This window comes from Myxine glutinosa, chromosome 10, assembly GCF_964187855.1.
Source record: "Myxine glutinosa chromosome 10, kmMyxGlut1.1, whole genome shotgun sequence".
NCBI lineage: Eukaryota > Metazoa > Chordata > Myxini > Myxiniformes > Myxinidae > Myxine > Myxine glutinosa.
This window is the reverse complement of record NC_136270.1, coordinates 119,410,468-119,482,556: the sequence shown is the minus strand read 5'-3', so window position 1 is coordinate 119,482,556 and position 72,089 is coordinate 119,410,468. Positions and strand designations below refer to the sequence as shown.

The 72,089-nt window shown below is 45.3% G+C and overlaps 2 protein-coding genes across 2 annotated transcripts in view; one reads left to right on the top strand and one right to left on the bottom strand.

Annotated features, from left to right (window-relative positions):
- Positions 1-8,335, top strand: part of DHX30 (DExH-box helicase 30) — a 177,319-nt gene extending 168,984 nt beyond the window's left edge. Inside the window, exons 16-21 of the mRNA XM_068126198.2 lie at positions 1,036-1,229; positions 1,344-1,524; positions 5,924-6,081; positions 6,185-6,288; positions 6,516-6,655; positions 7,341-8,335. Coding sequence (XP_067982299.1) covers positions 1,036-1,229; positions 1,344-1,524; positions 5,924-6,081; positions 6,185-6,288; positions 6,516-6,655; positions 7,341-7,636 — 1,073 coding nt within the window. The 3' untranslated portion in view covers positions 7,637-8,335. The remainder of the gene's footprint in view (positions 1-1,035; positions 1,230-1,343; positions 1,525-5,923; positions 6,082-6,184; positions 6,289-6,515; positions 6,656-7,340) is intronic.
- Positions 8,336-13,644: 5,309 nt separating this feature from the next.
- On the bottom strand, positions 13,645-55,204 carry LOC137433568 (uncharacterized). Its single transcript, XM_068125888.2, has 8 exons — positions 55,049-55,204; positions 51,450-51,568; positions 51,207-51,320; positions 46,237-47,346; positions 42,253-42,527; positions 28,469-28,558; positions 28,158-28,246; positions 13,645-15,045 (listed from the first exon to the last, which is right to left on the bottom strand). Exons 2-8 carry the CDS (start codon positions 51,475-51,477, stop codon positions 15,033-15,035), a joined length of 1,719 nt encoding a protein of 572 aa, XP_067981989.2. The 5' UTR covers positions 51,478-51,568; positions 55,049-55,204; the 3' UTR covers positions 13,645-15,032.
- Positions 55,205-72,089: the final 16,885 nt, after the last annotated feature.

Below are 72,089 nucleotides of genomic sequence, written 5' to 3'. Positions count from 1 at the left end.
TCTGGTGTTGGAGATGGGCAGGATGATGGGCAAGGTGAGGTGACAACTGGATGACAAAAAGGTGATTAGGGTTCAGGCAGGACGATCACAGGCAATCGGGGAGGCCGAAGACATCTCCAGGGACGAAGGCAGGATGGCCTCCTTAAAGCTTTCCACCTCTCAACTCCTCTCAGAACTCCACCGCTCCCTTCACAAACGCAGTTAGAACCACCGTTCTCCTCACACAAAACTCCCTTATTCTCTTCACTCTACCAAGAGCTCCTCTGCACACAAGTCGTATGTCGAATAATAAATAGTAATGTTTAAACACGGCCATCAGAACGCACAGCAATCAAGTGTTGCATAACATAAATTATTTTTTTAAATTGCATAATGTATTTTTTTGAACGGCTCCGTATTGGGGTTAAACAATCTTTGAACGTGTGACGAATCAGCTCGCTCTGATATAACCGTGGGGAGGGTGACATGGATAAGAGGACCGCAAGTCATGCTTGGGGACTGCAAGTCATGGGGACCATGTCATGTCATGTCATGTCATGTCATGGGGACCGCAAGGCTAACCCCCGCTCTAGCAGGGAAAATGGCCTTTAAAATGCCTGTTGTTGTATCCCCACGCTTTATTGTTATCGGTTCTGTCTAGCCTTCCGTCCGTCACACCATCTCATCCTAAACGGTTGTGCATAAATTCCCCAAACTTGGTAGTTGTTATCACCACATGGCATGAAGGTGCAAGAGCAGTATCGTTTTGGCCTCGCCTCCTGTGGCCCTCGGTCCAAGTCAAACGTTCAAATACCAAAAAATGCAATTACGGGCACATTTTGAACATTTTTGAAATAAAACTTTGTTTATGTGCAATCAACATGTGGGGATGCATGAAAGATGTATTTTAAAAATTGGATTTGACCCCCGGTTCATCCCACAGTGAGTGGGAATTTAGGTGTTTTTAAAATGTTTTTAAGACTTACCAGTAGGTCAACTTCATTCTCGTTTTGTTGTCGTTATTGTTTTTTTTTGTTTTTTTTTTCAAATTCTAAGAACTGTTCAATGACAATGAGAACCTGACTGCCCTTGGGCGGCATGTGTCGCATGTGGCAGCCGGACCACACCTGGCGAAGGCTGTGGTACTGGCCGCCAGCCTGCACTGCCTTCAGCCTCTGCTCGCCATCGTTGCCTGCCTCACTAATGATCCGTTCCGCAGTGTTCCTAGCGAGCGTGCCAACCTCAACCAGGTGAGGCCTGCTGAATGTATTAAAAAAACAAAATAGTATTATTTTTATTTTCAAGGCATGTCTGAGGTTTTGCACATTGAAACTTTACCTTATTTATGGATGATGTGTGCATAGGTTAAAAGGAACTTGGTACGGGATAGCCGCAGTGACCACCTGGCCTATGTGCTAGGTATGGAAGCCTGGGAAAGAGCTGAACTGGGCTTTGAGAGGTTTAGCAGATTCAACAGGATACAACAGCAGCATGATGTTGCACAGGGGCTGCTGCTTCACCCACCTGCTGTAAGGTTTGTGAAAGGTATGGGCCTGACGTTGTGACCTTCCATTTAAAATTTGTCGTGCAATTTGTCGTGTCGTGCATATTATTTATAATAATAATGCTAATAATAATTCTAATGATGATGATAATAATTATAACCATTATAATATACACAAAGAATTAAGTTAAGCACCCCCCCCCGTTTTTTTACAACCTCGCACATTACAAGTTTGTTGTCGTCAAAACAGTGTAATATACCCATGATATTGCTATATTTTCTGGAGAAGTGATATTATGGTCACATAAAAACATAACAATCATGCCGTTTTCAATATTTTATTCTGAATAATTTAAGGTGAAATTTTTTGGGAATTTTAGGCATATTTTCACCTCAATTTAAGTATGGAGCTATAGGTCCATCATGGACAGTGTGGATGACGTTTATGTTTTCTAACGTACAGTCATTGTTCTGAGAAGACCTCTAGCGATCTTTGCGTCAATAACGTGTGTAGAACCCACGTGATCGGATCACTGACTCAACCAATCACTTTTTTTCACTTTGATCACTCAATTTCATCAATGGATAATTGCCAATGTCATACCAATCATTATTTGATCTCACATACCTTAGAATATATGCCAATGTATACATATACACAAAGAATATATATTAGGGGGTGCTTACCTTAATTCGTTGTGTAGGGGTGCTTAACTTAATTCTTTGTGTATACATGATAATAGTGATAATTATAACTACGAGCATATTGCTCGTGCCTGCACGGGATTCTAAACAGGGTAGATATGGAGTCGACAAAAATGCAAATAGTGTCCTCTGTCATCGAAGCAGCAAGCTGGGAGCAACAACTCGCATTTATTGCCACATTGGATGCCATTTGAATGCTCTAATGGCGGCGAGGTGTTCCACTTGAAATTGTTTGTTTAATACTCTCGCAGAGTACCCGCCCTACGGGCGACCCTATGGCCGATCTTATTCCAAGCGTACGACACATTTTCTGCCATCTCTTATTGAGGATATTTTCTGCTGATACAACTGATTTGACTTGGATTTCTTGATGATTTACTTTGGTAATATTGCTGGCTCTCTGTTCAACTTAGGTGGCCTTGGTTTTTGAGGCATCTCAATTTTCCATGAAAAAAAAACCAAACAACAGTCACCCGAGCGAACAATACCCATGACCAAACCACACTCACCTCTTACCTCTTCCCTCCCGCCCCCTCCCCCCCCCCCCCTCCACCATCTCCTCACAATCCCCCTTCAACCGTCATCCTAGTTATCAATACCCACAACCCCACACCATCCTCTTTCCTCCCCTCCATCATCCTCTCACAATCCCCTATCAACAGTCACCCTTGCTAACAATACTCACGACCACCCCACACCATCTCTCTGTTCAACTTAGGTGGCCTTGGTCTTTGAGGCATCCCAATTTTCCCAAAAATAAGACCGGACGTCTAACAGCAGCGTAGCTGGGCTTGTAAAAGATTATAAACCACAAACACGTATGATTAGCTTTTTAAACAGTCGCTAATGCTGCTTATAACATTAAACAAAGAAATTTGGAGGAATCCCGACATCCCTGAGGTAAGCTTTACTTGCAGAACTGAGCAAAGATCTACTGTAATCTATATACCCCACAAGTGTTGGAGGTGTGCTCATTTACCCAGCAGCTAGCTACCCAGCGCTTGCCAAGCCAGCCGTTCCATAATTGTTTTGAATGGAGTGCTTGCTCGAATGCTTCAACCCAATGGCGATCTCTCCACAAGAAACTTGGTAAATGAACACACACCCAATGTTCTTGAGACCCGACCATAGATCGACTGTAATCTATATACCCCAAAGAGGAATGACCCTTCCTGCCGCTCCCGGCGTGAGCGGGTGTACTAGTAAATTAAAATGTCGGTCGGTTGAGTCAGCCGTCGTAATGACATCATAGACGTAATGACGTAGCATGACGGCCTGACACAAAACTGCTGCAACTTTAATATATTGAGTCGGTCGGTTGAGTCAGCCGTCGTAATGACATCATAGACGTAATGACGTAGCATGACGGCCTGACACAAAACTGCTGCAACTTTAATATATTGAAGATGACTATGCTTTCGATATTTGATGATCATTTTAACAATCGGTTTGTTTGTGTTTCACACTGAATGAAAAACGTAAAGGTAGAGCATGGTGATTGTGATATATGACAGGTTCGACGATATGTTCGGCCTGAACGCCGTTGGAATCAAAATGCCGGAGTGTGGAGTCAGCCGTTGTAGGCTGTATTGCCGTAATCACATCGGACGTAATCTCATCACCCTGTCATGTGACCAGATCCTCAGCTCTGATTGGTATACGTTTGAGGGGACATACATACATACATACATACATGTACATACATACATGCATGCATACATACATACATACATACATACGGATGGACAAACACTGTTCTAGACTGCTTTGCCCTATGGGCTACGCTGTAAAAACAAACCATCAACCATCACCCTAGCTAACAGTACCCATGACCAACATAGCTAGGGATTCGGTTTATTAAATGTGTGTACATACCTCCTTGTAAACATCTGCTGGGTGCACCGGGCTACAGCTCTGTAGAGCAGAGAAGAACGGCGTAGATAGCAATGGGATTCTGCCAGGCAATAAGGTGGTGGAGCTATGATCATCTCTTGAAGGGGGTGGAGCCCAATGCCTGGAGGGATTGAGAATTGTCAAGGGAGAAGTGGGAGGAGCCAGTTGCTCTCGGTTCCGTGCGTTCAGAGAAGCAGGAACAGTTCTGAGAGGCAGGAACAGTTCTGAGAGGATTGTGAGAGTTCAGCTGAAAAGGAGGAGGAGCTTGTGACAAGCGAATGTTCGTAAACTGAGCAACAAGGCAAGAAAGACCTTTGTCAGGGAGGTGAACAAGAACCCAATGACCACTTTGACAGAACTACAGAGTTCCTTGGCTGAGATGAGAGAACCTATCGGAAGGACAACAGTCTCTGCAGCACTTCACAAATGTAGGCTTTATGGGAGAGTGGCCAGACAAAAGCCACTCCTGAGAAAAAGGCCCATGACGGCACACCTGGAGTTTGCAAAAAGGCACGTGAAATACTGAGAGCATGAGGCAAAATACTCTGTGGTCAGATGAGACAAAAATTGAACTCTTTGGCCTGCATACAAAACCGGCGACCTCTGGCGGATGCTAGTTATCACCACAAGGAAATGTTCCCAAAGTGCTAAGTCTGGCGGAAACCGAGCACAGCTCATCATCCATCTAACACCATCCCTACCGTGACGCATGGTGGTGGCAGCATCATGCTATGGGGATGGTTTTCAACGGCAGCGACTGGAACACTTGTAAGGATAGAGGGAACAATGAATGGAGCCAAATACAGGCAAATCCTTGAGGAGAACCTGCCTCAGAGTGCAAAAGACCTTAGTCTACTGCAAAGATTTACACCACCAAGACAATGACCTCAAGCATACAGCCAAGGCAACATTGGAATGGCTTCAGAACAAGAACATGAAAGTCATTGAGTGGCCCAGGCAAAGGCCAGACTTTAATCCCATTGAGAATCTGTGCCAAGACTTTAAGATTGCTGTTCACCGACGCTCCCCATCCAACTTGACAGAGCTTCAAATCCAGTAAATCTGCAAGAAGAATGGGAGAAACTCCCCAAATCCAGATGTGCAAAGCTGATACAGACATACCCAAGAAGACTCGAAGCTGTAATCGCTACCAAAGACGCTTCTCCAAAGTATTTACTCAGTGGGTTGAATACTTAAGTAAATTAGATATTTCTGTATTTCATTTTTTATTATTTTGTAAAAATTTCGAAGAAGGAAATTTTAAAATTCCACTTTGACATTATGGGGTATTGTGTGTAGATCAGTGATGAAGAATCTCAATTTAATCCATTTTAAATTCCTGCTGTAACACACCAAAGTGGGAAAAGTCGAGGGGTGTGAATACTTTCTGAAGGCACTGTATATGCACCCCATTGAATGCACTGCTTTTAATGTAGTGTCGCTCCATAAAACTTCGAAGGTTTGCTGTTTGTGTGATTTTTCCAGTGAAACTTGTCAAACTAAACCTTTTGTAAACGGAACCCTTTCCTGAAGGCTATTGATGAGAGGTCTGGGTTTTTAACCAGATCTTGTGCAGACATGTTGGTTGTCTGTTTCCAGATGCATAGAATCCAAATCCTTGCTGCTATTACCTGCAGCAAGATTTCAACCGACGACCTCTGGCGGATGCTAGTTATCACCACAAGGAAATGTTCCCATTGGCTTAAAACCATCTCCCATCTGATTAACTTTAAAAGAGAGCATGGCTCTCACCTCCTTCATATATAGGGGGCGATTTTCCATTCTTTGACATAAAGCCACATGTGCAATGACTTATGGACGATAATTATTGTGGTCTTGCAGGTCTCATGCAGCAGTTTGCGCAGAATCTGAAAGAGGCTGGACTCGTCGGCAACACAAAGAGTTGCCTAAGTCCTCATGCTGAATACAACAAGATGAGTCAGGAGCACGAGCTTGTTCTGGGTGTGCTCACCGCTGGTCTTTATCCAAATCTCATCCAGGTAGTTTGTCTGCTAGACGCTAAATCAACCGTGAGGTTTCACTGCTGTTTCTACTCAATAGTGCTGGCGATTTATTTATTTATTTGGGTGGCGTTGTGTGCAGATCAGGCGTGGAGCTCTAACCAGCAACAAGAAGTTCAGGCCTAACGACCTGAGTTTCCGTACCCGTAGTGGCCATGTCATCCTGCACAGTAGCAGTATTAACAGGTGGGCTGTGTTGACCTGTACAAGTTGTAAGCATTCGGGGAGGCTGGGGAGGAGGGGTCAAAACTTCCACGATTTTGCATACCTACTATATAGATGACCCCTATTGACCTACAATGATTTACCCTTTTTATTCCAAATCAGCATCTCCTCCCTCTCCCCTCCCCCGCCAGTCCACATACATCACACTGACCAAAAAATAACTGTTTTCCTTTTTCGTCTGACTTCAGGAATGAGGAAGTATTTCATTCTCGTTACCTCGTGTATCACACGGCAGTCCGTTCGAACGGACAAGTATTCATTCGAGATTGCTCAATGATCAACCCACTCGCCCTGCTGCTGCTCACCCATGCCCCACTTTCTCTGCAAGGTAAGATGGGTGCACACCTCCTTGGACAAACTGGACCTTTGTTGCCATGTCATTGTGCTTAGTTTGTCAAAAGTGCTGAGATCTTGCCGGTTCCAAAAGTGTTTTGAAAACTTTTACCAACTTTTTTTATTTTTTATTTTGTATACCAAGTCGAGGCTTATGTAAGAGTTAACACATAGAACATATAATAAAGGGAGTGGAGACATGAGGGGGAGAGAGAGGGAAGCACAACAACAGTGGAGAACAGGAACATCGGGAAATCTGTGGAAGGGAGATGGATGGGCGCAGTACACGGGAGAAACAAGATGGACACTACAGGGACTTTCAGGAAAGAAAACGGAATTTGAAGAAGGTGGATTTCGGGTGTAATAATGGGGTTGATCAAGGTTTTGGATGGGGGAAGATGAGAGATGGTGGTGAACAGCTGTTTTGAAGACCTGGAGTAACCTTTCCAACCACAACCGCATATTTATGCAATAAGCTTTCCAACCGCAAAGGTTGGCCCATAACATGAGCATGTACACTTAGTCAGATTGGTTACCATGATAACATACCAGTGCATGCATGTGGCTAGCTAGTATCGTACTCGTTTTGCTGCGTTGGTCGTTGTTTCCTCTGTTTCCTCTTTGGTCGACATGTTCTTGGGTCTCGACCCATTTCTTTGCACTTGCCCGTCCTTGCGCAGAGACCCAGGAAGGAGTGTTGCTGGAACTGGGCGAAGGAGCTTTTGTCGTGAGATTATGCGCTTCACCACCGGATACACAGCTGCTGTGTAGTTTGCGCAAAGCCGTGCGCCGCATGCTCGTCGAAAGGCTCAACGGTCCTGTTGTAACACCTGCGGCTCGTGCCCGCCACACCGCGCTCTTGCAGCTCCTGGTCGCCGTGCTCAATGCCCCACAGCAGTCATTTAGCGAGGGGCTTCATTCTTGCGATACGGGAGACAAGCCGATTCTGGTGGAAGAAGGATTTTGCTCCAATTAGCAATCGTACCGAGCGAGACTGAGGTTTTGCCTCGATCTGGTTGTCTTTACATGCGGATTGGGGGGAATCTTTCACCGACGACCTCACTGGAACGCTGTGTCTTCATTTGAGTTTTCTTGAATATTGAGCCATCTTCATTACTTCGGACAATTTGAGCACCGCATGTTGCAGATGCAGAGACGCGAAACTATTCGATTGCAAGATGGCTCATGCACTGTTCCCAATGCTTCGGTTATTTAACGTATCGGAACATTTGCACTGGCTTTTTGTCTCCACTCCGGGCGGGGCGTGTGAAGACGACACTTTTTATTTTGTGTTTAAGACTAAGGGAACGAGATTTGAAATTCCTCGTGTTGCATTCCTCGTCCACACCTGGAGCTGTGTGGAAAACTGTCCGAGCACTTTACCTTTCGCTGAAAGGCATTAACAAGTACCTTTTGACCGCTGTGACAAACGGAAGGTGTTTGTGTGTCTCTGATGGAGTTTAACATCCTGGCTTTGGTGGGTCGTGTTCCATGATGTTTGTGATAATGCTGTTTCTTCATATGCAACAACAAAAAAAAGAGGTCATAATTTTGGAACTTTTTTTTTTACCTGTCATCAAAACATTTTGATGATTAACATTTGAATTAAATAATCTCGCACACCTACACGTACGAAAAGGTAATCGATTAAAAACTTTTGGATGTCCAAAACAAATGGTAGATACTGAGCTCTCAAGCTTTACTCATGTTATTTACCTCCACGCCTTTTTTTAACGTTTTTTTAAACCTCCATTTGATGCACGTGTTCCCCATGCCTCATCTCACGAGCCAACCTGGAACGATTCTGTCCCACCCCAGGAGAAAATCGATTGTGCATCTCTAGAATTCCAAAAGCATGATCTGGTTGGTGTCATTGAGCTCTGTACAAAAATGCATTTGAATTCAGCTATTTTGCACAGGGGTGTGTGTATGTATGAGATGCCTTTGCTGGAGGTCTGGTACTCACCGAGAACACTCCTAAGCTCCAGCTATTAGAACACCGTGCATGGAAAAACATCTTGAAGACGAGAACGGCACTCGATAGAGCGCATACCTCTGCCAGGCTGAACAATTTGTTTTGTACCCACTGATAGGCCGGATCTCAATTCGCACCTGAACCAAAATCTAATCGGCTTGTTCTCGTCACCGAACCAACTCGTCCACATAGTTTAGTCATAACTCGTCCATAACTTTTTAAAATGTGTTGTATATCGCTTTTCACCCGATCCCTCAATGGTGAAGAATCACTTAAAAATTAAATAACTCATATCCGAATCCATATTCAGATTTTCACCAAAATCAAATCGATTCGTCCTTGCCAGACACCCAACCGGTCCACCAAGTTTCGTCCAAATCCGTCCACAACTTTTTGAGATATCCTGCTATGTATCGTTTTTGGCCAAATCTCCCAATGGTGAAGAATCACTTAAAAATTCTAATAGCGGGATCCAAATCCGGATCGTCACCAAAATCGAATCGTTTCTTCCTTGTGACATATGCTACATCTCTGCCAATTTTCGTCCTAATCTGTCCACAAATTTTTGATATCTTGTTCACAGACAGTTGGGGGTGAAAACATAACCTCCATCTACCTTTGGTGGCTGAGGTAATGAGGAGTCTGACAGCATGCTGCAGAGGTTGTGTACTTCCTTTGAGTTTTCTCGTCTCAGATCGATGTGAAGGTTGGTGTCCCATCTGCTCGCATTGGTTTGAGATTCTTCGGTGGCTTTCGCAAAGAGCAGGCAAGTTATCACCTGCATCTTGGACAAATTATACAATTTCCTGCCCAAATCACCTTCAGTCAAATATCAGGCCTGGCCATCCAGTTTGTGAAAGACTTGGGCTAAAATCTTTCCCCAGTCAACCTTACAAGGTGTGAGTTTATATACTTTTTTTAAACGTATATAAACCATTATAGTATTATGCTGAAGATGTCGAAAGTACTCTATTGGCTGTTGCAATGATAGACGATGAAGACGCGTCGAAGAAGACATTTGCTGGAGAGGTAACAATGCAAGCCTTTTTCAGCATAGCGGAAGCCTCGACAACTCAAGACTCGACTTTCACATGATGTTATACAGGGTGTTCCAAAAAGACCTTTTCAGGTTTGGTGGTTTAATGTCATGGAAAATGGCGACTCCACAGGAGAAAGCTTAATGCGTCGAATGGTTCATCGAGATGAGATCAGACAAGCAAGTTCAGCGTAATTTCCGTACAATGTATGCAAGGAATCCGCCATCGCGGACTAGTATCAGAGTGGTACGAGGGGTTTAAGGAGACCGGAAGTTGTCAGAAACAAAAAAAAGTACCAGTTGACCAAGCACAAGTGCAGCAGATGCAGAACGAGTGCGTGAATCGTTTCAACAAAGTCCCAGAAAATCAATCTGATTTTCAATCAAAACAATCTGAATCGCAAAAACGGCTGAACCGATCGCAACGATATTTTGCGTGGGTAATCCTGGGATCTCCTGGAGTAAAATAGGGTATATTGTTTTTCCAATTTCAGCTTTGGCCTCCAGCATTTTCAGGTTTGGACTCCCGCGTAACATTATTTTCCCGGGTGCCACACAAACGACTGCACCAATCGCTGAATGGCTGCACCGATCGGACTCGGTGACCTCGGACAAAGACCTTTTACAAGGACATGGGTTGAATCCCTGCTTGAGAGAATGCCAACCCCCTCCCCGCCATCACGGTCGTCTCTCAAGCTCACAATCCCACGAGATATGCGGAAAGAACGACCCAAAACCAATTATCTTCTTTTTGATTCGTATATAAACATCATTAAAAGTAAATAATGACCTCGGCCAAAGTTCAAACGACGTGGGTTTAATCTCTATATGAAAGAATTCCACATAGCTATTTAGGTGGTGTATAAACCAACAGATCGCTGTCCATCGATCTTGCTGAGGCCGCAACACCTATCGGCTCAAAATCCTTTAACTGTTGACTTGGTAGTTTTTACAATGAAGGAAACATTAACAATGTTGTTAAAAGTTTATTTTGTGATTAATTTGTGATTGGAGTTATGTTGTTTGGAATTAAAAAGAGATATCGAGTTCAAGTCAATGACGACAGGCCGTGATGCTTTCTACTTTCTGAACGTGAACTTCGCGGATCGCCATGTGCAGATTCGCCACGGACCCACGATCGATGTTTCTATACGTGAACGTACCCGTTTTTTTGCGAACGGGTACGATTTTCATGGAAGTCCTTCACGAACTTGCTGTCCATGTCTGATGTGCGATTGAAGGTGCTACAGGAATATGGAATTTATTGGTTTCATGCTTTCGCATTCGCCGTATCTGCATTGCCTGTTTGTTTCTGGCCTCCCACCTGTGCGTAGCACGGGTATCTCACTAGTATTTAAAATACCAGTAGTTGGCATCCACAACCATTCTTTACCATGTTGTGGAACGTCGACCGAAGCGAGGCCCTCACTTCTTTTTTTCTGCCTTCACGTTTTCACCTTTATTACCTTCCCCACCAAAAGTGGACGGAGGTTATATTTGTTTGTTTCTGTGAGCAGGATATCTCAAAAAGTTATGGACATATTCGAAAGGAATTTGGTGGATAGGTTGGGTGTGTGATATGGACGAATTGACGATTTTGGTGAAGATGCAGATCCAGCATATCGGTGGGATACAAAATGCAAGCTGGTCTGCCTGGCGGAGGTATGTGCTCGACCTGACCAAGCGCCAGTGTAGTTCTTTTAAATTCGTTTTCTCCGCAACCGCTTGAGCGGTTGACACAAAACTTTCAACAGAGGACCACCTACCCATGGAGAATGTTTTAACAAAGTTGCGTGATGATTGGATGGAAATTTTGGCCGGCATTACAAGAAGTCTGTTTTTTCTGGTGGTACAGGTTGCAGGGTGATTCACGTATCGGGAATAAAGGGCTTCGTTCGGCCTCAGTCGATCGATGCTGTTCCGACAACAAATCGTGAATTCTCCCATGTTGTTTGGTTTTTTTTGAATACAAGATCGTGGCTTGTGTAAGAGCCAACATCAATCGCAAAAAAAACACGGACACACAAAACATACAATAAAGGGAGCGGGAGACAAGATGGGGAGAGAGAGGGAAGCACACAAGTACAACAGCAGAGAACAGGGACAATGGGAGATCTGTGGGAGGGAGAGGGCTTGGGGGGAGGAATCAAATCGACAAGGAAATTGTTGCAGCCAAATCCTTTGTGAAAATTTCGGGGTATACCTGCCCGATCTCTTGGATTCACAACCAATATTTACCTGCACCACCGAAGGTGGACAGAGGTTATGTTTTCACCCATGTTTCTTTGTCTGTGAGTAGGGTATCTCCAAAAGCTATGCACAGATTCGGACAAAACTTGGTGGACAGATTGGGTGTGTGACAAGGACGGATTTATTCGATTTTGGTGAAGATCCAGATCCAGCCTCCTATCGGTGGGATACGAATCGGAAACCTGGTCAGCCAGGTACAGGTATGCACTCTACCATGTGCCGGTCTAGTTCAGACTTGGGGGAAATTCCATTCAATGTATCGTTAAAATTAGTCTAAATATTGGCCAACAATCGGCCTTTGAAACCAAAGGCCGATTGTTGGCCAATATTTACACGAATTTTAACGATACATTGAATGATTAAAGTAACACAACTTTGGTCTTGGAGTCGAGTCTTGGAGTCGTGTCTTGTAGTCGGGTCTTGGAGTCGAGTCTTGGAGTTGGGGTGAGGGGGACTGCCACAACCTAGACACTAAATTATTTTCCAAACGCTAATATCGCAAGCTCTTAACACCCTTGTACCTGTAGCATACGTAAGACCATTGAGAGATTCCAATGTACATTTGCATGAAATACAAGGATGTTGGTCAACGATGGATCGATGAGCAGAGTATCATGTGGTACTTGAAACCTGCTCCTCATATTATTGTGTACAAGCAACGGTACCCGGGGCTTCAATTGTGAGGCCCAAATGAAAAGGTAAAATATCAGAAATTGAAGGTTTTTTTAAATTTTAAACGATTCAAAAAACATCCGTTGAATCATATCACATGCAAATCATCAAAATATAAACAGTATCTTTAGAATTTCAATAAAAGCCACATCACTGTTCATATCGGTAAATATTATTCCATCGTGTTTCAAATCGTGATCGATACACTATGATCGTGAATCGTGTTCACAATCGCTATGTCGTATGTACTCCCGATACGTGTACCAAATTCCCGATACGTGTAACTACCAAATCAACAGTTAAAAGGATTTTGAGCCGATAGGTGTTACGGCCTTGGCAAGATCGATGGAGACATGTTGCTTTCCCGGGTGCCGCACCAACGGCTGCACCGATCGCGCGGCACCCTGGAAAACAACATCGTCGCAATAACAATGATCGCTATGCGAACGCGAATGTTATGCGGGAGTCCAAACCTGAGAATGCTGGAGACCAAAGCTGAAATTGGGAAAACTAAATAGCCTATTTTACTCCTGGAGATCCCAGGATTATCCACCCAAAATATCTCTGCGATCGGTTCAGCAGTTTTTACGGTACCTTCGAACAGACAGACAGACGGACATTTGTTGAATTATAGCAAGATATAGTGTTGAATCATATTACTGGTTGGGCACACTTACCTTCTCCAATAACTTCCTTTCAAATCGGCAGGACAAACCCTTGCATCCAAATGAGGTTACAAAGCCGAAACGATAGCTCACCTACTCTTCACGAAGGAGATCATGGGATCTATAACGTCCACCAACTAATTTCGGCAGACGGCACACCTTGATGCCCATTGATGAATCACCTGGATGACAGGTTATAGGTGGGTCAGGATTCGAACCCAGGCTAGACAGCTTAGAGGCGATTGTGCCTACCTCTAGGCCATTCTGTTAGCCCGCTCACCTGTAGTTCGTTACCCAAAGTAGCAAAGTTCTGATAGTAAACGATTAAAACTCCAACATGAACAATAGATGACGTCAAAAGTGAAAGGAAACAACAATTTGTCATTGGTTTATTTATTCCCATCAAGTGTCAGGTTTCCTCATGTAAGGTGGAAAGGTGTCAGGTTTCCTCCATGTAAGGTGGAAAGGTGTCAGGTTTCCTCCATGTAAGGTGGAAACGTGTCAGGTTTCCTCCATGTGAGGTGGAAAGGTGTCAGGTTTCCTCCATGTAAGGTGGAAAGGTGTCAGGTTTCCTCCATGTAAGGTGGAAAGGTGTCAGGTTTCCCCTGATGGAGCTCAATACAGCACATAAACATCTTGGCACAGGTAAACACAATCGTCACAAGAAAAGCATCCAGTAATTGATGGTTTCAAGTTGAACATGCAAATGCGATTGAACCAACGAGATCTGCACACTCCGGATGGTTCAACAATCTGATGCTAAAACTCTGATCTGATTGGAACATTTTTAATATTTGGAATATCAAGGTTCATGCACCATCACCAGGAAGATATAGCAGAGGTTTAAACACGAGCAGCGAGTTAAAATCAGCATCTAATGTAATGTTTAGATCAAATACAACTTTCCAAAAAAAACTACTTTTACTATTGAAGGGATTTGGGGAAATGACAAATCATCATCATCATCATCACCACCATCATCACCACCCCCATCATCATCATCACCACCACCATAATCACCATCATCATCAACACCACCATAATCACCATCATCATCAACACCACCATAATCACCATCATTATCACCACCACCATCATCATCACCACCACCAGCATCATCATCATCACCATCATCACCAATCTCATCGCCCTGGGGGAGAGGAGGGTGGGGGGGATCTTTTTACCCTTTTTGTTTCTACTCTATCTTTGGTGAAATATTGTCGGAGTGGCCGAAAGACTTTTTGTAGGAGATTGTAAGTTGCTCATGGTGCCGGCGATAACTCGCCTACTTTTCACGAAGAACACCGTGAGATCTTTTTACATCTACAAAAGAATGTCGGCAGACAGCACGTCCAGTTTGTCCATCCGAGGGACGGCACACACGTTGGCGAATCACCCTACCTGTGAAACACCGGGACAACAGTTAAAAGGTGGGTCGGGATTCAAACCCAGGTGAGACAGCATCGAGGCGAATATGCGTACCTCTCGGTCAACCTCTCAGTCATAATGACAATCACATGTTTACAAAAGGTTTTTCTCGAGATGAGCAGCCATAATGCAATCCTACTATATCGAAGAAGACGATTGTCTGTATGTGTGTACATCTGAAAATCATAGAAAAAAAACAGGGCTGGTCTGATCACCAAATGTTGCGTACCTGCTGGGAGTACCAAGTGTCAGGTCATGGACACAAATATAACAATCCCACCCCTCCGCGAGGTGGAGGGAGACGACTTATGATTCCCGCCAGTACGAGTGACACACTGCAAGTGGTTTACTGATCCCTGCTGCAAACAGAGGGATTATTATCCATGGTGCAAAAATATATTTCCGCCACTCCCACTCCTCCCCCACCATATCAGTTGCTTTACAAAGTTCCACTCGGATACATTTTGCAACGGTAGGCATATACAGATAGGAAGAAGGAAGGAAGAGCACTCCTTTTTGCATCTTCAGATGTATGTTGTATTTTGAAATTTATTCGGAAAACGAACCGGTAGTTTTACAATACTTTATCTCTGAATTTGTCCCGATCGTACATGCGCAGAGAGCGAGATGATTTATTTTACTCTGTTTGTCTGTCTGGCAGTCGGACAAAATTGAAAATCATTCCAAACGGGGAACTTCCTGTTTTTAAGGACGTTATAAAGGATACAAACAACAGGCACGAAGAGATCAGAAACGTGTTAAATAAAGTGGTGTAAGAGACGGTGCATAAACGGCGGTAAACTTCCAGGATTCTATTTTCGACGGCCTTTAAATCTTTATTTTATTTAAATTAAATTATTTACCTGAACACTGGAGCACAAATCGACTTTTTGTCACTTTCAAAACACTTCCTTTCTGCAGGACTTGAACAAAATACGATGGCATTTTACATCATCTCGACCAATCTAATTTGCCACGCGTAGATCATGGTCTTGTATTATATTTATGTCAAGACTGCAGGGGGTAAGGTGTTCTATGACCTCTCGAGTTAACCTCGCCATTAATTAATTATCACGACAGCTGCTGCGCATGCGCAGTAGGTAAAATGCCCCTTGAACGCGGATATCGACGGTGTATTGACTGCTTTAAGCGGTTAGTGTGTTTAATTCATATATATACACCTGTATTAAAGATATACCTGTATTAAATGCAGCACTATAAAATAAAGCAGGTGATATAATATGGTATTGTGGCGGACACAAAAGCCCACTGGCGTGGTGACATCATTCCGCGCACCAAGTGGGCGGTGGCCACGCCCGAGGGGTAGGCGTGGCCTCATGATATACACCGGGCGCCCAGCCCGGGGCGGGCCAGTGTTACAGTGAGCTCCTACAATAAAGACGTTTATATGTTACCGCTTGTCCGCTTCCTCCTTGCTCGCAAGCAGCGCGCGTAACGCCGCGCTTTACTGGTGACCCCCTCGACGTTGGATCTGCCGGAGCGATCCTTCCACACGCGACGCCATTGCCATGGCCAACTTCGTCAAACTTCCCGAATTTGGGGAGGCTCAGGCCGAAGTCTGGTTCGTCCAGGCCGAAGCCCAATTTCAGCTTCGGCGCCTCACCGGCGATGACACGCGCTATTGCCACGTCATCGCCTCCCTCGGGCCCGGCACGGCCACGCGAGTTGTGTCCGTCCTTCGCCACCCGCCGGACGGCCACAAGTACGAGGCACTCAAGCGGCTACTCCTAGCCACGTTCGGCCTCACAGACGACGCACGGGCCGACCGCCTCCTGGATCTCCCCGAGCTCGGTGACACGCGCCCGTCGGTCCGAATGGACCATATGCTGTCACTGTTGGGCGACGAAGCCCCCGGTTCTCTATTCCGGGCGCTTTTCCGTCGCCAACTTCCAGCGCAGGTTCGCCTCGCGTTGGCCGGGACCTGGCTAACGGAACCCCGAGCATTGGCAGCCGAGGCGGACAGGTACTTCGCCGCTTCGTACACGCGGGCGAGAGTCGGCGTGGCCGTCATGGCCCTCGAGGCTGATGTTCAGCAGCATGTTCCACAGCATCAGCTTCTACAGCATACGCAGCATGCTGATACGCACCTCGTGAACGCCGCCACGCCCCGCCCACCGCCGCGGCGAAAACCGCCACCACGGGGAAACCCACCAACTCCACCGGCCTGGCAGAGCCAGCCACGCTCCTCCAGCTCCACCACCTGGTGCTGGTTCCACGCCAAGTTCGGCCACGAAGCTCGGCAGTGTCATCCGCCATGCTCCTTCAACAGGTCGGGAAACGCCCGGGCCGGCGCTCAATAGTGGCGATGAGCGCCGGCCGTTCGAGCAGCCTGCTGTTCATAACGGACACCTTCTCCGGGCGCCGTTACCTGTGCGACACGGGAGCGCAGGTGAGTGTCATTCCCGCCGGCACGTCAGACAAGCACGCCGCGGGTGGGGGCCCCGCGCTGCTTGCCGCGAACGGGACGCCCATCCGTACGTATGGAAAACGCTGCCTCTCTCTGCGGTTTGGAGGGCAGGTTTTCCGATGGACGTTCGTCACCGCCGACGTGCCCATGGCACTGCTTGGCGCGGACTTCCTGTGCGCTAATGGGCTCCTGGTCGACGTCAAGCGCAGACGTCTGGTCCAGGCCGAGACGTTCAGCTCGCTCGCTTGTGCGTTGCCCAGGACCGCCAAGCCCACTGCACGGCACGGCACACGGGGGGGGGGGGGGGGGGGGGGGTGACACGGCACACGGCACGACATCTCATCCGACCGCGGCCCCCAGTTCACCTCGGAGCTCTGGGCGGCGGTTGCGCAGGGGCTCGGGGTCCGGCTGCACCGAACCACGGCCTACCACCCCCAGGCTAACGGCCTGTGTGAGCGATTTCACCGCTCCTTGAAGGCCGCGCTCCGGGCCACCCTCCGCGACGGCGGCTGGGTCGACAGGCTCCCCTGGGTCCTGCTGGGCCTCCGGACGGCGCCCAAGGTGGACCTGCGCGCATCCGCGGCGGAGTTGGTCTTCGGGCAACCGCTGCGGGTGCCGGGCGAGTTCCTCCCCGACTCCACGGCACCATGGTCCGCGGCACAGCAGCGCTCCGCTCTGCAAGAGACCGCCCAGAGGTTCGCCCCGGTGCCAACGGCATGCCACGGGCACCCACCGACGCACGTCGCCCCGGAGCTTCGCACGGCGGAGTACGTCTTCGTCCGCCACGATGCCCATCGGACACCACTGCGGCCCCCGTACGACGGGCCTTTCCGCGTGCTGGAGACCGGGGCGAAGCACTTCACCCTGGACATCGGCGGTACTCCTGACCGCGTTTCGGTAGACCGCCTCAAGCCGGCCCACCTCGATGTGGACCATCCACCGCCAGTGGCCCGACCCCCACGTCGGGGCCGCCCTCCTGCGGGCGGACCCCCGGCACCGCCCAGCCCCGCCGCCACGCCGCCCCCCGGTCCTGCACCCATCCCAGGGGCAGCCAGGGGCATCCCACCTGGCATCCCTGCACCCCGGACGCCGCCGATCGCCAGGGGGCGCTTCGGCCGGGTCATTCGTCTGCCCCGCAAACTGGCCCTCCAGGTGCGCGGGAATTCTGGGGGGGCGCGTGTGGCGGACACAAAAGCCCACTGGCGTGGTGACATCATTCCGCGCACCAAGTGGGCGGTGGCCACGCCCGAGCGGTAGGCGTGGCCTCATGATATACACCGGGCGCCCAGCCCGGGGCGGGCCAGTGTTACAGTGAGCTCCTACAATAAAGACGTTTATATGTTACCGCTTGTCCGCTTCCTCCTTGCTCGCAAGCAGCGCGCGTAACGCCGCGCTTTAGTATGTATATTCTCCAAGACGTAATTTAAGTGGTATATCATTAAACAATAAACATTAACACAAGAAATATGTCGTGCATAGCACGATACTTGCGAAATCCCTAAAATAGGTTGTTGGCCTATGATGACCTCAAAAACTACAACGGCACTCAGTCGAGAGCACACTTCTACCTGATGAATAGTTTACGTTTTGTATCCACTGATAGGCAGGATCTGGATTCGGACCTGAACCAAAATCTAATCGGCTTGTTCAGGTCACCTAACCAACTCGTCCACCAAGTTTATTCATAACTCGCCCATAACTCTTTTTAATATCATGTTATATGTCGCTTTTCACCCGATCTCTCAATGGTGAAGAATCGCTTGAAAATTAAATAATTATCGTATCCGAGTCCATATTCAGATATTCAACAAAATCGAATCTATTTGTTATTTTCACACACCCAACCTCTCCAGCAAGTTTCGTCCAAATCCGTCCACAACCTTTTGAGATATCCTGCCATATATCATGTTTGGTGATATCACTCAATGGTGAAGAATCACTTTTAAAATTCTACTAGCTGGATCCGGATCCGGATCTCCAACAAAATCGAAACGAATTACCCCGTGGGAGACCCCACTCCCTCTCGTTAAAACTCAAGGTGGGGAACCCGATCAAAGCAAGGGTGGAAATCACTCCATTTATGACGACGAAACGTCTGATGCCCGAAGTGGAGATCGGTTTCTGAGGGTTGGGACATGGAATGTAGGGACAATGACAGGGAGATCAGGAGAAGTGGTGGAAGTTAGTATTGGTCAGAAGAAGAGTGGACATATGTTGTGTGCAGGAGACAAGATGGAAGGGAAGTGGTGTGAGAATGGTGAAGGGTAGGCAGGGACAGAAATACAAGTTTATGTGGCAAAGGTGCCCAGAAGGTGTGCATGTTGTTGGTGTCCTGTTTTCTGAGGAGTTTTAGACAGTGTGGTGAGTGTGACTTGAGTGAGTGAAAGGTTCATGATGGTGAAAATGATGATTGGAAAGCTCTTGGTGAACATCATCTCGGGATATGCTCCGCAGGTTGGTCGGAGCGATGAAGAGAAGGACAGGTTCTAGTGTGCAATCGAGAAGCTGATGGAAAACGTGAAAGATGAGGAAGTTGTTGTGGTAGGAGGAGACCTAAATGGACATGTGGGAAGGAGTATGGATGGTTTTGAGGGACTTCATGGTGGTTACGGATATGGTGTGAGAAATGGAGACGGTGAAAGGATTTTGGAGTTTGCTGATGGAGCTGATTTGTTGATTTGTAATACTCAGTTCCAGAAAGAGGATAATAAGCTTGTTACATACACGTCAGGTGGGTCGATGACAACCGTTGACTACCTGATGGTGCGTAGGCGAGATAGGGGGCACCTCCGGGACACAAAGGTGATCCCGGGGGAGGAAGCTGTTTCACAGCACCACTTGGTTGTCTGCGACATAAGGGTGAAAGGTGCGAGGAGAGCTCTGCCGGTGAAGTACCAACCGCGAATGAAGGTGTGGAGGTTGAAAGAGGTGACAGTGAGGGAGGCATTAAAAGAGAGGCTGAGTATGGCAGAGGATGATGTGGTTGAGCTTGAAAGTGGTTGGATGTCAAAGAAAGATTGTCTGTTGGGAGCCGTTGTTGAGGTATGTGGATGGACAAAAGGACCACCGAGGCACTTGGAAACATGGCGGTGGGATGATGAAGTTGGAAAGAGAATTGCTGAGAAGAGGAAGAAGTTCAAGGAGTGGCAGAAGGCGAAGGGTACAGGAGCAGAAAAGGCAGGGCATGAAAGTTATAAGGCAGCCAAGAAAGAGGTAGCAAAGGCGCAGGAGGCATGCAGGAAAATGTTCAGAGAACGCTTGGATTCGGAAGAGGGTCAGAGAGCGGTATTCAGGATTGCAAAGCAGATAGCAAAAGAGAGGTGTGATGTGATGGGGGTGAGTTGCTTGAACGATGAAGTGGGACAAATCGTTGTGGACCCAGATGGAATTAAAGGAAGATGGAAGAGATATATGGGAATGCTGTTGAATGCAGAGAATGAATGGGATGGCAACATAGAGAGTAACCCAGTTTTAGGACCGGCAGAGAACATAACTGAGAATGAAGTTGAGGAAGCGATAAAAGCAATGAAGAGTAGAAAAGCGGGAGGGCCGACGGGAGTTGTGGGAGACATGTTGAAGGCACCAGGAAGTTGGGGTGTGAAGAGAATGAGAGAGAGAATGAGAGAATGAGAGAGAGAGAGAGAGAGAGAGAGAGAGAATGACAGAATGACAGAATGACTGTAATCTGGTGGTGAAAGAAGGCTGCATTCCAGTGTTTGGGAACTGAGTACTCTCGTCCCTCTATACAAGGGGAAAGGTGACCCCCCTGGACTGTGGCTCGCATCGAGCGATAAAGTTATTGGAGCATGGAATGAAGGTATTGGAAAGGGTGTTGGGGAGGAGCATAAGGAAGAAAGTGAAGATCGACGAAATGCAGTTTGGATTTATGCCAGGAAGAGGAACGACAGACGCGCTTTTTATTGTAAGGCAGTTGCAGGAGAAGTACATGGAGAAGAGGAAGAAGTTGTTTCTTGGGTTTGTTGATGAGGACAAAACATTCGATAGGGTTCCACGCGAAGTAGTGACATGGGCATTGAGGACGTCAGGAGTGGAGGAATGGTTGATCAGAGTGGTGATGGCAATGTACGAAAGAGCACGCACAGCTGTAAGGATGAAGGACGGGAACAGTGGTGAGTTTGAGGTGAAGGTGGGAGTGCATCAGGGGTCGATACTAAGTCCACTACTATTTGTAGCTGTGATGGATGTGCTGGCTCAGAACGTAAAGGAGGGTTTACCGTGGGAGTTGTATGCAGATGATCTGGTGTTGATTGCAGAAAGTATGGATGGACTGAAGGAAAAGATGAACAAGTGGAAGGAATGTATGGAGACAAAAGGTCTGAAGGTGAATCTCAGAAAGACGAAGGTGATGGCAAGTGGTAAAGCATGTGGTGAGGTGGAAAGAACTGGGAAGTGGCCTGGTGCCGTGTGCAGGAAGGGTGTCTGAGTGAACTCCATTCAATGTACAATGTGCGCAGAGTGGGTTCATCAAAATGTAGTGGTTTGAGAGGGTCATTAACCAGTGTGGCAACTACATTCAAGTGTAAGATGTGCACAGAGGGAGCTGCAGATGGAGGAAATGCTGAGTTGGACCTTGGAGACGGCGTGAAGCTGGAAGGTGTGAAAACATTTTTCTACCTCGGAGACATGCTGAATGGAGAAGGTGGATCGGACTCGGCAACGGTTGCTCGAGTGAGATGTGCATGGAAGAGGTTTCGGGAACTGAGTGGCGTGCTGACGCGGAGGGGAGTGTCGTTGAAGCTGAAGGGAAAGGTGTATGCTGCATGTGTGAGAAGTGTTATGATTTATGGCAGCGAGACATGGGTAATGAACGTGGAGCAGCAACGAAGGCTGGAAAGGGTGGAAATGCGAATGGTTTGGTGGATGTGCGGAGAGTCGTTGAGAGAGAGGAAGACAAATGATGAATTGCGAAAGATGATGGGAATGGAGCCTGTGATGGATGCTGGGAAGAGAAACAGGTTGAGATGGTTTGGTCATGTGTTGAGGAAGGAAGAAAGTGACTGGTTGAGAAGAGTGATGGAAATGAATGTAGAAGGAAGTAGAGGACGGGGAAGACCGAGAAAGACTTGGCTAAAGATGGTCGAAGAAGAAATGCGGGCAAGGGGGTTAACAAGGGGAGATGCAGAAAATAGGGCAAAATGGAGAAGATTGTCATGGGGACCACAAGGCTAACCCCCGCTCTTGCAGGGAAAATGGCCTTAAAATGCCTGTTGTTGTTTTGTTGTATATATAATCATAATAATAGAATAATAGTTTAATAATAATATAATAGATAATAGATGATAATATAATATTTGATAATTTGATTTTTTTTTTAATAATAAAAAAAACACCTTTAGAGGCCATTTTTTCCCCGCAAGCGGGGGTTGGCCTTTTTCGGGGACCGTGGTTGTTGTTGTTTTTTTTTTGGTCCCCTTTTTTTGAAGCAATGTTTTACGGCCGGATGCCCTTCCTGCCGCCAACCCTTTTTGTCGCCTTTTTACGACAAGCAGGGAATTACCAGTGAACTGGTACTCAATTAGCCGACCTCGGAAGGATGACAGGCTGAGTCAACCCCCCTGGCGTTAATTCAGCGATCGACCGGGATTCGAACCCAGGATCCTAGGATCCTAAGCTGGCACCCTAGCCGCTAGCCCAACACCAGGCTTAGCCCAACACCACTATAATTTGATAATAGATAGATAATAATCTATATATATATAAAACACAGTTTGTGTGTGTGTGTGTAATGTTACCGAAAGACTCCTAAACGGAGAGGCTCACGTGCTTGATATTTGGCATAGACATGGCCATTGAGCCTGGGACGAACATGGCCTACCTCAAAATATTTGACGAGATCCATATTTTTTATTCATATTTACCTCAGCGCATTTCAGCGAGGAACATTATACACGGAATCTCAGCCGGTGCCAGAGCAGCTTGCTGATTTGCTCAGAGCGATCACGTGATGTTCCATCCCCGCCGCCAGACCACTGAACTGAAAATATATAGAATGACATTGCCATTCACACCACATAGGTGGAGATGCAGCTACCGGGCGCCATCTTGGTTGGCACTCGATACTGGGCGATGGTGATTTCCGTCACGCGTTTGCACGTAATTCAGAGCGAAAAGCGATTGCGTTTTTTCACCTTTTGTGCGATCGTGTTTTGTGTCGATTTTTGTCGATTTTGTGCGATATGAATTAAATGTCTTTGAAACAGCTGTGAAACGTCTTTCCACAACCTTTCCGTAACCGATTGGAGCAGTTTATTGCCGCACAAAATTGGATTATAACAGTTGTCTGGCTTTTAAAATCTGGGACACGTTCAAAACAAACGAGATCCGCGAAGCGAGTTGGTCGAGTCGTGCTAACCAAGATGGCGACACGGCGGCTACACTTTTCACGGAGTATGAGCGTTCTATATATTTTCAATTCAGTGCGCCCGACTCGCTCACGTACTTGATTTGTGGCATAGACATGGCCATTGGGCCTTCACGGTGTAATTTGTGCGAGGCTTTTGTCTGAGTGAGCTTGAGTCGAGAGGGCGAATGTACGGGTTGGGAATGTACGGGTCTCCCTTCCCCCGCCCGGCAACGCCGGTACTGGAGGGCGTCACAGGATCGGTGTCTCCAAAATCCGCTTCGTGCTGTTGTTGCGAAGATGCAGGACGATGTCACGATTGTTGTGCTGCTCTCCTACCATGAGAACTGCAACGTCATTGTTGACTGGCCCTCCCCTTCCCTCCCCCCTTCCCCCTCCGTCCTCCCCTTCCCTCCTTCCCCTCCACCCTACCCCCTCCCCCTCCCCCTCCTCTCCCCACCCCCCCCTCCCCTCCCCTCCCCTCCCATTCCCCATCCCCCTCCTCTCCCCTCCCCCCCCGTTCCCCTCCCCGCCCCTTCCCCCTCCCCTCCCCCGCCCGGCAATGCCGGGTACTTCTGCTAGTAGTAAATATTTGATAGATTGGAGCAATAATAGTTTGAGCTCGGAGCAAGTGCTTTGGCAAAAACAGTATTTTTTGTTTTTTGATTAATCGATTAATTGATTGGTTACTTAATGATTATAAGTTAATTAAGAACTTATTTATTTCCTTTCTCTTCTGGGCATTAGCCCAGGCATCTTTGGAGCTTGGAAGCTGATATTTGGACATGACAATTGTTACGGATTCATCACTTCCGTTGTGGTGGTTTGCATCCACTGTACATATTTCTGATTCCATGTATTATTATTGTTGTCATTTAAAGGGAACAGATATTTCTATTTTCAAAAGTTAAAAGTTAATGTTAAAAGAAACAGGAAACCGGATCGGGAACCGGACGACGAAGAGGAAGAAGAGAGAAAGAGGGCGGAGCGAGTGAAGTCGGACAAGAAGCGAGTCGCTCCAAGGTCCGGGGCGAACGTTGTCGAACGAAAGTCGCTAGTGAACTTTCGGGGTTCCTGGGAAAGGAATGCCTGCGACAGAGTTGTTCTCGCGGTGACTGATCAACCTGCGTGTCAGGTTTGGCGTTGGATTCCGAGGAATCATCGCCGTGTCGTTTCGACCCAAGTACAGGCCGTCGGCCATTTTGACTCGTGCGCTTCGCGCGTCGAGCAAGGTTTCGTTGCTTCGTCAGCCGTTTCCACTGCTTTCAGACGTATCTGATGTGTGTGTGTGCACCGTGGCTTTTGAGGATTAATTTGCGGCTCACCGACTGTGAGCCGTGAAAGTTCATACCTGGAGGGCGCCTTTGGATTTCCCAGTCACTTTGAGTGCGCTTTTTACGCAGCTTTGGGCCGCGTGGCTCTTTGCGCTGCTTTAGCCGCGTACGCCTTTGTGCAGTTTTGGCAGCGTGACGGGGTCCATCAGCTGAACGGGATTCTGGTTTCGATTCGACATCGCTCTGACGATCGCTGGAGGGGATCAACTTTGAGCTTGAAGACGGGAATATAGAGACAATGGGGAATGTTCTTTTTTCACTCCCTTGGAGCACAGTGAGTTACCTTATACTAGCTGATGGTACCATCATAAGATGTATTGATTGTACTTTTGACTGCTATTATCGTTGTACTGTTATTCTTGTGTGATTTTTAGCCGCGTCGCAGACGCTGCTCATAGAGTGCCCTCTGCTGTTGTTGTTGTTCTTCTTCTTGTTCTTCTTCTTCTTGTTGTTGTTCTTGCAGAGAAGACAAAACCTCAAAGCTCCACCCATTCTGGGAACCATAGCTCCACCCCTTTTGGGAGAGGCTTCATATAAACAAATTTCCACCATTTTATTAACTCGCATAGCTTTGAGGCCTGTTTTGTAGGCCCGTGGTGTCTTCCTCTCTCACACAGTTTTATTTCAAATCAAATCGATATATCATTTCATTTTTCACAGTCGCTAACATAGTTTTAGACTCGGTTGAAAAAAAACGGGAAGAAAATCCGATGAAAGTTGCTCTTTATAGAACGAAATGAATTCTCAAAGGCCTGTAACTTCAAGTCCATTGAGATTTTTTTATATTTTATTTGCGGCATGGTCAGTCATACACTGCCCGAAATAACAGACGGGAAAATGCCGAGATATATATATTTTGTTTAAATCGCGGCATGGTCAGTCATACACCGCCCAAAATAACAGACTGGAAAATGCCGAGATATATTAAAAATTCATCCATTTGATGACAATCGTCACGATGAAATATTTAATTTATACGTCGTAACAATAATGTGGAGAGAGGAGGATAGCTTCGTTCACGTGTCGCCACACACGGGAAATTGCCGAGATATATATATTTTTTAAATCGCGGCATGGTCAGTCATACACCGCCTGAAATAACAGACGGGAAAATGCCGAGATATATTAAAAATTCGTCGCCACACACGGGAAATTGCCGAGATATATTTTCACTTTGCACAAAAATAACATCAAGTAATCGAATCAATAGGAATGTCCTGTGCCTATAACATCGACGTTATAGGCACAGCTGCATCTAGGCATTGTGTAACATCGACGCGGCTTTTGTTTTAATTAAAACTTTTTGTACTTGTTAATACAATATTTGTTTGTGAGTAACAATTGGGGTGGCTTCTCCATTGATCTTTGACACCCAGAATAACACATTTTTCTGCCGTGACTCCTCTCGGGGCTCGGAGGAACCCCGTGACCAGGGGGTCGGGGTGGAGCACGTAACACAATGACCAAGTGATTTGGCTGTAAAGGCTATTTTTGATTTATTGATTAATCAATGAATCAATTAATTATTTAATTATTCGACTAATGACTTCATTGATCAAAAAAAATTAAGGCACAGATGCGGATGAAACGGTGGTAGTTTAGGTATTCTATTAGCCAATTGATTAATTAATTAATTATTTTATGATTGTTATTTATTTATTTTCATTATTAATCTTTTTTTTTTTCTCATCTGGGCAATATCTCAGGCACCTTTTGAGCTAGGAAGTTGATATTTGGACACGACAATGACCAAGTGATGTGGCTATAAAGGATATTTTTGATTTATTGATTAATCGATTAATTTATTGGTTAATCAATTATTATTTTTTTCGATTAATGGCTTATTTAATTACTTTTCAAAAAGTTACAGCTTTGGATGAGGCACTGGTGATTTCGTTATGCTATTAGCCAATTGATTAAGAAGTTTTCCATCAAAATGTTGTGCTTTGGATTTTCCATCATAAGGATTCCATCAAAAGACAACTTGTTGTACTTAACACACATATATATATATATTGCACATCGATGTGCAAATGTCGTTGAGGATGTAAAATGAAGTAAATCACACAAAAAAGGATCTTTTATAATTTGTTGTTGCTGTTGTTGTTTGTGTGCTGCTTTCATGTACTTTTAATATACGTTTCTATTACTTTGATAAGTATTACTAAATATAATTTTGTGTCCTTGTAAAGGTTTCCTGATGTCGTAGAATATAATTATGTTTCCGTTGGAACCGCTACCATGCAGCTCGAGTTATGCTTCTTTTTCCTCAATCATTGTAACATGGGATTTTAAAATAGGCATGTTTATATATTTATTTATTTACTTATTTTTACATGGGCAGTTTATGATTGGACATGGGCAGGCAGAAATTTGATTAAAGGAACGCATTTTTGTTCCACGTACTCTCAATTCCAATCTTGTATGACGAATGACAAATTACAGCTCACAGATGTCGGTTTAAGTTGGACAGCCAAGTTACGGGACCGTCTGTTGTTGCAGTGACCTGGAAAAGTGCTCACCCCCTTCCAATAATGCCACATTTAGATGATTTACGAATTATGTGGAAACAATTTTTCCAAATGAACTTTTAAAAATCACAACTGAAGAGATCAAACGAAACACTTATAGTTGAAGGAGGTTACCTGCCAGGAATACCTGCAAAAACATGTACAAATCAAAATTCACTGGTTGCAAAAGTATTCAAGCCCCTTAGGTCAGTACTTGGTGGAAGAAGCTTTTGCAGCAATGACTGCTGTGAGTACTTTTGGGTAGTATAAGTCTCCATCAGCTTTGAACAGTGAGATGGTGAAATCTTTGTCCATTCTTCACATGAAAATGTCTCTTGTTCTGTGAAGTTTGATGGGGATTGTCGATGGACTGCAATCTTCACGTCTCACAATAAATGTTCAATTGGGTTCAAGTCAGGACTTTGACCGGGCCACTCAATAATATTTATTTTCTTCTTATTCAGCCACTCCAATGTGGCTTTAGCTTTATGCTCCGGATCATTGTCCTGCTGAAATATGAATCTCCGACCCAGTTTCAGATTCATGGCTGAGTCAAGCATGTCTTCATCAAGGATTCTCCCGTACTTTGCACCGTCCTTTGTCCCTTCTATCCTGCCAAGCTTGCCAGTCCTTGGTGATGAAAAGCAGCCCCATAACATGATGCTGCCACCGGATCATATTGCTGTCTGTGGATGCATCATATCGCTGTCTGTGGTTGCATCACACTGCTGTCTGTAGTCACATAATATAAAGCCAAAAAGATTGTAGTTGGGAACGTAACCACATCCTTTATGTACAGTGTGTATTTGTTGTTTTTTGGGTGATTGTGCTTGCTCACTTTGCTGGGTCCTTTTTTTCTCGGTTTGCCCATGTGTAACACCTGGATCTCACATGTCTGAAGTCGAACTTTTGCTGCACTACCTGTACCTGCACAAAAGTTTGCAAACACCGTGTTAAAATTGTGCACCCTCGTTGTTAAAGGTAAATGTTAATTTGTAGTTATTCTGCATTAAAATTGAAATTAAGTGATCTCGGATGTTGAGCTTATTAAAGTGGTATGCTTCGGGAAGGTGCTTACACACACGTGGGGGACGTATATTAAAGATGATTACAGGTGTGGGGTGCTGATGATGAAAAGTGCTTACTTACCTGCCGCCCGCTGCTTGGAACGTGCTTGATGTTGTCCAGTGACCCACACTTGGACTGCACGTGACTAAAATCCATCTTCTTGCTGAAGATCTGCACATCAAAGGGTGTAGTTAGAAATCATGATGTAATATGTCGACACCATTTGAGTCCAATTTTGTTCCTCATTTGCATGAAGGCCCACTTGCTCTCCAGCATCTCCCTGCTCTTTCGGCCTTCCACCGCTCTCCAGATTCTGCAGGATATTCGTGTCCTTCCAGCAACTACATGTGCATTAAACTTCCCAGATCCAGGCTAACCGTTCACATCCGATCATTTATTCCTCTTTTCCCACACGTGAGTTCAACTCCGCCATGGGACGGTATAATCACACTCATTCCTCAAGGAGTCTAGGGCTTCAGAATTGTCATCTTCCATCCCAACCTATGATTATATCTACCTCCGTTAGCCCTCTGCAGACCATATCCTCTTCCTCATTTCTGCAGGTTATGATCCTCTTTCTCTCACGCATCTCTTTTCTCATTAGTTTGCCCTTCCAAAACAAGTCCATTCCCGGCACTCTTCATAGAAAGCAGTGCTCTCTAACTTGTGCGGTCTGTGTTGGTAGTGGTTGGGTGAGTGGGGTCTGGGGGGGGGGGGGGAGGGGTGGATTCAGAAAGGATATCACCCCTCAGAATGGGAGTCTTTGGTTATATAGATTTTCTATTAAAATGATGTATTGTTCAGGAGCGGTGCCACTGACTCCATCAGTACTGTTCCAAGATACCCATCCAATTTCGCACTTTCAAAATGACGTAATCCACCGCCAAAATGCTTGGTGTGCATGCGCAGGGACCCCAGGAAACTGGTATGTTCGGGGGGGAGGGTGGGGGGTGGGGGAAGGGAATGAAATGTATTATGTGTCCGGATAAGGATTGTTACTTGAAATGGCTCACCAAGCTTCTGAGAGAAGCCAAAAATCTTGGAAAACTACATGAAAGAAAGAGCTGTGCCTCTGCACAATGGAGGAGTTGGATAACTTTCTCAGCTTGCTGAACGGGTACTGGCTGGTAGTACAAGCTTACGACCAGGTGGGTCAGTGCAAGGTCCGAGTGGAGGGAGGCTACCTACCAGTGAATGGACTGTGTATCTGATTAGGTTCTTCTGAACATCGACGGGAAGGACATACTGGAGCTTGTACATGTATGGGGTAAGTTTAAAATTATGATATTTACTTCGAACCATGTTGGGAATGAGGGGTGGGAGGTTGGGAGTTCTGAGCTGTAAGGGCAATTTTGTAAGGGCTCCGAATGCCATTATCTATATCTATCTCTTCTATCTATGTATCTATCTATCTATATCTATATTATATTATATAGAAATGTGTATGTACATAATACATATGCACGTGTGTGTGTGTATATATATATATATATATATATATATATATATATATTGTAACGAATTTGAGAAGTGTAATGGTTTTGAGAAGGGTAACGGTTTTGAGAAGTGTAACAATTTTGGAGAAAGTGTAACGAATGTGAAAAGTATGGTTTTGTTGTGTGTAACACCCTCGTAATGTAAATAATGGTCGCAGCCGTCCTCCTAGTTAATTCCATGAAACTTACACACAGGCCACGATATATCTTTTTAAATAGTTTATTTCCTTATTCCATGTAGGCTAAATATGTGTTTCCCACTAGATTGACTCTGCATTGTATCAAACGAAATAAGCGTAGGCCCCTTTCAATTTCCCCAATCATCTCCGCTCTCCAAAGTTCCTTTCAAAAGCGGTGCAAGTGGTGTTCAATCCCGCAAGCCGCCATTGCCCATGTGCTCATCTCGGAGAAGAGGGGGGTAGGAGCCGCCAACTCACAGGCGTGGCACGTCGTCATAATCAAAGGAGGAATCGGGCAGCCCTAACAGCCAACCAGCACCGCGGTTAGCGACCCGGTAGGCGTGCCCTCGCAGCCGGCGGCTTGATTCCGCCCCGAGTGATAAAAGCGACTGGAAGGGACTGCTTCGAGAGATGACACGGGAGATGGCATGAGAGATGACATGAGAGAGGACATGAGAGATGAGCTGTGAGCTGTGAGCTGTGAGATGAGAGACGCTCCAAACCAAAAAGGAGAGATACTTGGAGAGGAAACAAGCTAAGGAGAGACGCGCTGAGAGGAGGGAGACGGCTCCACCAGAAGGAGAGGAGCAGGTGTGACCGAGCCAGCGCGTGACGTCCACAGCATCAGCAGCGTCGACGCGACCGAGGGTTTTCCCGCCAAAAACGCGAAGAATTGGGAGCTGCTACCTCCAGCCCTGCCGGTTGCAGGGACCTGACCCTGCCTCCCTCTCCAGCAACCCACCTCCGCCATTCCTGCCTGCAATTTCCCCCGTGTAAGTGTGAACGTCGTCTGTCTTGAATGTTGTCCTGGGGTTAAGTAAATTGAATAGTATAAGTTAACGATTCACTGTGTGACTGCTTCTTCCATCCATTGCTTGTGTGTGTATAATAAATCTGTTCTTCCTCCGTACTCTGTCTTCTTCTCTTTTCCTTCTCTTTCGGTCGCTTTAGAGGTTTCCAAATTGAATATCTGTGGTGCGATCTGGTCAACGTTGGGGGAGTCGGGCCAATCGGGGATCCTGTAACGGTCGCGGTTGGACCATCCGCTCGGCCCAAAGTAACATCTAAACTGCGATCCGTAACAATATATATATATATATATATATATATATATAAATATATATATATATATATATATATATATATATATATATATATATATATATAATATATTAGAGATGGTTGTCCGTTTGTCCGTTCACGGTGACTGATTTCTTGATGTGAGGCCAAGTGTGATGTGATGTGATTGGCTGCTGGAAAAAATTGAATAATGTATTGTATAGGCTTATTAAAAGGTGATATTCGAAATCTGATTCCCATATTTCATGATCGGAAGTCACGGCCTAAATAATTATTTGAAATCTAGAGTGAAATCAGAATAAAATTCGGAAAAAGCAATTAAAAATAAATAAATAATAATGAGCTCCATGAGACGTGATATCCAATGTCTCCAAAATTCATTTTTTCACTCTTTTAAAGGTAATTATTGCATGTCTGATTTTATGTTACATCGTCCATGGACATCGGTCGCGATATATTTGGATTTGGCTTCTACTTTTATTATGCAGTTTTAACATATAGTAATACATACCGGTACAACATGGAATCACAGTTTGATTATAAACAGTGCATTAAGGGATGACCTGGGCAGACAGGATGACCTCGAGGTACCCACACTCTCCTCTAAGCTGTCAAGCCTGGGGTTTCACAGACTGGGTGAATCATCAATGTGTGTGTCGTCCCTCCGACAAAAAGTGGCCATCTTTAACCTAAAGTCCCCACTGACCTGGGTCATGAACCGGGGGTCGAAACCGAAACATCATTACATATTTCATGCGTCCCCCAATGTTGATAGCATATGCAACGTTTCATAAAAAAATGCTTTCAACTAGAACGCCACTCAGTAGAGCGCATACTCCTGCCGTGGGTTTAGTTGGAATAATACGTTTTGTTTAACATCCCCTCTCCCCAAAACAATAAATGAAAAAGAAAGTAAGCCCAAACTGTCAGAGAATTTATTTTGATATATCTCGGAATTGGAGGAGAAAATCATCATTTAAGAATAAGAATAAAAGCTTTAATGCAGTAAAACAGAAAAAATCTTTCCCAAAAAAAATTCCTGGATCCGGAATAATATCCTGAGCTTCACCAAAAACTAATCAAATCTTCCTTATCCCAAGGGCAATCATCCCACCAACTTTCATCCAAATCCATTCAGAACTTTGCCAGATATCTTGTTCAAAAACACACGAACACACACACACACGGACGGACACGATCAAATGCATTACTCCCTGGCGGGAATAATAAACCTGAAAATCGCAGAGCCAGAACCAGAATTATTTATTTGGTCTGGGAAGCCCAAGCGAGGTATCTTCTTCTTCAGCCTCTCACAACCCTGGGTGAATATGCGATCTTTTTTTAAAAAGTTCGAATTTTGCCAAATCTGTTTTATTCGTTTGTTAATATACCTCAGCCATTGACAAATCTGGAATTATAATTTTATTTGAGGTTCAAATTAACCCGGGAGATTGTGTCAAACGATGCCTGCAAGTCTGTACATGTGATAAATATATAATTAATCGTCCACAGGTCAAAGACTCTTCTTCTTCACGCAATAACAACTTCCAGCTTCCACACCATACATCCAATCATCTTCAAATTTTGCACACTTGTTAATCTTCATGACTTCTACTACAGTACGAAGTTTCATGTCGATCAATGAAGTGGTTCAAGATATATATAAATGTTTTTATTATTTGCGTTTAATTAACGATATCTGCCAAACCACGTGACCTATCGCAAATTCCAAAAGGACATTTTAGTAGACTGATATGCTGAACAGATCTGTGAAGTTTCCCCTCGATTGATCACAAATGAGGGAGGAGCTAGGTTTTAAATGTTTGTGCTTAAAAATGTCATAACTCTGAAACCATGTGATGCATGACATCATGCTCATTGACCTTTTTGTTCGTCATGGGTATGCGATTCTGCCTGCAAAGTTTGGCCTCGATCTGTTCAGGCGTTTTGGAGAAAATTGGATTTTAGTGTTTTTCACTCAAAACAATATGGCGGCCGAACCACGTGATCAGTGACGTCATAATTACCATTTTTAATATTCTGCAGACCGAGTCCCTCCTATGGTAAAAATTTGCTCTCAATCGGTCTAATTATTGCAGAGAAAATGGTTTTTAAAGGAAAACAGAAAAAAAAATTCCCCAAAAAACTTCCTGGATCCGGAATAATTTTCTGAGCTTCACCAAAAACTAATGAATTCTTCCTTATCCCAAGGGCAATCATCCTACCAACTTTCATCCAAATCCGTTCAGAACTTTTCCAGATATCTTGTTCACGAACACACACACACACACACACGCACGCACACACACACACACACACACACACACACACGGACACGATCGAATGCATTACTCCCTCGCGGGAGTAAATATGCAGGTAATTTAATTTTTTGGTATTTGACCTTTTGATCCTGCCTCAGGAGGCAAGGTCAAAATGATACTGTTCTTGCACCTTCTTTCCATGTGGTGATAATGACTACCAGGTTTGACGAATTCTGCACCATCGTTGAGGAGATAGCGTGACAGACAGACGGATAGATAGACAGAGCTGATTGCAAAAGCATGGGGCCAATAATGCCACTCACTTGTGGCTATCTTTTGGCTAGGGGTTGTTTATTCTAAAAAATAAATAAACAAGTACACATACATTCAAAGTACACCGCCCCATGCCAAATAATTAAATATGCTGCAGCGCGGCATTGCCGGGGCGCCTCCGGCGCCCGGCAATACCGCAGTGCAGCTCATTGAGGCTGCATTGGGAGGGAGAGGTGTACACTAATTGATTGATTAATTGTATAATGAAAATCAATAAAAGATTATCACAAAATATTTTCATAATCAATTGGCTAATAGCATAACTAAACCACTAGTGCTTCATCCGAAGATGTATCTTTCAGAAACTTAATTAAATAAGTCATTAATAAAAAATTAAATAATTAATTGATTACTCAATAAATAATTAATCGATTAATCAATAAATAATTAATAGATGAAATGATTAATCAATAAATCAAAAATATCCTTGATAGCCACATCACTTGGTCACTCATGTCCAAATATTAGCTTCCCAGCTCAAAAGGTGCCTGAGATATTGGCCAAATGAGAAAGAAAATAAATAAATGATTAATAATGAAAATAAATAAATAATAATCATAAAAAAATTAAATTATTAATCAATTTGGTCAGAGAACACATAAACTACCACTATTTCATCAGAATCTGTAACTTAAAAAAAAAAAATTTTTTGTCATTAATCGAATAATTAAATAATTAATCGATTAATTGATTAATTAATAAATCAAAAATATCCTTTGCAGCCAAATCACCTGGTCATTGGCATGTCCAAATATCAGCTTCCTAACTCAAAAGGTGCCTGAGTTAATGGTCAGAAGAGAAAGGAAATTTGATTAATTAAATAAGTACTTAATTAATCGCTAATAATTAAATAACTCCTCAATTTATTGATTAATCAAAAAAAAAAATACCGTTTTTGAGAAAGGACTTGCTCACTATTGTGCCGAAATTTCAGCTTCCTAGCTCAAAGGATGGCTGAGATATCGCCCGGACAAACAAACAAGAAAGAAAACAAGTACACATACATTCAAAGTACACCGCCCCATGCCAAATAATTAAATATGCTGCAGCGCGGCATTGCCGGGGCGCCTCAGGCGACCGGCAATACCGCAGTGCAGCTCATTAAGGCTGCATTGGGAGGGAGAGGTGTACACTAATTGATTGATTAATTGTATAATTAAAATCAATAAAAGATTATCACAAAATATTTTCATAATCAATTGGCTAATCGCATAACTAAACCACTAGTGCTTCATCCGAAGATGTATCTTTTAGAAATTTAATTAAATAAGTCATTTATAAAAAATTAAATAATTAATTGATTACTCAATAAATAATTAATCGATTAATCAATAAATAATTAATAGATGAAACAAGTACACATACATTCAAAGTACACCGCCCCTATGCCAAATAATTCAATATGCTGCAGCGCGGCATTGCCGGGGCGCCTCCGGCGACCGGCAATACCGCAGTGCAGCTCATTGAGGCTGCATTGGGAGGGAGAAGTGTACACTAATTGATTGATTAATTGTATAATTAAAATCAATAAAAGATTATCACAAAATATTTTCATAATCAATTGGCTAATCGCATAACTAAACCAGTAGTGCTTCATCCGAAGATGTATCTTTTAGAAATTTAATTAAATAAGTCATTTATAAAAAATTAAAAAATTAATTGATTACTCAATAAATAATTAATCGATTAATCAATAAATACTTATTAGATGAAATGATTAATCAATAAATCAAAAATATCCTTGATAGCCACATCACTTGGTCACTCATGTCCAAATATTAGCTTCCCAGCCCAAAAGGTGCCTGAGATATTGGCCAAATGAGAAAGAAAATAAATAAATGATTAATAATGAAAATAAATAAATAATAATCATAAAAAAATTAAATTATTAATCAATTTGGTCAGAGAACACATAAACTACCACTATTTCATCAGAATCTGTAACTTAAAAAAAAATTTTTTTTGGGTCATTCATCGAATAATTAAATAATTAATCGATTAATTGATTAATTACTAAATCAAAAATATCCTTTGCAGCCAAATCACCTGGTCATTGGCATGTCCAAATATCAGCTTCCTAACTCAAAAGGTGCCTGAGTTAATAATGGTCAGAAGAGAAATGAAATTTAATTAATTAAATAAGTACTTAATTAAACGCTAATAATTAAATAACTCCTCAATTAATTGATTATTCAAAAAACAAAAAATACCGTATTTGACAAAGGACTTGCTCACTACTGTGCCGAAATTTCAGCTTCCTAGCTCAAAGGATGGCTGAGATATCGCCCGGACAACCAAGAAAGAAAACAAACAAGTACACATACATTCAAAGTACACCGCCCCATGCCAAATAATTAAATATGCTGCAGCGCGGCATTGCCGGGGCGCCTCCGGCGCCCGGCAATACCGCAGTGCAGCTCATTGAGGCTGCATTGGGAGGGAGAGGTGTACACTAATTGATTGATTAATTGTATAATTAAAATCAATAAAAGATTATCACAAAATATTTTCATAATCAATTGGCTAATCGCATAACTAAACCAGTAGTGCTTCATCCGAAGATGTATCTTTTAGAAATTTAATTAAATAAGTCATTTATAAAAAATTAAATAATTAATTGATTACTCAATAAATAATTAATCGATTAATCAATAAATACTTAATAGATGAAATGATTAATCAATAAATCAAAAATATCCTTGATAGCCACATCACTTGGTCACTCATGTCCAAATATTAGCTTCCCAGCTCAAAAGGTGCCTGAGATATTGGCCAAATGAGAAAGAAAATAAATAAATGATTAATAATGAAAATAAATAAATAATAATCATAAAAAAATTAAATTATTAATCAATTTGGTCAGAGAACACATAAACTACCACTATTTCATCAGAATCTGTAACTTAAAAAAAAAAAATTTTTTTGTCATTAATCGAATAATTAAATAATTAATCGATTAATTGATTAATTAATAAATCAAAAATATCCTTTGCAGCCAAATCACCTGGTCATTGGCATGTCCAAATATCAGCTTCCTAACTCAAAAGGTGCCTGAGTTAATAATGGTCAGAAGATAAATGAAATTTAATTAATTAAATAAGTACTTAATTAAACGCTAATAATTAAATAACTCCTCAATTAATTGATTATTCAAAAAACAAAAAATACCGTATTTGACAAAGGACTTGCTCACTACTGTGCCGAAATTTCAGCTTCCTAGCTCAAAGGATGGCTGAGATATCGTCCGGACAACCAAGAAAGAAAGAAAACAAGAAAACAACCAGAGTGAAAACTGAGTACTCTCTTTCAGCGTGCGTCACTGCCGAGCCCCCTTCGGTGCCCAGCAATGACGATTTGCAATGCCTGGAGATGGCATAGGAAAGGTGCGGTGTACAACAAGAAAGCAAGAAACCAGAGTGAAAACTGAGTACTCTCTTTCAGCGTGCGTCACTGCCGAGCCCCCTTTGGTGCCCGGCAATGACGATTTGCAATGCCTGGAGATGGCATAGGAAAGGAGCGGTGTACAATGATTAATCAATAAATCAAAAATATCCTTGATAGCCACATCACTTGGTCACTTATGTCCAAATATTAGCTTCCCAGCTCAAAAGGTGCCTGAGATATTGGCCAAATGAGAAAGAAAATAAATAAATGATTAATAATGAAAATAAATAAATAATAATCATAAAAAAATTAAATTGGTAATCAATTTGGTCAGAGAACACATAAACTACCACTATTTCATCAGAATCTGTAACTTAAAAAAAAAAATTTTTTGGGTCATTAATCGAATAATTAAATAATTAATCGATTAATTGATTAATTAATAAATCAAAAATATCCTTTGCAGCCAAATCACCTGGTCATTGGCATGTCCAAATATCAGCTTCCTAACTCAAAAGGTGCCTGAGTTAATAATGGTCAGAAGAGAAATGAAATTTAATTAATTAAATAAGTACTTAATTAAACGCTAATAATTAAATAACTCCTCAATTAATTGATTATTCAAAAAACAAAAAATACCGTATTTGACAAAGGACTTGCTCACGACTGTGCCGAAATTTCAGCTTCCTAGCTCAAAGGATGGCTGAGATATCGTCCGGACAACCAAGAAAGAAAACAAACAAGAAACCAGAGTGAAAACTGAGTACTCTCTTTCAGCGTGCGTCACTGCCGAGCCCCCTTTGGTGCCCGGCAATGACGATTTGCAATGCCTGGAGATGGCATAGGAAAGGAGCGGTGTACAACAAACAAGAAACCAGAGTGAAAACTGAGTACTCTCTTTCAGCGTGCGTCACTGCCGAGCCCCCTTTGGTGCCCGGCAATGACGATTTGCAATGCCTGGAGATGGCATAGGAAAGGAGCGGTGTACAACAAGAAAGAAAGAAAACAAGAAAGAAAGAAAACAAGAAACCAGAGTGAAAACTGAGTACTCTCTTTCAGCGTGCGTCACTGCCGAGCCCCCTTTGGTGCCCGGCAATGACGATTTGCAATGCCTGGAGATGGCATAGGAAAGGAGCGGTGTACAATAAACAAGAATACGTCATGCAGAGCACGCACGATACTTGCAAAATCCACCCCTCCCACCAAAAAAAACTTTTTTTTTTTTTTTCTTTTTTTTTTTTGTATACAAGATCGAGGCTCGTGAAAGAGCGAAAAAGAGCGACTTACCATTGATACATCAAATTGTCCATTTCAATAAGATTAAAATTGACGATCTTAATCAAGGCTCGGGTCAATCGGATTAAAATTGATGATTTTTCTCGTGAAAATTGATGATTTTGGAAGTTTGACCTTGTTGACCTTTTGACCTCAAAAATAGTTGGTTTCCCAATTGAATGACTCGATATGAAAATGCTGTTCAATCTTCAAGTAAATTGGATGAAAAATGTCAATTTTCAGAAATTTGACCTTAAGATGATCGTTGACCTCAAAATCAATAGGCCTTATCCTTGTCACCAACTCTACCATTCGGTGAGGTTTCGTGAAGATCAGTTTAATATTGTGACCTGTAGGCGATAGGCAGACAAACAGACAGACAGAATAACGCACAAGACCAACCAATTCCAATATAATTGAAAAATCTTCGATTTTGCAAGTAATAAAGAAACGATTTTTTGCCTTCATTTTTTCCTGCTCATTCACGCATCCAGGATTCCTGACCCTATGGCATCTTGTAAGTTTAGGCCTGGTGGAGGGAGGTACGTCGTATTCTTATGGGGTCTCGCTCTCGCGGCAGCCTGGAGAGCAAGCCATGGACAGTGTGCAGTACAGATGATGCCCGACCGTTACATTTAATTTTTCGTGACAGACAGATATGAATTTTTTTTTAAGGTATTTAAAGGAGGAATAGCTTGCTGTATTGAAACTTTAACCTTTGTCTTCAATTTCTATTGAAGACCAAAGACTCTAAGAGCCACTTGTTTTATCTACTACGTAAGAGAGCCGTTGGTCTGTCTGTCTGTCTGTGTCGCCATTTTTCTTAGAGATGGCTGAACGGATCTTCGTCAAACTTTCAGAGGTTCATCAGTGAGTGCCTGGGAGTGTTTTCGGCAAAAGAAAAAGGAAAAAAAATTGAAAAAAAAAAAGTCGTTTTTTTGGAGTTTAAAAAAAAGCCTTTTTAAATTAATGACAGTTATATACAAGTACACATTCACATAAATAAATACAAAACAATCACCAGACATTTGAATACAAATAAATCAAACAATTCCGGATGTGTACGAATTTGGTAGTATGGCTTCTTCTTCTTCCTGATTGGCATCACACTTACCTCAAACGTGATGAACGCCACATTCACCAGCAGAAATATGAACCACCTTCCTCTCCTGCCTCTCCCCCTCCCCTCTCTTTCCTCCTCCCCTCCCTTCCCCCCTCCCTGCCTCCCCCTCTCCCCCCTTTATCCCTCCCTCCCCTCCCCCCCTCACTTACCCTCTTCCCCCCTCCCTTCCCTCTCCTCCCCCATCCCTCCCCTCTCTCCTCCCCTCCTCCCCCCTCCCCTCCCCTTCCCCCCTCTCCTCTCCACCTCCCCTCCCCTGCCCAGCAACGCCGGGTACTCCTGCTAGTCTACTATATAAGAGAGCTGTTGGTGTGTGTGTGTGTGTGTGTGTCTGTGTCGCCATTTTTCTCAGAGATGGCTGAACGGATCTTTGTCAAACTTTCAGAGGTTCATCGGGGAGTGCCTGGGAGTGTTTTGGGCAAAAAGTTATTTTTCATTTTGAAGAAAATTTTTATTTTCTTTTTTTAAACCACTCAATAGTGCGTGAACTTTGGTAGCTATGTGAAAGGTAATATTAAATTATTCCCAATTTGTATGTGCGTGTGTGTGTGTGTGTGTGTGTATGTATGTGTGTGTGTGATAAATCTTTTTTTTCTTTTTTTCTTTTTTTTTTTTGTATACTGAATCGAGGCTCGTGAAAGAGCTAACATTTATTTCACAAACAAATCAACCAGACAAACAAAACACACAAAAAGAGGGAGCGGAAGACAAGATGGGGAGAGAAGGGGAAGCACACAACCACAACATTTGAGAGCAGGGAGAAGTGTGGGAGGGAGAGGGCTTGGGGGCAGGTGGGAGAGGTATAAAACACATGGACAATGCCAGGACTTTTTTTTTTTTTTGTATACAGAATCGAGGCTCGTGAAAGAGCCAACATTTATTTCACAAACAAATCAAACAGACAAACAAAATATACAAAAAGAGGGAGCGGAAGACAAGATGGGGAGAGAAGGGGAAGCACACAAACACAACATTTGAGAGCAGGGAGTTGTGTGAGAGGGAGAGGGCTTGGGGGAAGGAGGCGTGGGAGGGGGAGGGCGGGGGGGGGGGAGAGGTATAAAACACAAGGGGACCGAAATTAGCGGGGGTAGAAAAGATCAAGGTTTTGGATGGGGGAGGATAAGAGATGGTGGTGAACAGCTGTTTTAAAGACCTGGAGGGTGCAGTGGGATTGAAGAGAGTGAGGGAGTTTGTTCCAGAGGCGGGAGAAAAGAGGAATGAAGGAGTGAAGGTGAGCAGAAAGTCTTGATTTTGGCAGTTTAACCATAAGAGGGTTGCAGGCAGATCTTGTGCGACCTGTAGGAATATTTGGGGGACAGAGCCCAGAGAGGGCTGGGGGGGCAAGGCCAGAGAGGAGTAGGTAGAAGACGGAAAGACCACCAACCTGCCTGCGGTGAGTGAGTGAAAGGCCCTTGGAGTTAGCTTCATCGCGGGAGATTCCAATGATTCTGAACGCTTTGGTTTCAACAGCGTGAAGACGGGCTAGGTGTGAGGCAGGAGCACCAGACCAGAGGGGAGAGCAGTATTCCATAGAGCTGCGGATGAAAGCCTTGTATGTGGTGAGGAGCTCAGGTGTGCCAAGGAAGGACTTCGCACGACGGAGGATGCCCAGTCGGCGACTGGCTTTGGAGGCCAGATTTGAAATGTGGTTTTCCCAGGAAAGATCATGGCAGATAGTGAGACCCAAAAGCTTGAGTGACAGAACTTCTTGGAGAGGATTATTCAGAAAGTGGATGGGGGGGTTTTCCAGTCGGTCTTTTCGGAGAGACATCGTAAGAGTGTGAGATTTGTCAGGATTTATCAGATTTATCAGGATATATATATATAAAAGAAAGTTTTTGTTTGTTTGCTTCTTTGTTTGTCTGCACGCGCTAATCTGAACGGTGAAAGATAGGAGGAAACCTCTGAAACAAAAAATGTCGGGACGGGCCCCGGGAAGGTTATAGGCTAGGTGGCGAGGCGGGTCGAGGCCCACCTCGGCCGGGATGGGCCCATTTCACAATTAAAAGTTGAGCTAAATTATAGGAGTCAATCTTCTACGGCCGTGAGTAAAAGCTGAATTATAGTAGTCAATCTTCTACGGCCGCCAGTAAAAGCTGAATTATAGTAGTAAATTCATTCAAAAATAACTTAAAATGTCAGGACGGGCCCCGGGAAGGTTATAGGCTAGGTGGTGAGACCGGTCGAGGCCGCCTCGGCCGGGCTGGGCCCATTTCACAATTAAAAGCTGAGCTCAATTATAGTAGTCAATCTTCTACGGCCACGAGTAAAAGCTGAATTATAGTAGTAAATTCATTCAAAGAGAACCATGGCAACGCCGGGTGCTTTCGGCAGGTTAATTATAAATTTTCTTTATTCGGTGTAGGTAGGGGAATGTTTTAAAGCACCTACAAAAAATAGGAAAAAAAAAAATTTGATTTCTTCAAAATGCCAACAGGATTAAAACATCACCGGGCAACGCCAGGTACTCTTGCTGGTCTCCTCTAATTTTCTGCTTTGCAGTGTACAGTACTATTCACCAAGGTATGCTGACCCTTGAAGCATTGTGCTTCATTGCAGATTCTGTGACCTTGGTGTCATTAAGACTTCTAATAAAAATAAACTACCTTAAATTGCCATTTATTTGGTTGGTTTGTCAGACTAGACTAGATGACTGGAGTATGGACTCGTAAACTAGACTAATCAGCCTCAACGACTAAGCTAAAGTGAGTACAAAGGACTGTAAGAGGAAATATACCTTTGCTTTTGTGGGTTTGATCTTCCTGCAGGTACCAGCTCCAGTCTGATTGGCGCTCGGTTCAGGACTTGATTCACCGATCTGCCTTGGTGTAGGAACTCTCCGCCTGTTTGACCTTTCACCGCCAGACTTTTGGCCGTTCCTTGTCGTGCTTCTCGGGATCTTGGTAGGAGAGCTGTGTTGCTTCTCGACGTGGCCTTTATGTGCTGCTGTAGACATTTTTGAGTATGATGAGGGTGGAAGGTTTTGCTGATTGCACAATGTTTTGATAGATCCTGTGGATAACAGGAAGAGGAGATGGATTGGAATACAGTTAGAATATGGAGGAAATGTTCAAACTCTAAACTCCCATTGTACAATATTCGCATTTGCTTTGGATTAAAGAAAAATTCCTTGCCTTTTTATGGAGTCATTATGTTTTCAGGTTGTCCGTCCACCTGTCCCTCCGTCCGGCTGTCTGTCCGTCCATCCGTGAAAGGTTTTCGTTACCGCGATAACTTAAGAATGGTTGAAGGGATCTTAGTCAAACTCGGTGCAGGTATGTATAATGAGGTAAAGATTAACTGATTAGATTTTGGGGTCATGAGGTCAAAGGTCAGAGGTCAAGTAAAAATTCTGTTGCCGTGCCAACTCCTGAACCAGTGATGGGATTTTGAACAAACTTGGTATTAGTGTATATGATGCCAAGATGAACTGATTCGATTTTGGAGTCAACAGGTCAGAGGTCAGAGGTCATGTCAGGTAAAAATGTGATAACTTGAGAACAGCTGAAGGGATTTAACTCAGACTTGGTACAAGTATTATAATGATGTAATAATATGTGTGGAGGCATATTGATCGACGTCATGATGTGGGAAGCATGAGTGTTGTTCTAGTTCATTCTGATCCTTTTCTCTTTTAAATGAAATGAAAGTTCATAAGTGGAACAGTTTCATGATTTACTTTCCTCAAACATTACACTGTAATTAAAAACTGCTGAAGATGATCTGCAATTAGCAATAACTTTTTATCCTTATTTTTATATACATGGTCAACGCTCATGGAAGAGCGAGGACACAGAACAGGTCAAGACACAACATAGCAAAGAGAACAAAGGGGAAAAGCCAACAGCAGGACGGAGGGAGGACAAGCAAGGGATGAGGGTTAGGGGAGAACGCTAGTGGTGGACAAGATGGATACTTAAGCAAAATTTGGGAGGGATGTGAGTGCTTTAACAGGTGTAGAAAAGATCATGATTTTCGATGAGGGATGACGAGATGGTGGAGAACAGTTGTCTTCATAACCTGGAGGGAAGAATGAGATTGGAGAGAGTGTGAAAAGCGGATCCACTGGTTGGGGAAAATAGGAAGTAATGAGTGGAGGTGAGCAGTGGTTCTGGATTTAGGCTGTTTCACTTGGAGGGGTTTGCTGCTGGACCTTGTGTGTCCTACAGATACCTGGGACGGGGCGACAAACCACGGAGAGAGAGAGAGGGAGGGAGAGAGGGAGTGTGTGTGTGGTACTTCTCAGGAATGAAAGACATGTTCTAGGTGTCTGACCAGTTTGTGATTTTGTCAAGGTCTTTGGAGAGGGAAGAGGCTGCTGCCTGTCTGTCAGAAGGATGAGGGATGTCATGGCCGAGAGTGGAGTCACCAGCAAAAAGATAAATGGGATTTTCCAGAGAATCAGTGAGATCATTGATGAATATTAGAAATAGGATGGAGGCCTAGAACACTGCCTTGAGGTACTCCATCCTTGACAGAGAGAGGAGATTAAAAGATTCCGTTGAGAGTCACACATTGGCTCCGAGAGTGGAGGAAGTCAGGAATCCAAGAGTGGAGTTGGCCTTGGATTCCATAGCCAGAGAGTTTGGAGAGTAAGGCAGGATGCCAGACTGTATCGAAAGCTCAAGATATGTCTCGAGAGACGGCCCTGATCTAATTTCTGATATTGAGGGCCTCCATCTATTATTGGGAGAGTAGAAGCAGCATGTCAGAGAGAGAGAGACAGACAGACAGACAGACAGACAGAGACAGACAGGTCAAGGACTAAAGATTTTGAAGGAAACACAGAATTGAGGCATTCGGCTTTCTCACGAGCGGGTCAGCTGTGGTGCCGTTTGAGATAGGGAAATGATGGAAGGGGAGCATACTCCAGAGACAGACTTGACAAGGTGCCACAAGGTTTTAGAGGAGGGAGACAGGTTTGAAAGTTCATTCTTGAGATTGGACAGTGTTGTTTCCTGGCTCTTATGAGAGTGGACACACACTTGTGGGGTTTGTGGAATGGTATGAGGTTGCCTTCAGTTGGATTTGCCTGCCAGGAGGAGAATGAAAGTTGTTTTAAAGCAACTTCCTCACCACATGATTCAGAGTACCAAGAGTGGGAGGATGGGTATGATAATAAGTTTTTGGTTTCTGTATGAAATGATTGGTCACATGTTGAAGAGTGTTTTAGCAGAAACCAACATGCCCCTGCCATTATGCTTGTGTCTAAGCCCCGACCATTGCCATGCCTTAATTGTCGAAATTGTTCCCCTTGGGAATCTGTCTATATGTGCTTTTAACCTTTTCACCCAAGGGTGCGTAAAGGGATGCGGAAAAAGTCTCTCTACCCACCAATGAGAAGAGATGAGAAGCATCGAGAAACCAAGCCTGCACGCTGACGTATTTAAAAGGCGGAGCGCAGATCGGCATCGGAATAAAAGGTGGATAGGGGGTTTCGTATGAGATGGGCTAGAGATGCCTGCTCAGGAAAGTGGAGGTGAGCAATTTGAAAATTAAGCATCAGGGGTGCAAGAGCAAAACTGGATCGGGGTGAGGTACGCAGTGAGGACAAGCTCTATTTCCCCGAAATAGTGCTAGAGAGGACGCAACACGACCTCTCCTCTGTGAAAGACACATGAAAGCCCGCTTGGATTTTGTAAAAAAGCACCGAAGGGACTCTCAGACTGTGAGAAACAAGATTCTGTGGGCTTTCATGTCTTTCACTGAGGAGAGGCTTCCGTCTGGCCACTCTGCCATAAAGCCCAGATCGGTGGTGTGTTGCAGTGATGGTTGTCCTTCTGGAAGTTTCTCCCATCTCCACACAGGATCTCTAGAGCTCAGCCAGAGTGACCATGGGGTTCTTGGTCACCTCTCTTACCAAGGCCCTTCTCCCCCGATTGCTCAGTTTGGCCGGGCGGTCAGCTCTAGGAAGAGTCCTGGTTGTTCCAAACTTCTTCCATTTAAGAATTATGGAGGCCACTGTGCTCTTGGGAACCTTCAATGCAACAGATATTTTTTTGTAGGCTTCCCCAGATCTGTGCCTCGACACAATCCTGTCTCTGAGCTCTGCAGGCAGTTCCTTCGACCTCATGGCTTGGTTTTTGCTCTGATATGCATTGTCAGCTGTGAGACCTTATATAGACAGGTGTGTGCCTTTCCAAATCATGTCCAATCAATTGAATTTACCACAGGTGGACTCCAATCAAGGTGCAGAAACATCTCAAAGATGATCAAGAGAAATGGGAGGCACCTGAGCTAAATTTCAAGTGTCATAGCAAAGGGTATGAATACTTATGTCAATGTGATATTTCAATTTTTTTATTTGTAATAAATTTGTAAAACTTTCTAAAATCCTGTTTTCTCTTTGTCATTATGGGGTATTGAGTGTAGATTGATGAGGGAAAAAATGAATTTAAACGATTTCAGCATAAGGTTGCAACATAACAAAATGTGAAAAAAGTGAAGGGGTCTGAATGCTTTCTGAATGCACTGTATAGCAGCAAAGGGGGGACCAACACCATACTAATGCCCATGATTTTGGAATGAGATGTTGGATGTTCTGGCGTCCTCATACTTTTGGTCATGCAGTGTATATATATATATGTAGTGTATATATCGATGTAGATATATACACACACACCATACCAAGGTCTGATTTGTATCTGATTTCAACGACGACCCCCACCCACCAAAAATATAATGCTGAAATGCCCTTTATCACATGGAGTATTATATTTACCAAGTGTGCTCTCTGGTATTACTGAGCTGCTGTTAACGTGAGGCTCTTCATTGATGCTGGAGTCCACGTCTTGTTCTTTAGAAAAGCCCAGGCTTGTGTGATAACTGCTGATTATTCCGTCCGTTCCTCCATCTGCCACATCACAAGAGCTTTCAACAACTGTCAGTTGTTTGTCTGCTTGGTAAAATGCACACCCCTCCTCACCTTGAGTGAGCTCGTCACCAGATATTGCCTTGTCTGAACTTATATCCGATCCTTTGACCTGCAGTGACAGTTCGGGTGTCGTTTCTTGACTTTGATCATGCTGCAAAAGAGCAAGACACTCCATGTCTAACTTCTGCAGCATGGACAATTTGACATTGTGTTTGTCCTGATCCTTTTCAATATCTGGCAAGTGTTCGCCACCTTCAAACATTAATTCATCGCATTGCTTGGAAATGGGTATTTTTTTCACTTGCTCTACAATTCTGTTATTCGCAATATTTTCATCTTCGCTCAGATCTGGTGTAATACTTCCACCAGGTTGCAGCGATGCTAGGGGCCCATGTAAGGTAAAGTCCCATGGTTCTTCAGAAATATCAAGGTGCTCTGTTTCTGTCGTTTTAATTGTGTTGCAGGAGATGATTGACTTAACTACATCTTTATGGCCTACATAATAGTGTATGCTGATGTCGTTCGCTTTATTGAAATCTCTCTTCGACTCGAAGCCATCAGACTGCGGTTCTGCGACAATGTCTGAAGCCGAAGTGTTTTGTTCTGTGTTTTCACAAACCCTACTGCTTGAACCTCTTTCTTCACCGTCATTGTCACTTCTCGTTTCTTCACACTCTCCGAAAATGGTGATCAGCTTCTCCTCGACCTGTTTGTATTGTTCGGTACATATGGGATCACCGAGTGAGATATTCACAAAAGATGCAGAATCGGAGTTTGCGGAATACGCAGGGCTTTGACACTCCTTTTCAGTAGTATTTCCTATGAGGTTTTCCTGTGACTCCTCATCTCTTTTTTCATCTTGCATTCCCACTGCACATTCACTTGGTGTTTCATCATTGGGCGAGGTCGTTTGAGAGAAATGTGCATTTCCTCTTCTTGGCATCACTCTGAACAGACCTGCAGTGACAATGTCATGAGATAAAGGTTATGACAAGGTATTTAGGGGAATAACACACATCTCAATTAGTCATATACATTTTGCATCAGAGCATCATGGGGCGACAAGATCAACACAATCACACATCCATGAAGAGAAGGAATTGTGTGCTGTATAAATGTTTTCAATATTGAAAGTGGATATGTAAACTTTGGTTGAGCACACCCTTTAATGAATGCTGTCGTGTGTTTACGGCCCCCATCAAACGCTCATCCATATCTACAACCACAGCTGGTGCAGAGACATTAAAAAAATATATATTTGTATACAAGATCGAGGCTCGTGAAAGAGCTAGCATTAATCACACAAAAAGTCAAACCGACACATAAAACATATAATAAGGGGAAAGGTCGACAAGATGGGGAGAGAGGGGGAAGCACACAAACACAACATTTGAGAGTAGGGACATCGGGAGATCTGTGGGAGGGAGAGGGCTTGGGGGGAGGTGGGAGAGGTATAAAACACATGGACAATGCCAGGACTTTTTTTTTTTTTTTGTATACAGAATCGAGGCTCGTGAAAGAGCTAACATTTATTTCACAAACAAATCAAACAGACAAACAAAATATACAAAAAGAGGGAGCGGAAGACAAGATGGGGAGAGAAGGGGAAGCACACAAACACAACATTTGAGAGCAGGGAGTTGTGTGAGAGGGAGAGGGCTTGGGGGAAGGAGGCGTGGGAAGGGGGAGGGGGGTGGGGGGTGGGAGAAGTATAAAACACAAGGACACCAAGGACTTCCAGGACAGAAGTTGGTATTTCAAAAAAGTGGATTTGGGGTGTAAAAATCCACGCCCCTTATGGCGACATGCCATAAGGGGCGTGGATTTTTGCAAATTTATTCTAGGGCTTAAAGATTAATTCCCCACTGTGTAATTTGCCCCCTGTGATCTTCCCTCCGTCTTTATGGACTTCCAGGAAAGAAGTTGGAATTTCAAAAACGTGGATCTGGGGTGAATTACCGGGGGTAGAAAAGATCAAGGTTTTGGATGGGGGAAGATGAGAGATGGTGGTGAACAGCTGTTTTAAAGACCTGGAGGAAGGGGTGGCATTGAAGAGAGTGGGGGAGTTTGTTCCAGAGGCGGGAGAAAAGGGGAATGAAAGAATGAAGGTGAGCAGAGAGTCTTGATTTTGGCAGTTTAACCATAAGAGGGTTGCTGGCAGATCTTGTGCGACCTGGAGGAATATTTGGGGGACGGAGCACAGAGAGAACTGGGGGAGCAAGACCGGAGAGGAGTCGGTAGAAGACGGAAAGACCACCAACCTGCCTGCGGTGAGTGAGTGAGGCCCTCGGAGTTGGCTTCATCGCGGGAGATTCCAATTATTCTGAAAGCTTTGGTTTCAACAGCGTGAAGCCGAGCTAGGTGTGAGGCAGGAGCACCTGCCCAGAGGGGAAAGCAGTATTCCATTGAGCTGTGGATGAAAGCCTTGTATGTTGTGAGGAGCTCAGGTGTGCCAAGGAAGGACTTCGCACGATGGAGGATGCCCAGTCGGCGACTAGCTTTGGAGGCCAGATTGGAAATGTGGTTTTCCCAGGAAAGATCATGGCGGATAGTGAGATCCAAAAGCTTGAGCGACAGAACTTCTTGGAGAGGATTGTTGAGGACTGAACACAGTGGAGATCCCTCTCCGCTTGACATTATTTGATGCAATCACACCGAGCAGTGCTTAGCACGTCTCCACATTCTGAACGTGGTCTACACCAAGTCGTTTATCGATATTAAAATTTTTTGCAGCTCAAAAGGAATTGTGCTACCTCGATTTAATCCTCCACGAGATCCCAATTCAGCCCAAAAGTCAGCGTGGGAAAGATGGCAGGAACAGACACACATGCGATCTCAAAGAATACCTAAATATTTAATAAAGCATAAGACACAGCACAGAATCCCAATACACGAAGAAAGAGTAAATAAGCATGAAAAATCATCACAAGACTTAATTTCAACAAGCAAATACACTATACTATAATCTTAACAAAGGGCCGGCCCACACACAACCACACACAAAAAACCGGGTGGGATTGGGCTGGCATTCTGTTTCAGAATTGATCTGGAGGTGGTGAAATCCAAAATGGAATTGCTTTTGAGGGCTTAGGAAGAACATTCCTCTCTCTCTCTCTCGCTCTCTATGGATGCCCAAATGATCCAGTCAGTTACCGAGCAACCACCTTTATCGACCCCCTCCCCTCTCCCCTCCCAACCCTCTTTCTCTTGCACTGTCAGTTTCACCTCCTACTCTGTTAGTTTCAATCTTCACATTCTCAGTTTGCTTTCTTCGTGGGTTTTTGGAGTTCCGCTCTTCCTTGCACCCTAAATATTTGTATATTAGTAAACAAGTCCTTTAATTCCCATTCTTTGGGGGACTTCATGTTCCTTCCGTTCTGTGATTCACCCCTTTCCCCAAAAGATTTTTTCACCAGTTATTACACATCAACCCCCCTCCTTCATTGTTGTTTATCTGGATAACAATGTGTTCAGAAGGGAGCACCAAACAGGGCTACCCACATCTGTCAAGATCTTTTTAATTGCCTGAGCATCTGTATCAACATCTTTCAATAACAATGTTTTCATGACAATCGTCAAATAATATGTGGTTTGTTGTCATGGAGATACTTGCAACTCTTTGCAAACAAAAGTTAATTAAAGCTGCCCTGTTTAGTGTTTCCATCTGAGCTGATGATGCTGGTTCAAATTTAAATCCCACCGACTGTTCCGGCGTCCTCATATTAGAAATATGAGGTTTTGCAATTCGTGCAAGTTCACACTATCGGGTGTATGTGTTGTTAGTTGTTATCCCCATATGCAGGTTACAGGAGGAATGGAGTCCTCACAAGTCTCGAAGTATACACCTCCAGTTTGGTAAGGGATCACAACTCATGACATTTTCTCAAAGTAAGGATCATTTTGGTTTTCTTGTTCTCAAAGTTTTGTTCCGAGGGATTATTTTAAGGATCGTCACTCGGCCCCAGACAGCTTCCAACTGTAGTTTATTTGTAGTAATATTCCCAGGGATGGTTTTTCCGATCTCCGTAAGGTCCTTCTTTATCATTCCTGTTGCTCAAATTTATTACTCATACAATTTTGGCGTTTTTCAGTTTCCAAGATCTTTCAACTTCATTGTTGAGATCCTGGTATTTGGTCATCATGTTTCTGCGTTGTTTAGGCCAACATTTCTGGTTACTGACATCTCAATTATCAATGCTGTCTTTTCTTTTTGTACCTAAGTATGATATCCGGTCGCAATGCTTTGTTTTCTATGTACATGTTCAATGGGAGCACCAGGTTGTACGTGAGCATTACTTCCTTGTTTTCAATTTTCACTTTTTTGGGGTTAATGTTTCTACAAGGTTTTTTTCTGAAACTTAAATATTGAAATTTTTGCAAATTTACCGGTGGATTACTTTATATAGTTTATTGGGGCTTTGTGTGTACAGCTGTTCTGACATGAGTTTTTTTTCAACGTCGACTACTACTAATACTACTACTACTTCACACACCCGTCCATGTCACATACCCATCCATGTCACATACCGGTCCTGTCCACCAAATGTCATCCAAATCCATCCACAACTTTTTGAGATATCCTGCTCACTAACAACCAGACAGACAAACAGCGACAGTGGTGAAAACATAACCTCCATCCACCTTCAATGACGGAGGTAATAAGTCGACGATAATTAAAGTGTTTGAGGGTCAAAAGAGAAAGGTGAGAAGTGATGAGCAAAATAGTGAGGTACAGTACAGCAGAGTGTGCCTTTTGCAGACAAGTAGATCAATCTAAGCAAGTAAATAACGCTACTGTATGTCTGCGGGCTTCTTACCATTCCCAACACCCACGGACGCACCACCACCATCAGCAGTCTCGGGTCCTCGCTCTTGTGAGATTATAGCAATGGCCGCAGCCTTGGCCTTCTCCACAATCTGGAGAGATATTTCTGTTTCATGCAAACAGTTGTCAGTTATTGAAAGTTGTTTTTTGGGAAAGTCTCTTCAACTCCATAAAACACTTCTCTTCCATCTAATAATCTTTGGGAACCTAGACAAGGAGACATTACCAGCATTACCTTGCAAAGTGGCTTCTGAGAAGTCCATGGCCCTTCGTCTTTCTATCCAAGATAAGAGACAGAGATCTGGTTCGAGACAATTGGTAACACAATCCTGAGTCGAAGACCTCGAGGCTTGTCTGAAATGCACACAATCGTTTGTTAAACCGATCCTTTTACTCTTTACACTCTTTTTGTGCTTCTGCATCAAATAGCAATGTTTGTTGAAAAAAAACAATGTGATAAGAACATGATATAGCGTCGTGTGAATCTACTGTTTGTCTCGCAGTTGTATAATCCAGATATTTATTTCAATAATAATATTTAAGCCTCCACCTATAGTATCGGAGAAGGCATATTGCTGTTGGCTGGTTTGGTTCTACAATTGCTGCCCCCAATTGGTAGCCCAGAGTTTATTAGACCCTGAGGAGTACTAAACCACCATTTAGAAGAAAAAAAATTCTTCCTTCACTCTCAAGGCTTCAAATTCCAGACTGTATTTATTTCCGATATGTATCTAGGAGCCGGCTGGGGCTTTCAGAATGAAATTTTGCATCAACAATGGGAATACAAAATACGTGGTGTTGACATACTTTATTTTGACCTTGACCTAATTTGAACGCCATGACCCAATTATTATAGACATTTTAACATTTTTTACCATAACCCGAGTAAAGTTTGTCCGATCAGAAGGAAATTGCCCTCACTAGATAGCCGAGAGCAAAGCGTATTTACACTTAATTTAGATAATACCCTTCTGGGTTAAAGGTCAAGGTCAAATGGCGGTCTGAAAAAAAACGCGTTTTTTTGTCATGGCTCAATTTTTCCAATGCAGAATCTCAAAGAACGCTTGGCCTGTTCTTGTGTCAAAATAGCGTACCTGCACTGAAGTTGTGCACCTGATATTTGATTGGTGTGTTTGAACTATTTTTTTTGGATTGTGACCTAATTCACAAAAAACACATTTTTGATCATAACTTGAATAATTGTCCTACGATTTTCAAGATGTTGACTTTTATGGATAGATTGTAGATGTGGACACATTTTCTTCATTTACAATCTATCCCGAAATGTTGAAGGTCAAGGTCATATGGTAGTCTGAAATAAATATGGCTATCACTGTATTGCGGGCCAAGGGTAAGCCTCCCCCAGGTCGTAGAAGACTATATGTGACAGAGGGTATATAGACTTCTTCGTTCGTATTCAGCACGAGGCTGCGAGGTCACATCAACATCAACAGCTGAGGGCGTGGCTGCCCCGCTGATGCAGTGCCCCTTGGAATTTCGTCAGGATGCCGGCGATAGTTCACCTACTCTTCACGAAGGGCACCGTGAGATCTTTAACGTCCATTCGAGGGACAGCACACACATAGATGAATCACCATGCCTGAGAAACATCGGGATGACAGTTTATAGCCGGGTCAGGATTCAAACCCAGAAATTCAGGATTCAAACAGCTTAGAAGCTAGTGTGTGTACTTGTTGGCCATCCTTTGAGCCCTTTAGCACTCATGCAGCACGTATACAAGCTCCTCGATGACTACAAGTGTTACCCAGGTCCTGTCTTTTGTCCAACACACCTGGAACCGAAATTAAATGAATCCATTTAATACCCCTGAGCCCAACAGTGCTGTAATTAAAATTTATGGCTGATTAGTTCAAGGAAGCCATCATGTTCAAGGAACTCAAACCAGAAACAGAAAAATACATTGAGTCCATCATACCTACATGTCAACAAACTTTTCCACAGCTAAACATGTAATACAAATGAAACAAGAAAGAGCAATCAGAGATTGCAAACCCTCGCCAGGATGTATTTTCAGTGGTTTTTAAGGCTTTTGTGTTGAAACAAATGCGGCGGCTGAACCACGTGACCGATGACGGCATCATTTTTTTTTTCTCCACTAATTTATTCCTAGATTATGCTCAAGAAATTTCATCTTGATCGATGAAATTTTGTACCTGTCGAATTATGACGTCATAATGGAGGCACCTGTGACATCATCATTAACATCGTTTATTCCCTATGGAGCGTTCCTTACAATGAGCCATGTTTAAATTTTTTCTATTCAGCGCTTTCTGAGATATAGAGGTGCAAAGTTTTTAGGTTTATCCAAGATGGCGGCCGAACCACGTGACCCGTGACGTCATAATTATCATTAAAAGATTCGGCAGGTGGAGTGGCACGTATGGTGAAAATTTCCTGTCAATCGGACCAACGGTTGCAGAGAAAATCATATTTATTCTGTGCGGACAAACAGACAGACAAACAGACAAACAAACGAACAGATCAACATACTTGCCGGAAAATTTTCCAGCAAGTAACAAACGGACTCAAATGCAATACCCTCTCCTCTTGGGAGGGTAACGAGAAAACATCTGAAACTGCAAGCCCGTCCACGTCCGCTTTATATTGAGACTTCTACCGTATGCAAAACAAAACGAAAACAGCCCAGAAAAAATTGACAATTTTAAGCGATCTTGATCTTTTCACCTCAGAAAGGACATACTTCAATGACCCAATATGCAAATTTTTTACATTTCAGGTCAATCGAATATGGCAATTGACAATTTTATGCAACCCTCTTATGGTTAAACTGCCAAAATCAAGACTCTCTATTCACCTTCACTCCTTCATTCCTCTTTTCTCCCGCCTCTGGAACAAAGTCCCTCACTCTCTTCAATCCCACTCCTCCCTTCAGGTCTTTAAAACAGCTGTTCACCACCATCTCTTATCTTCCCCCATCCAAAACCTTGATCTTTTCTACCCCCGCTAATTCACCCCAGATCCACTTTTTTTAAATACCGACTTCTTTCCTGGAAGTCCTTGCAGTGTCCATGTGTTTTTTTTTACTTCTCCCACCCGCCAACCCCCTTCCCATGCCTCCTCCCCCCAAGCCCTCTCCCTCCCACAGATCTCCCGGTGTCCGTGTTCTGTACTGTTGTACTTGTGTGCTTCCCTCTCTCTCCCCAGCTTGTCACCCGCTCCCTTTATTATGTTTTTTTTATGTGTCCGTTTTTTTGTGATTAATGTTAGCTCTTACACGAGCCTCGATCTTGTATACAAAAACAAAAAACCTTGACCTTTGACCTTTTGATCTAAAAAAACAACAACAATCAGCTTCTAGCTTTTGATTGGTGAACCAATTCATTGACCCAAAATGCAAATTCTTCAAATTTCAAGTCAATCAAATGCAAATTGACAATTCAATCGAATGAAAATTGACAATTTTATGCAACCTTGACCTTTGACCCTTTGATCAAAAAAGAAACAGCAATCTACTTCTAGATTTTGATTTGTGGCCCAATTCAGTGACCCAAAATGTAAATTCTTCAAATTTCAGGTCACTCGGATGAAAATTGACGATTTTATGTGACGTGGACCTTTGGCCTTTTGACAAAATTAAGAATTTGCCTTCTCCATGTTCTCACCATTTAACTTTGTTGAAAAATTTTAAATGGGAAAAAAGTTACGGCTCAAACAGACAGACAGAAGTGATTGCAAAACCCCGTCTCTCGCTGAGCGACAATAATTAAGTACCAATTACACCCATTCAGTGCATACTGTTTACATCAGGTGAATTTAAGTTGTGAAGATGTGATAAAATAAAGTGATGCACACCTGTGACACCCATGAACATACACACCGTGAGTGCTGGCTTCCAACCAGGTGCTGGTAGTAGTCGAGACCTCTCTCTCTCTCTCTCTCTCTCTCTGCTGTTCCGAACTTCTATGGATGGGCAGCCTGTTTTAGCATTGCCTTTGCACCTGCAGAATCATCCTCTCCCCCTCCCTCACCACCAATCCCTTCCTAACCCATCTCCACCCTTCCTCCATGCCCCTCCCAACATCCCAAACATCACAAACCTCATCTCCTCCCAACATCCCCACCACCCTTTCACATAGCCTTACCTGGTATATCCTGTTCTGAGTTGTGGGAGTGGCATGAGCTCACATGGCAACCATCCTGGATACATGGTCACCATGGTAACGTACTGCCTGATTGCCATCATTTTGAGTGAAAATAATATTTGGAACAAGACCAGCACTTGTTCGAGAACATACCTCCACCAGATTGAACAGTTTACGTTTGGTATCCCACTGATAGGTCGGATCTGGATTCGGACCTCAACCAAAGTCGAATTGTCTCGTTCTTGTCATCTACCCAACTCATCCACCAAGTTTCGTCCGAATCCGTCCACAACTTTTTGAGATATCGTGTTCACAAACGGCCAAAAGTAAAAACATAACAAGCACCTTCGGTGGTGGAGGTAACTGTTTCAAAAATCTTAAATTTCACTTAATGTGTAATAATTTTATTTACAGCTTAGTTTAGCACTAGACTACAAACTACTAGCACGAGTACCCGGCGTTGCCAGGCAGGAGAGGGAGGGGTGAGGAAGGGAGTGGGGGGGGGGGGCAGAGTGGAAGGGCGTTCATCACGTTTTCGTTGAATATACAGTCACGTGAAAAAGTAAGTATACCCCATGTAAAGTTTTGACTTTTTCAACATATTTCAACATATAGCTATTTGATCTTCATTTCAACAATATTGATAGATAAAGGTGATATAATATAACAAATATCATGAAACATTTACATTTTGTAGTCCATTGTATAATTTAAATAAACATAAATGCAAATTTCGCATGTGGAAAAAGTAAGTACACCCTTGGCTCTAATAGGTGGTATTGCCCTTTGGCAGAAACAACCTCAAGTAGGCGTTTCTTATAACTGTCTACCAGTCTCTGACATCGACTGGCAGAAATTTTTGCCCACTCCTCCATGCAGAATTATTTCAGCTGTGCGATGTTTGAGGGGTTTCTTGCATGCACAGCTCGTTTCAAATCCCCCCACAACATCTCGATGGGATTTGGATCCGGGCTTTGACTTGGCCATTCCAGAACCCTCCATTTCTTTCTTTTCAGCCATTCCTTGGTGGCCGGGCTTTGACTTGGCCATTCCAGAACCCTCCATTTCTTTCTTTTCAGCCATTCCTTGGTGGATTTACTGGTATGTTTAGGGTCATTGTCATGTTGCAAGGTCCGGTCCACCTTCGGTTGAGCTTCAACTTTCCGACAGATGGCCTCACATTATCCTCAAGCACCCTCTGGTACAATGAAGAATTCATAGTGGATTTTATGATGGTGAGCTGCCCAGGCCCTGATGCAGCAAAGCTGCCCCAAACCATAATATTTCCACCACCATGCTTTACAGTTGGTATCAGGTTCTTGTGGTCAAATGCTGTCTTTGGTTTTCGCCAAACATGTCTTCTGGTACTGTGGCCAAATAGCTCTACCTTTGACTCATCTGTCCAAAGCACATTGTTCCAGAAGTGCTGCTCTTTGCCTCGGTGTTCATTGGGAAACTTTAGTGTTGCCCTGATGTTCTTTCTGAACAGCAAAGGTTTCCTCCTGGCACACCTCCCATGTAGATCAAATTTGTGCAGCCTCTTTCTAATGGTAGACTCGTGCACTTTGACATCAACAGTGGCAAGAGCTAACTGGAGGTCCCGTGATGACATTCTCGGGTTCTTATAGACTTCTTTCAGCATATTGCGGTCTGCTCTCAGACTGAACTTGAAGGGGCGGCCTGACCTGAACAAGTTGGAAGTTGTTTGGAATCTTCTCCACTTGTAGAGGATCTTCCGGACAGTCGAATGATTGATTTTAAATTGTTTGGAGATCTTTTTAAATCCCTTCCCAGACTCGTCGGCATCTATAACCTTCTTTCTGAAGGCCTCAGAGAGCTCTTTTGATCTCGGCATGGTGACGCCGCACACTTCAACAACAAAGAGCAAACCAAACTAAATGTCTGAGGTTTAAATAAGACAGGTTCCTCCAAGATCCTCTCTAACGATGTTCTAATCATTTGCACCTGAGCTGGTGCACCTGATTCTAATTTTAGGTATTTGAAGCCGTGATAAATGTAGGGGTGTACTTACTTTTTCCACTTGCGAAATTTGCATTTATGTTTATTTAAATTATACAATGGACTACAAAATGTAAATGTTTCATGATATTTGTTATATTATATCACCTTTATTTATCAATATTGTTGAAATGAAGATCAAATAGCTGTATGTTGAAATATGTTGAAAAAGTCAAAACTTTACATGGGGTGTACTTACTTTTTCACGTGACTGTATATATATATAGCAATCCGCGATCCGAGCCATTAACCAAGAGACTACACCCGATTCTAGCGGTTCCGAAATCGTGCCACAGGTACTCAATGGAAAGAAAGGACAGAGGCGATCAGATTAGGGAAAAACCAAGAAATAACAAGGTGAATTTATTTACAACCAAAAGAAGAGGAAAGGAAAGAAATATACAAGAAGAAGAAGAAGAAGGACACAGGGCAGGCTTAACTATACAGTCTTAACTTAACAACCCCAGACAAACAGACACACTCACACGGGATTGTAGTGGGTAGGGTGGAAGGTCCAGGTAGATGTCCAGGCTCCTCGTCCGGTCCCGACTTGTGCCATGGTGGTGATGGAAAAAAGGCAGCAGGCCGGCAGCGCACCGCGTGTCGTTGACCGCGAGCGGACCTTGCATATATCGGGGGGACTGGGATGCTGCGTACGTAATAAACGTATATCGTGCCAAACGCTCTCTCTCTCTCTCGATCAATGTTCGTAGTCAAAAGGCAGTTCGTGGCGCAGTCCGTATCAAAAGGCTTTTCCACGATCAGACGTTTCCGCGGAGTCCGTGCAAAAAGGAGTCCCCCAGCGCAGTCCGTGAAAGGGCTTGGCGCTCGCGCTTATATAACGCACTTTCAGATCAATCCGCGCGCTTGGAATCCAAGCCCGCCAGCGAGCTCACCTCAGCCCGGGTTGGCTGGTAAGGGCTTACCGGCTCCGCCTTTGATGGCTGGTTGACAGGGCCACACCTTGTCCTTGGCGCTCCGCCCCCTTCTCCCTCGAGCTTGACCGCGTGGTTAATGGCGGCGCCTGAGTGAACGCTAACCAAGGCGCGTAACAGAATTGGGAGAGAGAGGTTGGCAAAATGGCCGGAATGGATTGGGACCTATTCTTATTTAATTGATGCAACGCAGATTCAACTATTGGGAACATGGCCTTATCTGAAACACATAATAATGAAATAACTGGGATTTCTAAGGTGACCTACGTGTTGCTGTGGCCTAGCCATGGGTGCTACCTTTGACCTTTTAATGATGAGAATTATTTACAAGTATTTACACAAGTGAGGGTTCTAAAACCGCAACAATATATATATATATATATATATATATATATATATATATATATATAATTATATATATATATATATATATATTGTTGCGAATATGGAATTTGGCCTCCATATCCGCTTGTAAATATTCCCCTATTTCCCCAATACTCCCCAACTATCCCCAATCCCCCATTCCCTAGTCCCATTGTCTGTAAACAACAATCAGTAGAGCCGACCTTCCCCTTTTTCCCCCATTAAATGTCGTGCCCAGGTCCACCGCATCACACGTAGACAACTTTCGGACATCTTGCTAGTTATTCTTAGTCTATGTCAGTTAAGGACTCCTTTCCATTAATTCTGACTCTTCGTTGCACCAGAATGTGATTATATGGCACCAGTAGTGAGTTTAGGACCTTTCCCATACCTCCTTCCATCTTCTTCCCCAAACAACAACTACAACAACAACTACAACAACAACTACAACTACAACAACAATTACAACAACAACGACGCTGCGCGGGGGGAGTGTGCGTCATCACACCGGCTCGGTTAGCCGCCATTGACAATGCGCGCCGGACCATGCGCTCCACGGGGTTACCACGAAGGGGCTCCTTGTCAGTCCCCCGTCAAGGGCGGAGCCTGGTAAACCCCCCGCACGCACCCAATGAGAAGCAACGTGCCGATTCCACGAGGCGGAGCTAACGAGCCGAGGGCGTGTCACTCCCCGCCGGATATACGAAGGACTCACCGGATGTGAGGTCAGATGCGCCCCCAGCCTGGAGAGAGAAGTTACCACGTACGAGCGCTGAATACCTCCCCGCATCTCTGGACCGGACCGAGTCGATTCTGACCTTTGAGCCCAGGTGCACCTGGAGCCATCGATCCTGCCTTTCCTAGCCATCAAACCCCGTGTGAGTCAGCCTTTTGTCCCGTTTATCTGTCGTCTGTTGGGGTTAATATAAGATTGTGTCTAAGTGCTTGTCTTTCTATGCTGTACCTCTCGTCCTTGTAATCTAACCTTCCGTAACAATATAACCTCCTCCGGAGGGCTTGAGAACTGAACCCTGGGTGTCGTGTCATTTTAATCCCAGCCGGGTGTCCTTTTCCTTTATTGACCTAGCGCAGCGCGATTAGTCAACGTTCGGGTATAATCGGGTAACTTGTGCAGACGTGGTCATACCAAAACCGCTCGGTAAATAACATCTAAGCCACGTCTGTAACAATTGGTGTCGAGGAGTGGAATTCGAACCCGGGACTAAATTTATTAGGCCCAAATTTGTAACAAGTAGAATCGATTCGGAGCGCGTTTCCCGCGCGAAATTATAACGGCCGAAATTTGTTTTGTTGTATAAAAACCCGAATTTTGAAAGTCGCGCTATGGCAGACCAAGACAGCTGGGGTCCGGTAGGGGAGAGTGAGGCAGGGTCGGTCCAGGACCAAATTGAGGGACATGAGGGACAGGAGGAGAGCGAAGCAGTGAGGGCGGCAGGGTCGCAAAATAGCGTTGTCATGCACGAGGTGGCCACGGCGTCCACGCCCGCGACCGTAGTGGCGCCACCGGTGGATTTGAACTTGTTTTTCATACAAATGAAGGCCCTTATGGCCCAGAATAGGGAGGAAATGAGGGCTCAGAGTGAGCAAATGAGGGCTCAGAGTGAGCGATTGGAGGGCCAATTGGGGGTAATGGGAAACGAAATGGGGGTAATGAGGGACGAAGCGAGGGGTACCGGTGAGAAGTTAGACAATAATTTTGAGGGGTTAGACAACGGGATAAAAGAAGTGAAAAATGGGTTAAAGGGGGTAGAAAATAGAATGGCTGCCCAGGAGAATCAGATAGAGGGAGTGAAAAATGGGTTAGAGGGGTTAGAAAACAGTATGGAAGGCAAATTGAGGGACATGAGGGACCAAGCGGAAAGGGAAGTTAACCAAATGGGGCAGCAGATAGAGGGGGTCAGAATGGGGGTAGAAACCAAACTGGATGCTCACAGGGAGGAAATGGAGCAGATGAGGGTGGCATCTGGGCAGGAGATGCAAGTGATGGGAGAGGAGATCAGAAGAGGTGTGAGTGAGGAGGTCGGAGGAGTGCGCGAGGAGGTGAGGCACTGTAAGGAGCACATGGAGAAAGAGGTGAGAAAGGGGACTGTAAAGTTACAAGGGGGCATAGAGGTCCTGACGCAGGAGGTGGAACAGCTGACGGAGGGACAAAAAGGACTAACGGAGCAGGTTCAAAGGAACACTGCGGTATTAGGAGGGTTGAAAGCGACACAAAACGACATAAAAAACGACTTGATAGCGACAAAGAGGGAATGTCAGATGGTACGTGAGGGACTGACAACGAGGTTGGACGAGGTGATAGAGGTAATGGAGACGAAGGACCGGCAGGTGAGGACGCACATGGAAACGGTCAAGGTAGCCTTAGAGGATGAGCTTGAGGAGACGTACCGGGGAATAAAAGAGGTGAAGCAGAAATTAGAAGAAGTGGAAGAAGGGGTGAGCGAAATTAAGAAGCGACGGAGAGGGGATAAGAAAGAGATAAAAGAGGAGATAAAAGAATTGGTCCAAAGTCTGTGTTTGGATCGTGATGATGTGCTCATTAACCGGATGAGGGATTCGCAGGTGATGGAGGTGAAGCGAAGAGGAAGAGGACCTGGTGTAAGTGGTGACCAATATGGTCGTGCGTATGATGCGCCAGGGGATTTAAGAAGCTTGGGGGTCGAGATGGACCCGGGTGTTCGTGAGAGGCCGTTGGTGAAGTGTGTGACAGGTCTGGTGTGCGAAAGAGGAGGTGTGCGAGAAAGTCCGACTCTGGGGTGTGTGAGGAAAAAGTGCACGCCGAGGAGTGAGTGTGCTGGCGAGAGTGAGTCGGTCGTAGCGCGTGTGCGAGGAAGCACGTGGAAGCGCGGTGTGGTGAGTGTTACAGAGGGTGTGACGGGAGAGTGTGCGCAAGAGTATGCGCGAGAAAGGTGTGTGACGGACAGGTGCATGAGGAAAGAGTGCGCTGTCAGAAGTAAGGAAGAGTGTCCACCTGTGGTGAGTGTTACAGAGGGTGTAACGGGAGAGTGTGCGCGAGAAAGGTGTGTGACGGACAGGTGCATGAGGAAAGAGTGCGCTGTCAAGAGTAAGGGTGAGTGCGCTGTCAAGAATGGAGGTGAGAGTAGTGAGAGTGACAAGGAGAGTGAGCTGGTTGTGACAGGTGAGCGAGGATGTACACCTGGGATGGAAGGATGCACACCTGGAATGGTAGAGCGTGAGTGGGAATGCACGCTGGAGTTGGTGGTGAGGCACGTGGTTGGGTGTGCGAATGAGGGCACACCTGTGATTGTCACAGAGGAGGTGACCGAGGAGGGGGCGCGAAGCGGTGTATTGGTGAGGTGTGCGAGCAACGAATGTGTGCCAAAGTGTTCGGTGGTCAGGTGTGTGACCAAGGCTGTGAGTGGAATGGGTGTACCTGGGTGTGTAAGGAAAGGTACGAGGAGCATGGGCACGGCTGGATGTGTGAGCAAGGAACGGGCTGCGGGGTGTAAGCGTCCAGGTGAAGCATCGACGTTAGACGGGGTAGAGTTTAGAACGACTTATAGCCGAATCGGGCCCTCGGTGCGTGCCGGGCCTCGCTTTGAACGGCCGCGTCCGTGCTCCACTAGGCGGAGCTGGCAGCCCGATAGAAAGGGTCGTCATGGCGACCACTTTTTGGTGAGACGTGCCGGCAGGTCGAGAGCGGGACATTGGATGGCTCCGTGCCGAGATGGTGCGTGGGATCTCGGCACGGGTAAGCCCCCGTCCCTGCCCCGAATGCCGGACGCATCCAGCCGCCGGCACAAAACAACCAGTATCCATTGCTTGGCTTTACGAAGCCGGGCTTTGGACAGGAATTGGCGCACCGAGAGGCATTAGTGAGTAGACTGGGTGATGAGGTTAGTGTTTTGGACCCAAAATTGGAGAAAAACAAAATTTGATGATTGGCAAGGGATTGGCAGTAGTGATTGGCAGATGATGGGCAGTGATTGGCAAATTTTTGATTTATTGAAATTTGATGTGCAAAATTGGTAGTGAGAGACCCCCGATGTGGTGGGATGGCAAATCCACCATCCTTCCCATGTGGGGGCAAAGGAGCACTAGATTATGGGGTGTATGGCAGTGAAAACTAGCCCGGGTGGGTTAGGTTATATTGTAGGGATCTAGAAGAGATTGACATTAGGTAACGTTAAGTTTAGTTAGTGACTGATACCTGTAGTGGGGACGCAGGTAGTTTAGTGTGGATGATAATGACGTGGGAGCGCAATAGTTTAAAGGGACGACTGGGAAGCGCAAGTTTCAGAGGGGAGTAGTTAGATGAGATGATGCCGTGTGGTTGAGAGTTGAACAGGTGTGATTGCACAGGTGTGCAACTGGACAGGTGTGTGGAACAGTGTATGAGTAGTGAGTGAGTGGATCAGCGCGAATGCGCTTGGGGAGAGAAGGGTGCAGGCGGCACCAAGAATGAGAGCACAGGTGTGCAGGTACAGGTGTGTGGAGAGAGTTGGAGTAAGTGGTACGGAGTGGTGTGCATGGTGCGAAGGTGTGGATGGGGGAAGAGTGGACCCTTTTCACGAGTACCCGGGGCGGGTAGTGTAAGTGTTAGGTAGAGGGTACAGGTAAATTGTGGTTGGATATTGGCATCTGTGGTGCGGTTGCAGAATGGTGTTGTGAATGGGTGCATTAGTGTTGTGGAAATGGCTGGGCGTGTAGCCTGTTAGTGTGTGTAGTTGGTTGGGCACTCCACCACTGTGAGGATGTCGGCCAGGTGAGGCCGCAGGTGGGCTCTGGGAGCCGGTAGAGTTGTGGATGGGGCCCGAGGATCCGGAGGACGGACCCGGGTAGCCCAGTGCCAGAGAGGGCACCGAGTGGGGAGAGAGCCAGAGGGCCTTCCCCAGGTAGTTAGGTTAGGGTGAGGAGCAGGTAAGCTCGGAGGCAACTGCAGTGGTGGAGGTGTGCAGGTGGGTAGACCCACTGGGAGAGGTACACGCCACAGCCCAGAAATTGTGCGAGGGCACCGGGAGATGAATCGGGGGAGTGAGACCCCAAATTGAAGAGCACCACAGTTTGGCCAATGGGAATTGGTTTTTAGAACCCATAGTGTAAGAGGGCCAATGGTTTGGCCGGAGAAAGACCCCGGGTAGTGTAAAGTTGTTAAAGTCATTTAGGAAATAGTTAGGATTGATGAACCTGTCGCACCATACGCAGCCACTTACCTGTGGTGATGATGATGACTCCACACCTGTGTTTTCTTTGTTTTGTTGCAGGAAATGAAATTGCTGTGTGGATTGTGAGACGCATCACGACGTGGATGAGACATTGGGGTGATTCCATCTCTCCCTCCTTAGGAGGGACTGATGATGAATTGGTGATGGCAAATTATGATGTTGAGTTGGAGATGGCAAATTTTGATGAAAGTTGAAAATGGCAAATTTGATTGGTTAGGAGGGAGAGAAGACGAATTTGGTTTATGGGAGGAACGGGGAAGACAGTAGGGATGTTTGTTGATTTGTAAAGTAGATGTTTATGGGTAGTGTTGTGTTTTGTGGATACAGTAAGGGGTAAGGGAGGGGCCATGTAGGTTACCTGGTGGGGGGGGGGGGAGCGTACGATAGGAACGTACCTGTCTCACCTGGTTCCCATGTGCCCCCAGTGTGCATCATCTTGTATTGCGTGCACTTTTGCGCCCTTACCACCTTACTCACTTGTCTGCTTCTTTTGTCTCCCACCTCCGAGGATCTGGCTTTGGGGTAGAGAGAGAGGAGAGAGAGGTGCTGGCTACGCTGTTGTGGGCCTGCACTTTCGCTGCTTGCTGCTTGGATCGATACACCATATGGACCGCAATGTTTGTGGCCACCCACCATGGACCGCAGCTCTTTTGCGGCCAAGCACCACCCGTGGATGGACCTATGGGTCAACGTGGCACCTATGCCATGCAGGTGAACCACTTTTAGTTGACACCACTGAAGGCCACAATATAGAAATGGACGCGGTTGGCGCCTTTCTTTATTTTTTGAAAGAGGCAAGAAGGCCAAGTGCACCACACGAAGGCAAGACCAGCGGCAGAACATCGGCCGGCTGCGACACCACCGGTGATTTATAGACACTTTATTGGTGCACCGGATGGTGCTCACTGTGTGATGGGGTGGTGCTTGATGCTTGGAAGGGGTGCTCTGCACATTATTAAAGGCCGTAGGCCACAGAGCACTCGTGGGTTGGTGTATCGATGCTAGCATGCGTGCTCTCTCTATGCATAACATCTGCATGTGTTCCTCCAAAAACAGGTCCTGGATCGTAGTGTAAATATCAGCGTAGTCTTGTAAATAATGCCCCTACCGGCTGTATGTTTAGTTTGAGGATTCTTTCCGGATTCGGTTATCCTGTGGGTGTGTTTCTGTGAGGAGAAGGGTGCAACGTCGCAGGGGGACATATTTACTCATTTGTGAATATCTGTAAAACTGTCGCACTCAGGGTAGAGTTAATAGTAGAGGGAACTACATTGCGTGCCACACTAAAGTAGGTAAAAATTTATCGGGTCGGGACGCCCCGAGGGTAGAGAAGGGTGCAATGTTGCGAATATGGAATTTGGCCTCCATATCCGCTTGTAAATATTCCCCTATTTCCCCAATACTCCCCAACTATCCCCAATCCCCCATTCCCTAGTCCCATTGTCTGTAAACAACAATCAGTAGAGCCGACCTTCCCCTTTTTCCCCCATTAAATGTCGTGCCCAGGTCCACCGCATCACACGTAGACAACTTTCGGACATCTTGCTAGTTATTCTTAGTCTATGTCAGTTAAGGACTCCTTTCCATTAATTCTGACTCTTCGTTGCACCAGAATGTGATTATATGGCACCAGTAGTGAGTTTAGGACCTTTCCCATACCTCCTTCCATCTTCTTCCCCAAACAACAACTACAACAACAACTACAACAACAACTACAACTACAACAACAATTACAACAACAACGACGCTGCGCGGGGGGAGTGTGCGTCATCACACCGGCTCGGTTAGCCGCCATTGACAATGCGCGCCGGACCATGCGCTCCACGGGGTTACCACGAAGGGGCTCCTTGTCAGTCCCCCGTCAAGGGCGGAGCCTGGTAAACCCCCCGCACGCACCCAATGAGAAGCAACGTGCCGATTCCACGAGGCGGAGCTAACGAGCCGAGGGCGTGTCACTCCCCGCCGGATATACGAAGGACTCACCGGATGTGAGGTCAGATGCGCCCCCAGCCTGGAGAGAGAAGTTGCCACGTACGAGCGCTGAATACCTCCCCGCATCTCTGGACCGGACCGAGTCGATTCTGACCTTTGAGCCCAGGTGCACCTGGAGCCATCGATCCTGCCTTTCCTAGCCATCAAACCCCGTGTGAGTCAGCCTTTTGTCCCGTTTATCTGTCGTCTGTTGGGGTTAATATAAGATTGTGTCTAAGTGCTTGTCTTTCTATGCTGTACCTCTCGTCCTTGTAATCTAACCTTCCGTAACAATATAACCTCCTCCGGAGGGCTTGAGAACTGAACCCTGGGTGTCGTGTCATTTTAATCCCAGCCGGGTGTCCTTTTCCTTTATTGACCTAGCGCAGCGCGATTAGTCAACGTTCGGGTATAATCGGGTAACTTGTGCAGACGTGGTCATACCAAAACCGCTCGGTAAATAACATCTAAGCCACGTCTGTAACAATATATATATTGTTACGGACACGACTTAAGATGTTGCTTGACCGAGCGGAATGGCCGCCGTGTTCGCACAGGTTACCCGATTCTTCCCCAACTCACCCGATTCCACTCGAACGTTGGCCGAATCGCGCTACGCTAAATCAATGAAGGAAAGGACACAACGGCTGGGATAAATGCAACGACACAAGGGGTACAGTTCTCAAGACCTCCGGAGGAGGATATAATTGGTGATGCAGAAACGGGTAGATTACACGGTAAGAGGTAAAGCACAGAAAAGATGGGCACTTAGACACAGTCTTATCTATCCCCGACAGACCACAGACAAACGGGACAAGACTGACTTACACAGGGATTGATGGCGGGGAAGGACAGGCAGTCGATAGCACAAGGTGCACCTTGGCTCAGGGACAGGATACAGCACGGTCCAGTAGATGCAGGGAGGTGTCACAGCGCTCGGTTGGTGGCGTCTCTCTTCCTTCAAGTTCAGCGCGCATCTGACGTCACCTCCCTCTCTCTGCGCATGCTCAGCGGGGAGTGACACGCCCTCGGCTCCTTGGCTCCGCCCCAGATGGAATCGGTCCGCCGCTTCTATTGGGTGCGGGGGGTTACCGGGCTCCGCCCTTGACGAGGAGCCGACAGCGAGCCCCTGCGTGGTAACCCCGTCGGAGCACATGTTCAATGGTGGCTAACCAAGCCGGAGTGAGGACGCACACTCCCCGCGCCGCCGCCGCTGTTGTTGTTGTTGTTGTTGTTGTTGTACCATGAGGAAGAGCTGCGGGGAAGTATTGGGAGGTCCTAAACTTTCTAACGGTGCCATACAATCACATTCTGGTGCAACGAAGAGTCAGAATTAATGGAAACGAGTCCTTAACTGACATAGACTAAGAATAACTAGCAAGATGTCCTATAGTTGTCTACGTGAGATGCAGTGGACCTGGATGCGACATTTAATGGGGGAAAAAGGGGGAGGTCGGGTCTAGAGAGTGTTGTTTACAGAAAATGGGACTAGGGAATGGGGGATTGGGGATAGTTGGGAAGTATTGGGGAAATAGGGGAATATTTACAAGCGGATATGGATGGAGGCCAATCTCATATCCGCAACATTGCACCCTTCTCTACCTCGGGGCGTCCCGACCCGATAAATTTTTACTTACTTTAGTGTGGCACTCAGATGTAGTTCCCTCTACTATTAACTCAACCCTGAGTGCGACAGTTTTACAGATGTTCACAAATGAGTAAATATTTCCCCCTGCGACGTTGCACCCTTCTCCTCACAGAAACACACCCACAGGATAACCGAATCGCGGAAAGAATCCTCAAACTAAACATACAGCCGGTAAGGAGCATTATTTACACAAGACTGATATTTACACTACGATCCAGGACCTGTTCTTTGAGGAACACATGCAGATGTTATGCATAGAGAGAGAGCACGCATGCCAGCATCGATACACCAACCCACGAGTGCCCTGTGGCCTTACGGCCTTTAATAATGTGCAGAGCACCCCATCCAAGCACCAAAAGCACCACCCCATACATACAGTCAGCACCATCCGGTGCACCAATAAAGTGTTCATAGTCACCGGTGGTGTCGCAGCCGGCCGATGTTCTGCCGCTGGTCTTGCCTTGGAGCCCACTTGGTGTTCTGGCTTCCCTAGAAATAAAGAAAGGCGCCAACCGCGTCCATTTCTAAATTGTGGCCGTCAGGGGGCCAACTATAGTGGTTCACCTCTATGGCATAGGTGCCACGTTGACCCATAGGTCCATCCACGGGTGGTGCTTGCCCGCAAAAGAACTGCGGTCCATGGTGGGCGGCCACAAAAATTGCGGTCCCTATGGTGTATCGATCCAGGCAGCAAGCAGCGAAAGTACAGGCCCACAACTGCAGAGCCAGCACCTCTCTCTCCTCTCTCTCTGCCCCAAAGCCAGATCCTCGGAGGTGGGAGACAAAAGAAGAGGTCAAGTGAGTAAGGTGGTAAGGGCGCAAAAGTGCACGCAATACAAGGTGATGCACACTGGGGGCACATGGGAACCAGGTGAGACAGGTACGTTCCTACCGTACGCCCCCCCCCCCCCCACCAGGTAACCTACATTGCCCCTCCCTTACCCCTTACTGTATCCACAAAACACAACACTACCCATAAACATCTACTTTACACATCAACAGACGTCCCTACTGTCTTCCCCGTTCCTCCCATAAACCAAATTCGTCTTCTCTCCCTCCTAACCAATCAAATTTGCCATTTCCAACTCTCATCAAAATTTGCCATTTCCAACTCAACATCAAAATTTGCCATCACCAATTCATCATCAGTCCCTCCTAAGGAGGGAGAGATGGAATCACCCCAATGTCTCATCCACGTCGTGATGCGTCTCACAAATCCACACAGCAATTCTCCCTTCCTGCAACACAGAACAAAGGAACACAGGTGTGGAGTCATCATCATCACCTCAGGTAAGTGGCTGCGTATGGTGCGACAGGTTCATCAATCCTAACTATTTCCTAAATGACTTTAACAACTTTACATTACCCGGGGTCTTTCCCTGCCAATCCATTGGCCAACTTACACTATGGGTTCTAAAAACCAATTCCCATTGACCAAACTGTGGTGCTTCTCAATTTGGGGTCTCACGCCCCCGATTCATCTCCCGGTGCCCTCGCACAATTTCTGGGCTGTGACGTGTAGCTCTCCCAGCAGGTCTACCCACCTGCACACCTCCACCACTGTAGTTGCCACCCGAGCTTACCTGCTCCTCACCCTAACCTAACTAACTGGGGAAGGCCCTCTCGCACTCTCACCCCCTCAGTGCCCTCTCTGGCACGGGCTGCCCGATCCACACCCGGGATCCTCAGGCACCCACTGACACTAACGGCTCCCAGAGCCCACCTGCGGCCTCACCTGGCCGACATCCTCACAGTGGTGGAGTGCCCAAACCAACTACACACACTAACAGGCTACACGCCCAGCCATTTCCACAACACTAATGCACCCATCCACAATACCATTCTGCAACCGCACCACAAATGCCAATATCCAACCACAATTTACCTATACCCTCTACCTAACACTTACACTACCCGCCCCGGGTACTCGTGAAAGGGGTCCACTCTTCCCCCATCCACACCTTCGCACCATGCACACCACTCCGTACCACTCACTCCATGTATTCCACACACCTGTACTTGCACACCTGTGCTCTCATATTTGGTGCCGCCTGCACCCTTCTCTCCCCCAAGCGCATTCGCGCTGCTCCACAACACTCACTACTCATACACTGCTCCACACACCTGTCCAGTTCTCACACAGCATCATCTCATCTAACTACTCCCCTCTGAAACTTGCGCTTCCCAGTCGTCCCTTTGAACTATTGTGCTCCCTCGTCATTATAATCCACACTAATCTACCTGCGTCCCCACTACAGGTATCAGTCACTAACTAACCTTAACGTTACCTAATGTCATCTTCTAGGGCCCTAACAATATAACCTAACCCACCCGGGCTAGTTTTCACTGCCATACACCCCATAAGCTATAGCGCATTTGCCCCACTCATGGGAAGGGTGGCAGGGATGCCACCCTTACCCACCGTCATACGGCGCGAGTGGGACCTTGTGGGACCACCTCGTATGCGAGTCGTTGCCCGCCTGCCGGACCCCGTGCGTTGCCCCTTGCGGGGTCAGCGCGGGGCCGAACCGGCCGGGCCCCCACAGTACATTACCCCCAAGGGGCTCTCGTGCCTCCCCTGTCCCTCTAAAAACTACCCCTGTTGGTGTAGATGCATGGGTCACACTTCCGCAACCCGCTACCCATTCCATACCACCACCACCTTGCTCACCCACACCTCGCACCTCTCCCATCACCGGACCCTCTCGCTCGCACCCTCGTTCCATACCCTCCGGACCAGCCATACACCTCACTCTTGGCCTCTCACGAACATCCGGGTCCATCTCGACCCCCAAGCTTATTAAATCACCTGGCGCATCATACGCACGACCATATTGGTCACCACTTAGACCGGGTCCTCTTTCTCTTCGCTTCTCCTCCATCACCTGCGAATCCCTCATCCGGTTAATGAGCACATCATCACGATCCGAACACAGACTTTGGACCAATTCTTTTACCTCCTCCTTTATCTCTTTCTTATCCTCTCTACGTCGCTTCTTAATTTCGCTCACCCCTTCTTCCACTTCTTCTAATTTCTGCTTCACCTCCTTCATCTCCTCGTGCGCCCCCTTAAGTTCTTCCTCTAACTCCACCTTATTTTTTTCTATGTGCTCCCGCACCTCCCGCTTTTTAACCTCCATCACCTCTACCACTTTGTTCATTTTCCTCGTCAGGTCCTCATGTACCGTCTGACACTCTTTTTTAATTACCCCTACGTCCTTTTTCATCTCCTTCTGTGTCGATTTTAAACCCTCTATTACCGCTGTGTTCTTCTTTACCTGGTCCCCCAACTCCTTTTGTCCCACTGTCAGTTGTTCTACTCCCAGCGTCAACTCCTCTATACCCCCTTGCAATTTTACAGTCCCCTTTCTCACCTCCTTCTCCATGCGCTCCTTACAGTGCCTCACCTCCTCGCGCACTCCTCCGACCTCCTCACTCACACCTCTTCTGATCTCTTCTCCCATCACTTGCATCTCCTGCCCAGATGCCACCCTCATCTGCTCCATTTCCTCCCTGTGAGCATCCAATTTAGTTTCTACCCCCATTCTGACCCCCTCTATCTGCTGCCCCATTTTTTTTACTTCCCTTTCCGCTTGGTCCCTCATGTCCCTCAATTTGCCTTCCATACTGTTTTCTAACCCCTCTAACCCCTTTTGCATCCCTTCCATTTGATTCTCTTGAGCAGCCATTCTGTTTTCTACCCCCATTAACCCCTCCTGTATTCCCCCTAATCTATTGTCTAATCCCTCTATTCTACTCCCTAACCCTCCGATCTGGGCCCCCATGTCCTCCCTCAATTTCTCGCTATTGGACCCCATCCTTTGTTCTAACCATTGGCTATTGGCCCCCATGTCCTCCCTCATTTTCTCGCTATTGGACCCCATGTCCTCCCTCAATTTCTCGCTATTCTGGGCCATAAGGGCCTTCATTTGTATTAAAAAAAGGTTCAAATCTACCAGCGGCGCTACTACGGTCGCGGGCGCGGTCGCCGTGGCCATGTGCGAGGCGCCATTTTGCGACCCTGCCACCCTCACTGCTTCGCTCTCCTCATGTCCCTCAATTTGGTCCTGGATCGACCCTGCCTCACTCTCCTCTACCGGAACCCAGCCGTCTTGATCTGCCATAGCGCGACTTTCAAAATTCGGGTTTTTATTTTTGTAAAACAAAATCAAATTTCGCCGTTAATAATTTCGAGCGCGTGAAGCGCGCTTCGGGTCCGATCTCACTCCTCGACACCAATTGTTACGGACACGACTTAAGATGTTGCTTGACCGAGCGGAATGGCCGCCGTGTTCGCACAGGTTACCCGATTCTTCCCCAACTCACCCGATTCCACTCGAACGTTGGCCGAATCGCGCTACGCTAAATCAATGAAGGAAAGGACACACCGGCTGGGATAAATGCAACGACACAAGGGGTACAGTTCTCAAGACCTCCGGAGGAGGATATAATTGGTGATGCAGAAACGGGTAGATTACACGGTAAGAGGTAAAGCACAGAAAAGATGGGCACTTAGACACAGTCTTATCTATCCCCGACAGACCACAGACAAACGGGACAAGACTGACTTACACAGGGATTGATGGCGGGGAAGGACAGGCAGTCGAT

Bases quoted from the DNA above. Each gene is read 5' to 3' on its own strand.
- LOC137433568 (XM_068125888.2), bottom strand. From the start codon at position 51,477: ATGGACTTCTCAGAAGCCACTTTGCAAG. The intron at 51,321-51,449 runs GTAATGCTGGTA...TGCATGAAACAG, and splicing joins CTCAGAAGCCACTTTGCAAG to AAATATCTCTCCAGATTGTG. The intron at 28,247-28,468 runs GTAAGTAAGCAC...ACTTTTGTGCAG, and splicing joins TTCCAAGCAGCGGGCGGCAG to GTACAGGTAGTGCAGCAAAA.